The sequence below is a fragment of the Dipodomys merriami genome, unplaced genomic scaffold (assembly GCF_024711535.1).
Source record: "Dipodomys merriami isolate MVZ:Mamm:240054 unplaced genomic scaffold, mDipMer1.0.p SCAF_50, whole genome shotgun sequence".
NCBI classification, from domain to species: domain Eukaryota; kingdom Metazoa; phylum Chordata; class Mammalia; order Rodentia; family Heteromyidae; genus Dipodomys; species Dipodomys merriami.
The window spans coordinates 7,642,386-7,710,628 of NW_027206069.1; the positions used below are offsets into that span (position 1 = coordinate 7,642,386).

The following is a 68,243-nucleotide window of genomic DNA, read 5'->3' on the forward strand; positions in this document are numbered from 1 at the left end:
GTCCCCACTTAACCTACTCAGTAGCCCCTCCTCCCCCCCAGCCTCAGCCAAAGACAATGAGGATGGAGGCTAGGTTGGCTCCTGTCTCCTTGACTGACAGCTGTCACTCATCACTTGCTGATGTCATGTGAAAAGGAAGCTGAAGAGTGCAGGTGTGGGGAGGGGCGGCATTCCTATATCCTCAGGACTCTGGATTTGAGGGGTTTTACCTTCCAGGAACATTTGGATCTTACACAGTTATCCCCTCTTGCCCCCAGATTCACTTTCTATGGTGTCAGTTACCCACGATCACCTTCATTCTGAAAACATTACATGGAAAACTCCAGGAATGAGAGAGAGTGGGAAGAGAGAGAGAGAGAGAGATACAGACAGACGAGAGACAGACAGACAGAGAAAGAGAGGGAGACTATATCACATTGCTTTTGAGATGACCATATATTGTTACAATTGTTCTATTTTACTATCAGGCATTGTTAATCTCACTCTGCCTCCCTGGTAAATTAGATATCATCAGGAGTTTTTCTAAGAATAAATCAGAATATAAAGGCAGAGTTGGGTCCTATCTGAGGTTTTGGAAAGTGTCCCCTTCAGATACTGGGGGACTATTGCCTTTTGAAATTAATGTTTCCTAGGAACATAATGCACTGGTATAAATGGTGTCCAGCTAGATGGACTTCTAGCTATCTGGTGGAATGTGGGCATTTATGACAGGCAAGGACCCCAGGGAATCTCAGTCAGTGAGAGAAAAAGGTGCACAAATATCTTAGTAATGTCAATCAAGGCCAAGTCAAGGCACAGTATGCCAGGCACAGCTATCTACAGCTTCTCATGGGGACCTGCTTTTCTCCTCCTGAGCTGAGATTGAACTTCTTGCCCCTTACACTAGTCAGGTGATACATTCCTGACAATCAGTGTGGGTAGGTGTCACTTCTGGGGGAAAGATTCAGTGGCTAGTCTGAGGCTCTGCAAAACTCTCTCTCCTAGTGAGCTGTATGGGTTTCACTGGGGGCTACCAAGGAGGGTAGTGTGTGTGTGTGTGTGTGTGTGTGTGTGTGTGTGTGTGTGTGTGTGTGTGTGTGTGTGTGAGACCTCAGAGGATATATGAACGTGCTACAGTTTCTCACAAGCCATGCAATCTTAGGGTTGAGGGTCAGCACAGAAGAACTTGGCACATACCGTAGCTTGGTCCTAGGGTCAAGACCAGACTGCTGGTGTGGACCCAAAGTCGTGGTGCTTGACCATAGCTGCATCTCTTGCAAGCAATGATCCTGCCAGATCATCGAGTTTCTAGGCTACAAAAAACAGAACCCATTCTAGTTAATTTAAAGAGAAAAGGAGATCTCAAGAGGACATTAGAAATGCTTAGCATCTTGGGGAGAACCGGCGTGCAGGTTGGAGGCAGGTGAGCTGATACAACGGCTGCCTTCTGCCTTGATGCCACCACGAGAACATGCAGGAAGCCCTCCTGGCCAGGCTGGACTCTGTCACGACTGGGATTACAGCACGGCATCTGCAAGGCCAGTCTACAAGTTACTGCTGACTCATACTCTGGCTGTGTGTGATTTGTAGATTCGAGGTCACATGGTAGCTGCAAGGGAGGCTGGGAAAAGAGCATTGCTAGTGTCTACTGGAAAGGCTAGAATTTCCAAGAGGAAATTGTAAAATCAAAGAGTACCCAAGGGTTCTGAGAGCACCATACACCCAGATGACTCTGGGTCCCTTTGCAGGTCCTGTGACATTTCTAACAGTTCTTCACTGCCTCAGTTCCTTCCCATGGCTGCTTCCTGTCCTTTCCCCTCTGGCCCTGTTGGATCTAGTCCATGCCCCTCCTCAGAGCTCTTCCTGCCCTTCTTTTTGCCCCACAGTGCTGTACAGACTCCAGATCCCCGACCCAGACCCACAGCATCTGTGTCTATTCTGATGTCTGCCTTTCTACTGTCTGGGCCACAGGGCAGAAGCCCTCAGGCATGGCAGTGAGCTGGCACAGATGTAGAAGGAATGAGGGATGGTGTCCATTTCCTGGAGGCCCTGGTGGGTCTGGGGAGTTCTTGTAGTCTGCGATCTGAGGCTTGTCAGTAATCTCACATTTATGATGCTGAGTTTCTCCAGTCCCCAAAGAAAACAATTATCAAGGAGGACTTTCTACCCAAAATAATTCTTGAGGCCACCACCAAAAGAAGTACCCAGCAGGAAATAGGGGATGAAGGCTGGTTCTTGTTTGACAGTGACCTCTGGATGGAAGGGTGACCCTGGTTAACCACATTCTCTTGGAGGAAGAGAAGGGTGGCCACGCTCCCCTGTGTCCCCTGGGGTCACTGTGACCTTGCCATGCTATTGCTGGACTATGTGGAAGTCAGGCACTAGGTGGGTAATTAAAAGTGAGGCCTTGGATATTTTCATAATGAGCCAAGAGCACTTTCTATGAAGCTGTTGTGCTGTTTCTCTAATCAATATCATCTTTACATTTAATAGCAAATGACAGTGTTTATAGAAAAGAGGGGAGCAGAAGGAAACACCTGCCTCCCACCCACCTAAATTCCCCCATTCCACTCCCCCACCCCTGTGTCTACTGTGGAGATGGGGAGTGGCAGGACAGAATTGGACCAGTGGTGGCCAATGTTTGTGGGCCCAGAGACCAGAGATACTGGCCTGTGGAGGTTAGAGTCTGAAAATGGAGGTGATAGTAAAGGAGGAATTGGTATGTGTGGGTGCATATTTGCATAGGTATGCATGCATGCATACGAACAGGTGCATGTATATGTATATGCATACAACATACGTTCATTTGTGTATGTACACACAGGTATTTGCATGTATATGTATGTTTTGTGTTTGTGTGTATGTGTACATTTATATATATGCATGTATCATGAATTTATGTATTTGCATGTGCATATGTACAGATATGTATGTATGTGTGTATAGGTGTGTAAATGTTGGTATACCCCACTCTGTTATTGCCCAAGTGATCCTTTACACATATATTTCAAAAACTGTCCCCCAATACAAGAACATGGACCCCATTCTCTTGGGGATCTTGGGGACATTGAGTGACTGCTGGACAAACCCTGCAAGTGTGAACTGTGCATGTCTCTATGCTGCCTGGAGCAGCTCTGATTCCTGATGCTTCTCTTCTAATGTCTCTGGTCTTCCCTCACCTGCTCTGTCCTGTGTCATGAAGATATCTTCACAGAGAAGAAAGATTGGAGGGCTAGGATAGTTCAACCCCACCCAATGTTGCAATTCAATGGTTTCTCCTAGAAGAGCCTGGACCACATCCCTGGCCTCTGTGAGAAGACACAGGAGGCATCATTGTAGTGATAGTGGTCACCACCAGACAGCCACAGGATGTCTTCTCCAGCTCTGTGTTGGACACACGTGTTCTTCTGCCTTCTTAGGTTGGAGCTAACCAGTTGCATCCTTTTCATCTCCCCCCCCCCCCACTCCCCGCAACTGTTCCTCTTTTCCTTCCTTTTCTTCATTGCCATCCAGTGTTGGAGTTGTTAAAACTTAAGGACCCAAACTGGTTTTCATAGTGTACCAAGGTCCCAGCAGGAGACAAATCTCTCTGGTGGTGATGTGCTCTTGGTCTCATAGGGGCTTCTTCAGGTAATCCTCTCCCCATGGAGTATTGCCTCCATCAAGCTTTGCTGATGTCACCCTGCCCTGCCCCTGTCCCTAGGAAGCTAGAGGCCATATGTCTCAGCTGATCAAGCCCCAGGACCACAGATCAATCGCCTGTGAAGCCAGCCAACCTCCTCCACAGATGGGTAATCTGAGGTATCTCCATCTTGCCCAGCCTCCCCTTTGAACTTATCTCCAGCATCTCTTCCCCACCCACTTCTCCATGCTATCCTGCCAGCCCTGCATTTAGAGAAGCACAGGAAGCCACTGCACAGGAAGGACCCTGTCTGATGCCTGGTCACACTTTCCCTGCTGTCCCCAGCGTGTCTTCCAGTTTTGACACAAACACACCACCTTCACTGACCTTACCTCTACCCACACTTTCCCCCTCTCCCACGGCCCTACTGCAGCTTTCCGGGATGTGCCCTGCAGACATGTCCCTCCCTGCCCCACCCTCCATGGAAACTGCATAAAAGCTAAGGCTCTGGGCTGATTTGCTCACCTTGGCACTGCTCTCTTCCTGCCTGCTATTGGTGTATGGTAGATTGAAGAGAGAAAATTTTATGTTTGAATAATTAATATGTAGTAAGGAATTCAGAGGCTTCAAAGTATGTTACTGAGACGTACATGGTGCACACGTGTGTGTGTGTGTGTGTGTGTGTGTGTGTGTGTGTGTGTGTGTGTGTGTGTGTGTGTGCCAGTACCAGGACTTGAACTTAAGCACCCACACTTGTTCAGCTTCCTTGCTCAAGGCTGGTGCTCTGCCACTTGAGCCATGTGTCTAGTCTAGCTTTTTGATAGATAATTAAAGGCACAATGTGGAGGATTTTTCTGCCTCAGCTGGCTTCAAATGGTGTTCCTTAGATCTCAGCCTCCTGTGAACCATGAGTACTTGGTGTGAGAAATATATTTCTAATTACAACTTAACAATTATAATTATGTCTTAACAATTATTGCCAGGTTCTGTGCATTCTTTTAGAAGGATTAGATGTGTGTGTGTTTAAAGAATAAACATGGAAATTCATTGCACACATAGTTTCACACTTCCCCTTTCCATACACCCATTGATTATTTCTTATTGGGAGATGGATATCTGTTTCTTTTAAAAACCTAATTCAGTACATTTTAATAACAAGCTTACAGGAGCAGCACAGAAGACAGACAACTTTGGAAGCATGGACTTGCCTAAGGAGAGCTCAGATGGGAAAATGAACTGATGGATGAAACAGACCAGTGAGAAAAATACTATAAGCACCGTTGAGCTGCCATCCATACCTAATTTATTCACTCCTAAAAAAAGTCCAAATTCTGTCATTTCCCAGAAAAATCTGTCAAGTTCATTGAGAATTGTTGTAAAGTTGAACTGCGTGTTTTTGTTCACTGGAATGTTCAAAGCACACGAATGCTTTCCATCCCTGCGTTCATGTTAGACATTTGCGCACGAATGAAAATGGAAATTCTGCCAGAAACTGGCGTCTGCTCCATTTCTCTAGGAAGGTCATAGAGAACTCCATTTCTCACGGAGTTCATTGTCCAGTGATGTTACATGCATAAGATCACAGAATTGGAGAATTCAGGGACATGTAAAGTGGTTTTTGTTGTTGTTGTGCCAGACTTGGGGCTTGACCTCAGCCTCAGTGTTGTCCCTGAGCTTCTTTGCTCAAGGTTGGCATTCTACCACTTGAGCCATAGTCCTCTTTCCAGATTTTTGGAGGTTAATTGGAGATGAAAGTCTCAAAGACTTTCCTGTCTAGCTGGCTTTGAACTGTGGTCCTCAGATAGCAGCCTTTTGAGTTGCTAGGATTATAGGTGTGGCTCTGGCTTCAGTAAAGTTTTATATTTTATTTACATTTTAAATGTAAAATTTATTATTTTTGAACTTTGAAAGGTTGTACAAAGGAAAGTTTTGTATTTTAATTGGTAAGGATTCTTCCATTTTCTCTTTATAGATATCCTTAGAGATATTATGTGTTTATTATTGTAAGTAAGGAATCTGGCTTATCATATTGTCTCTACTCTTTATGGAATTGTGTTGTCAAGAATTCAAGAGCAATATGCCTGATGAATATAGTCCCTGATATTCCTTTCTTGCCTTAACTTAAAGACAGTATCAGTGACACATCCCCATGAAATATGAGATGAAGCTTGATGTTTTGCTTTTCCTCACTTTCAAAAAAAATGTCTGGAAACTTAGAATAAATATCAACTGTCTTTGTGGTGTTTGTTAAGATCATTTGTGTAAGTATTAGCTGAATAAATTAGCTACTATTAAATCATTTGCTTACTTGGTCTTGGTGAATGCAGCTTTACATAAATCTGAGTTCTAATATTTATTTTTCCATTCATATTGTGCAATGAATGAAGCTATAAACAGAGGCGTTGGAGGAAGAAAATAAGTAGAAGTCCATGTCCCGTGGGCCTAAGTGCTGAAAAGCTATAAACCAAATTAATGAACCATAATTATATATGTGTGTGTGTGTATTCATCCTGTCTTCGTAAGTGTACTTCTCCAATGACAGAATCATTCATAAAGCTATGGTATTTTTAAATGACAGTTAGTAGAGTAAGGAAAATGGAAATGCTGTCACTGCTGCCCCATGACGGGGAGTGGACATGCCAAGGCGTAACACAACAAATAAACACGATCTTAAAGTTGCCATTTATTTAAGAGAGTACTGTGGGTCCTCCATTTCAGTAATATCTCTCATCATATTGCCTTAATCCATACCATCACACATTTTCTGTTGATAGTAATGAGTTAAAGGATTAAAAACAAAATGTGAGCTGGGTTCTGGTGGCGCAGGCCTACAATCCTAGCTACTCAGGAAGCTGGGATCTGAGAATCAAAAGTTCAAAGCCAGTCCAAGCAGGAAAGTATGTGGGACTCTCATCTCCAATAAATTAAAAAAAAAAAAAAAGACGAAGTGGAGCTGTAGATGGTAGAGGACTTGGCAAAAGAAGCTCAGGGATAGCATCCAGACTCTGAGTTCAAGCTCCAGGACTGGCAAAAATAAAAATAAGGGCTGGGAATGTGGTTTAGTGGTAGAGTGCTTGCGTAGCATGTATAAAGCTGTGGGTTCAATTCTTCAGTAGCACATAAACAGTGCTAGCCTTGAGCAAAAGAAGTTCAGAGACAGTGCCCAGACCCAGAGTTCAAGCCCCAGGACTGGCAAATAAACAAACAAACAAACAAACAAACAAATAAACAAAATGTGATTGAATGTAAAGTTCTGCACATGATATGTGAACACATACTTCTCTTCCCTCCCCCCAAAAAACCCCACAAAAAGGGAAAATTAACTTTCTTCCTGTTCTCAAATTACAATTTTCTTCTTTAATATTCAAAATGTTCTTTGATGAAATGAAGAAATACACATGACAATGAACCTTAAGGTCAGAATTGCTAAAGGGAAGCCAGGCTTAGTTATTTAGGAGTTTCGATAACCAAGTGCTTCATTGTCATGGCAGTGTATCTGAGAGAAACCTCCTCCTCTGTCCTGTGTGGATTACACACACTTAGGCTTGAGCAGAGTGGTTAGCTCAGACACAGAGCCTCAGCTGCCCGGAGAGCCTTGGGCGAGAGTGTGCTTCTTTCAGAAGGACCCAGTAGGTGAAAGGAAGCAGGATGAGGGGCTTGTGTCTGTGGAGGGTGACGATGTCGTGCAGCATCTCTCTTCTGCTATCTGAGGGCAGGCTTTGGCCAGCCACTGCATTTGCAATCGTCTTTTTCTTATGAAGCCCCCAGTGCTTCCTACACAGGGAACAGAGTCTGGTTCCAAACCTGGTGGAACCACAGCCTGGTCCCCTCTCAGCATCTAGACTGGCATTTCTTTTGCTCCAGTGGCCTGGACAGGGCACGTCACCTCAGTAATCCTACTGTGGCGCTCCTTGGGGTCCAGACCGCTCCCGCTGGCCTGTTCCTGTGCTGTGGGGAGCTACTTTCACCCTCTCTCACTTTTATAAATCTCTACCGGTCTCATCACTCATGTGATCCTCTTGCTCGATTGTTTGTTCATGACATCAAGACTGGAGTGACACCTGGCTGAGGCCACTGCTTGGTGACAGAGGGGGAGGGAGACGTGTCTGCTCGGGGCCAAGTGGGAGACCACAGCTCGGGGACTACAAACACAGAGGGCGTGGCCAGGGGCGGGATGGTCAGTCCTCAGAGAGGGTTTCGATTGGACGATACTCACTGATTGATCAGTGATGACAAAGAGCTAGTGGACAGCCATGAGCAAAGGTGGTCCCGGGGAGTGGGAAGCTCCCTTGCTAAGCAGCAGGAGCTTCAGCACACTGGTGGAAGACACCACAGGAGCCATTAGCAGCTGATCGTGGGAACACATTGCCACCAGCCGTGCACAGGTCCTTTTTCCTCTCTAAGCCTCAGTTCCCCCATTTGTAAGACAGAGAAACTAACAGCCTCACCCTCAAATTGTCATGGGAGCCATGTCAAGTCTGGTGTGTGGCACACAGCAAACCCCATGAATAGTAGCTGTTGCCACTGCTGAATAGAACCTGAAACTGCCAGTGTACAGTAATGGCAGTCCCACAGAATTCCATCCAATGTTGCCTTTCATTATTCCCAAGAATGATCATGGATTGTTCTTCCAATGCATTATCACTTAAGAATGTGCAGAGCTGTGTAACCTCTTAATCTGGGGGTTGTTAAACATGTTTATTCAGACTTCTCAGGCCTCAATATTTGACAATAAGATGGGTGTCTTTCGGCAGAGCTTCTGCTCAGGAGTTGGGGGCACAAATGGATGCCTCTGTTTGGAAGTAGGCTATCCTTAGGGTTGGCTCCCAAAGGCCAAGACCAGGGTGATTTCAAGGGGCAGGAGGGACCCCAGAGCTGGGTGCAGGGTCTGCAGGGCAGGGATTTCCAAGGGCTGGCAGGGGCCTGGGAGGGTGGGGCCTTGTTTTCCAAGGCCACACCTTGGAAGGCTCTGAGTCTTGGGAAGTTCTGGACAAGGCGGCCCCTAACTATGCTGGAGAATGTCCTCCACAAAGTGTCTGAGGTTGGTCTAAGATGTTTTGTCCCTGGTTTAGCAGCTTCTTATTTCTTGTTCCTATTGAATTTGTCAAGACTCAATATCAAAGAAGAATCTGAGCTCACATGTAAGCACCGTACCACGATGTAGGCATGGAGGAAAAATATGCCATTGGATTTGTGTGTGTGTGTGTGTGTGTGTGTGTGTGTGTGTGTGTGTGTGTGTGTGTGTGTGTGTTAATGGTGAATTGGAGATAAGAGTCTCACAGACTTTCCTGCCTAGGTTGGCTTCAAGCCTTGATCTCAGCCTCCTGAGTAGCTAGGATTACAGGCATGAGCTCTGGTGCCTGGCTATCTTTGATTCTTTAAACCTTCTCTGTCTGAGTCAGGGTCCACCTCTGCAACAATGGGCAAGGTCCCCACTTCTATGAACATCACAAGGTCCCCAGTGTGTAGCCGTAATCTCTCCCAAGTGATAGCACATTAGTATCTGTCACCATGAAACAAATGGCTTAGGAACATAGAAAATTCCCTGTTTGGGCAAAATATTCTTGGCTTTCTTCATTAAGAAATCATTGGAAGAGCGATGTTCATGGCTGCCAAGAGGATGGAGACTATGTGTGCCCTTTTAAAGCAATTGGATGGCTTTAGTCAAAAAACAAACAAAATGAAACCTTTCAGCTGAAATGGAATCAGAGTTGACCTTCTTTTAAAAAAACTATGGTCTTAATCTTTTCTGAAGAAATGTCTTTCATTTCAGAACTACACTAAACTCAATGCAGCGGGAAATTCTGGTCAATTACCTTGAACTTCGTGGTATGTGATTTCAGAGCATCTAGGGTTACATAATTGTTTCCAATACTTAGAAACACAAACACTTAATTTCATTGTTTAATGGGCCCTAACTGTGGTCTTAGGCTGGGGCTAGTTATAATCTGAGTTTCTGGTTCTTTTCCTTATTTAAAGTTGCTTTTTGAACAGATAAAATCTTTTCTCCAGACGTCTCCCAAGCACCATATGGTCCTATTTCCAAGGCAAACACATTTTAAGTAGCTTGAATATTTTTCTGTATGTATTTTATTCATATACAGAGCATGATATTGTTCACACTGATTTTGCAACTTGTTCTTTATACTTTTATATTTGTATGTTCTTCATGGTTACAACAAATTTGTTGTCTGTGTTATTTTCTGTTTGTAAACAGCTGTCTATTGAGTGCTTGGTTGCTCAGTTTGCTGGCCTCATGGCTTTCTTGCTCACAGCTGGTGCTCTCTCACCCCAGCCACACCTCCAGCCCAGCTGATTAATTGGAGATAGTATCTCCCAGACTTTTCTGCCCAGGTTTCCTTGAACGTCAGTCTTCCAGATCTCTGCCTCTTGAACAGTTAAGATTACAGACGTGAGAGACCAGTGTCCAGCAATGAAAAACTATATATACAATTTATACTTCCAAAGAACACTATAGGATAAATCCTTGGAAATATAATTGCTGGTCAAAGGTTATGGGCATTCTAACATTATCAGATACTCGTTTATAAAGGCTCTTCAGTTTCCATTTGCTGTAGGATAATATGAAAGTCATAATCCATGAAAATGTTTCCCACACTCTTCTCAACTTTTTTTTCCTATCTCTGTAAATCAGACACAGAAAGAGAGCTTTTATTTTTATGTTACTCTGCATTTCTCTTAACCTGAGTGAAGGTGAATGTATTTTCAAGCAATGAAGAGCCAAGTTAATTTGCTTTATTATGAACATGCTGTGTGTGTGTGTGTGTGTGTGTGTGTGTGTGTGTGTGTGTGTGTGTGTGTGTGTGTGTGTGTGTGTGTGTGTGTGTGTACTAGGGCTTGAGCTCAGGCTTTTGCACTTACTATATAGGCTTTCTACTGCTTGAACCATGCCCCCAGCCCTCTGTGGTCTGATTATATTTCAGATAGCATTTCACTTTCTGCCCTGGTTTTAATACTTCCTTCCATAGTTGAGTTGACAGGCTAATGCCCTTAGACCAAGATGTTGATTGAGATGAGGCTCACAGACTTTTTGCCTGTGATTGGCCTTGAACCACAATCCTCTGATTTTAGCCTCCTATGTAGCTAAGTTCACAGGGATAGGTTAACTTAATTTTGATAACAAGAGTCTTATAGGTGCAGTGATATGTCGTTGGGGTTTTGATTTGCATTTCCCTAAGGGTTAATGATATTGAGCATCTTTTTATACCTCTTGGCCTTGTGTCTATCTTTGCTTTTTGAGGGAAGTCCTTTCCCCACCTTTGAGTGGTTTGTTTGCTGTTGAGCTATTGGATTTTCTAACATACTTTCTTATATTAATATGTGTCAGATCATTTGGTTTACACATCTGTAGTTTACCTTTCACTTCTACTCCTACAGTAGAACATTATTCAGCCTAAACAAGGAGAGGAAATCCTGAATTGGCAGCAGCTACAGGGGCGACCCACAGAACATCGTACTAAATGAGATCGATTGGCCACCGAAGGACCTATGGTGTGTCATCTCCGTGTGTAACATTTCTAATGCAGCCAACCTCAGAAGCATAGAGGAAGGTAGCTGCAGGGACTGGAGGGAGAGGGAGGAAAGGAGAGGAGGCAAGGAGAGTGGAGGGGAGGGGAGAAGAGGTGCAGGGGGAGAGGTGGGGAGCAGAATTCAGTGCCTTTCCTCCCCAGCAGCAGTGGGGCCTTTTGTGTCCGGCAGCCCCAGGGGCCACACCTCAGGCTTCTCTGGTTACCACCGCCCCCCTCCTAAGGAGCGCAGAATCTGGAGGTGCATGTGCCAAACATATTGGACCACTTTGCTGGCTGCGTTCCCCGCTCAGGGCAATCAAGCTGGACGCCAAGGCTGGTTTGGCTAGATCTTCTCCAGCTAGACTTGTAGCCCCCTCGGCCCTGCCCCCCTTCAGCCTTCAAGGAGACCTCTAGACCCCTGAGTGACGGGGGTAGGGGCAGAAGCCTGCTCCATATGGCCTCTGGAAAGAATTTCTCCGTCTCTGCTTTGGGGCCCATGAACTTGTCTCTCCTGACTCCTTCTGCCACATCCCCAAAGCTCTACTTTCCTTCTAGTTCTGGCCTGCTGCTGCATGTGTGTCTTTGTGCACATGCAGGTGCATGCGTGTGTCTGTATGCGTGCATATGTCCATAAATAGTATGTGTGCAAGCACGTGTGTGCACTTATATACATGCACATGTGTGCATATACATGTGTGCATGTGGAGTACAGAGAAGGCCTCAGTCTTACCTTTCTTCCATTAGCTCTGGTGTCTGCTCTTAATGCTAGCTAGCCCAGGCTGCTGGGATTCCAACAGCCAGACTCCTACTGACCACAGATCGAGAAGTGGCCTTCACCTGGTTCTACCTGTTGCAGACCCAAGAGGTGGGTGCTTAACCCAAAACTCACAGGAGAGAGGCTCAGGTGCAGGAGAGTGTGTTCAGAGGATTTCAGGGTGCACTTGGGAGGGCTCAGGATGAGCGGTCATGACTCACCTTCTGTGTTTTCTTACCTACCCTGTGATTTCTCAGCTGTCCAATGTGAGAAAGTTCGTGGGCGCTGCATGGTTTACCACATGCAGGTGGATTGTGAATCCACATCAGTGGTAAGAGTCATTATGGGCTCCATTTTAGAGGCTCAACTTGATGAAGGCACTTCCAGCTTCCCAACTAGTGCCCGATATCCAGTGCCTGCCTAGCTCTAGCATTTTCCTGCAGGGCCACCTGCACCTCCTTTGTCCTGCTGGGACTGAAATCAGTCCCCTATCTGACCCTCTGTCATGACCTTCACATGACCTTGGCTATCTTTTACGCTGGTCAGTTGCTCCCAGCACAATCCTCCCTCTGTTGTGAGTTCCTTTCTCTCCTCCCCTCCCCTCCTCTCCCTTCCCCTCCCCTCCCTTTCCCCTTCCTTCCTTCCTTCTCCCTCCCTCCCTCTTTTCTTTCTTTCTCTCCCTCCCTCCTTCCTTCCTTTCTTTCTTTCCCTCTTTCTCTCCCTCACTCCTTCCCTTCCTTCCTTCCTTCCTTCCTTCCTTCCTTCCTTCCTTCCTTCCTTCCTTCCTTCCTTCCTTCCTGCCTGCCTTTCCTTTCTTTCTCTCTTTCTCTTCCTCCCTCCCTCCTTCCTTCCTTCCTTCTCCTCCCTCCCTCTTTTCTTTCTTTCTTTCTCTCCCTCCCTCCCTCCCTTCTTTCTTTCTCTTTCTTTCCCTCTTTCCCTCTTTCTCTCCCTCCCTCCTTCCCTCCCTCCCTCCTTCCCTTCTTCCTTCCTTCCTTTTCTTTCTTTCTCTCTCTCCCTCCCTCTTTTCTTTATCTCCCTTCTTTCTTTTCTTTCTTTCTCTCTCTCCCTCCCTCCCTCCCTCCCTTCTTCCTTCCTTCCTTCCTTCCTTCCTTCCTTCCTTCCTCTCTCTCTCCCTCCCTCCCTCCCTTCTTTCTTTCTTTCTTTCTTTCTTTCACTCTCTCTCTCCCTCCCTCCCTCCCTCCCTCCCTCCCTCCCTCCCTCCCTCCTTCCCTCCTTTCTTTCTTTCTTTCTTTCTTTCTTTCTTTCTTTCTTTCTTTCTTTCTTTCTTTCTTTCTTTCTTTCTTTCTTTCTTTCTTTCTTTCTTTCTTTCTTTCTCTTTTACTTCCCTCTGGCTTGACACCTGATGCTTTTATTCATTGGTTATGGTTCTACCAACTGAACCACACTCCAACCCCAATGAGTTGGTTATTTCTTTTCTTTTCTTTTTAGGTCTAAGACCAAGACATGAAGTCAGTAGCTGACACTTTCACTCATAGGCTAGCCTTCTACCAACCGCGTCATTACTCTGATTGCTGATGTGAGCTTCCTGAGGGCTGGGGAAGGGACTGGCTCCAAAGAGGTTCCTTGTAGTAGAAAGTTGGCACTCATAGGCTAGAAGGAACAATGTCAGATGGCCGCAGGGGTCCTGCCTGCTCTTGTTATTGTGCATATCTGAGCTCACAGTGGATTGAGGGGGATCCTTTTCCAGAGTTGGGGTGAGAGGTCTGGGGCCTGGCCAGACCAGAGATACACAGGAGATACACCTGAGAACAATTGCTTTAGTGGGGACAGGGACCAATGGGATGCTGAGTTACGGCAGTCCTCACAGAGGCCTCAGACACTGGAAAATCTTGAGTCACAGGAGCAGGTTGCAATGGCCCCAAACCTAGAGCCGTAGCCTGAGGTCCCCAGTGGAGGCTGGACGCCTTGGAGAAGGAGACTTAGCCTCTGTGGGTGAATCACTGTTGTAGCCCGGGCTGTATAAAAGCGGTCAGCCTGGGCAGCCCTGAGCATTCCCCAAATGGCCAGACAAAGTATGTCTTCCAACCCAGTGGGAGGCAGTGCCAACATCTCATCTTGGCTGGAGGACTCAGAAGTCAGTCATTGCTAGCCCCAGATGTGGGGATTAAAGCCATGCCTACTAGGCATGGAAACCCTTTGGGTGTCCCTTCCACTCACTTCTATCCGGCAGCATCTGTGAGCCAGGGTAAGTGTGGAGCACACGTTGTGGGAAACACAACACTCTCTAACTCCTCTGCGTACTTAAATTATGTGATCATTAATTTGCTAGTCAAGTTGGTTGCATTGAGGAAGAAAAGAATAGCACCTCTTTGGATGTGTCTGTGATGGTGTTTCCAGAGAGGAGCTGGGGGGGGGAGATTGCCCTAAATATGAGGACACCACACCACAGGCTGGGGGAGACTGGATGGAATTAAACAGGAAAAGGAAGACATCCATGAGGACAGCTCCCCTCCCTCTTTCTCCCTCTTTTCCCCTGGCCACCATTAGATAAGCAGCTCTGCTAAATACAGTCCTCAGAACCCCATGTGGTTCACATGGCTCCCGTGGCCTCCCTCAGGTTGGGATAACACCCTACTGGTAGCAGTGACTAACTCTATGGCCTTGGGAAATTACAAGTTTCCCTGTGCTGCAGTTTCTTCATCACAGGGTCCCAAGGAGTCATCTCAAGTTGGCTGGAAGGAGAATTCTAGGAGTACGTACTCCACGGTGAGTGATGATGACCATTGCCTTTGTTGTCACTAGAGGGCGCTAATGCTCAGCTGGGTGCTTATGGCTCCTAGGCTCCAGCCTGTGTTCTGGTGCCAAGACCAGAGGGCGTTCATCAGATGAATTCATTCTATGAAACCAGAAATAGCTACTCACAACCAGCTGGAGGTGCTGGGGAGGTAGGGGAGTAGAAGTGGGGTTTCCAAAAGCTGGTCCCCAGCAGCTGCAGGAGTGACAGATCCAGAAGTAGGAACAGGGCTTAGAGCCCCAGCGAGAGGTAGTGACACAACCTGGGGGAAGTCGAGAGGGAAAGAGTGAACTTGGATCAAGAAAACAGGTAGCTCCAGAGTTAGAAAGGGGCTTGGAGCGGCAGAGTCCCTTCTCAGTCCTGGACCTGAGATGCGAGTGGATTTGACTTGGAGCTCATGTTTAAGCTAAAGGCAGAGGGACCAGAGCTTGGGTTGGGATTGAGCTGCTCAGGCGGTTGGGGGAATGGCTTTAGGGGAGAGACAGCTAGACACAGAGAAATAACAAGGGGGTCAGGAGGAAAGGGGCACAGGGACAGAGTCCAGGCCCAGGGTGATGGTTTATTGTACCCAGATGGAACCATGCAGTTGTCACAGAGACAGTCGCTGTCACCTCCCCAGCCTGGCCGTGGCCACTGGGCTCATGGAGAGCGGGCTGCACACAGAGGCCTGCCTGCTGGATATCTAGCCCTGCTCCTCTGTGAAAGACCCACAGCTCAGTTAGGAGCTCTGGGCTTGATTGGGGTTGGCCACTTTGGCCATAAAGAGAATGATGTCTTTGTGGAAGATGTAGATCAGAAAAGGCCTGTCCAATCGCAAAATGATCGGGTTCAGCTTTGCAGACATAGGGACAAGTTTGAATCCTGTGGCGGCGGCAGCTTCTGTGCCCTCCTCTTTCACATCTAGCAGAGCATTGTGCATCACCTGTGGGGACGTCAGAGTGTTACTGGTGACAGCCAGGGGCGCAGGAGGAAGCAGCTGGCCCGCGTGCCACTAGGGGACGCCCCTGTGCCGAGCATCGCCCACTGGCTCCTCTCCGTGCCGTTCCTCCCACTAACTAGCCTCAGAGGCAGAAGAGATTTGCTCAGAGTCACAGAGGTGAAGATGAGGCGCCCTGACCTAGGTCTTCTGTGACTGAGCCCAGAAACTGCATTGCCCCTAAAGGTCACTGCTGTGAGGAGGGCGTCACGGGCTTCCTCTCAGCTGCCACCTTGAAGTGGCCACACCGGGGCTGGCCAGGGGCAGCACTCCTGCTCTGGTCTCTAGGGGGCGCTCCACTGTTTTGCGTGGGACAAGGCTTTGCACTTCGGGACCACTTTGGCACACCCTGCTTCTTCCCTGGGACCAGGGCTCAGGATGTGGATGGGGGCAGGGGCACATCGCAGGGTTGTGCTCCACTGTTCTCACTACTGTGCTTCTAGAAATGCAGTTAGAGGATCCCACCCTGCTTTCTTACACATGCGTGAAATATGTACTCTATTATCCTGGTCACTATCCCCTTTGAGCATTACTACTAAGCCGTTGGGTACTGGGTACTAGCCAAGAATTCTGGCCCAAAACAAGAGAAGGGGGAGGGGGAAGGCCTATGTCCCCACAGTGGAGTGTGCCTGGCACCTGTAGCTGTTCCAGCCCAAGGCCAGGCTCTTCTCCACGCTGGGCTTCTGGAGGGGGGAGGGGCGTGGCGTGGCTGGGACTAGCTTTACGGCAGGAGGAGGATCTGGGCAGTAGCCTGGTTCTCTCGGGGGTGGGTGTGCCCAGGGCAGGTGACTGGATATTGGGAAATGGAGGTGTGTGTACACATTCCAGACTCCCCCTCCCCAAATGTTCACGGGCCCATTCAAGCTCAGGCGTGGAGCTGACAGCTCACCTTGGTGACCTGTAGCTCGTGACATGTTGTGATCCCTGACAGGTTTGCCTTTCTGGAGAAAATTTCCCTGATGCCCAGCTGGGAAAGAATATCCTTCAGTTCATAGCTGTCCGAGATGGAAAACTTGGGCAGGGAGAGCTCATCTATGTCCCTGGAGAAGAAGAAATAAATACAGCTGAACACCACGTGTCTTAGCATCTCCATCTCCCAGCGCGGGCTAGGTGAGCTCCTACACCGTCACCTTCTCTCTCTGGAGAGAAGATCTCATCCGTTCCCTTTCTTGCATTGCTCTTCTTAGCTCACCCACTGTCTGGCAATACTCGTGAGCATCCGAATGTGCCAGGCAGTGTGCCAGCGTGGGGCTGGAGCCCTGCCCAAGCCTGCTCCAGGCCTTTGCGCAGCAGCAGAGGGGTATTCACTCTACCATGAACCCTGCAGTACCTCACAAGGGCAGGCATACAGCCGCCTGTCCCATAGACAACAGGAAGGCTTCTTGTAGGAGGCACCGGAGAGAGAGAGGAGGAGGAGCCTGGGCAGGGACCACAGTCAAGACATGAAGGTCCTGGCTGCAAACAAGGGGTCTGACTGAGCTGGAGATGGGCTGGAGCTCTGAACCCTTCCACCAAAGGTGTTTACGAGCCACCCCCTCCCTCCCTGAGTGCTGGGCCTGCTTGTGCTTGGATGCGTAGGCTGGGCGTGCCAGGCAGCAAGTTCTCAGGGCACAAGGTGGCATCTTCCATCACAAGGTGTGAGGTGTCACCCTCTGTCTCAAGTGCTCTGGTCAGCATCTGCCCGGCCTGAGGGCTGCTGAATTAGAGGAGGTTGTGTCTCCTATGGAGATGGGGGCGGTACCTCCTCACGTTCGTTGATTTACACAATGAGCACCACTGTGGGTGGGCACGTGCAGACGCAGCCCCCAGTGATCTGTACACTGGAGATGAAGAGAAGGGAGAGTCCAGAGGGAGAAAATGGAGGAGTGGGTGGGACCACAGGTCCTGGGGGCTCCCGGGAGTCAGGAGGGGCCCAGCTATCTGAGCAGGGGCTGGTTAATATAGAAGTAGGTCCTTGCCTTTTTGGTTTGTGAAGAGCCCTCCACATCCAATACAACATGGAATTCCAATCATCACCTTTTAAGGACCAGGATACAGTGCCATTCCCGCCTTCCTTTTCAGTGGGCAGTTAGACCACAGAGAATGGTGGCAGCCATGTCTCCTTGTGTCCCACTGCAGGGCCTGGGCCTAGAATGACTTCTCTGTCTTGCTTTCCTTCACTATTGGTTTGGCTCTATGGCCTGTCCTGGCTTAGATTTATCCAGGATTTGACTGCTACTCATACATTAGGGGTCCCTGCTGAAGTGCTGCCCCCATCAGCTCTGCCTGAGCCCCCTGGCTGGTCTCTCCTGTCCCATGATTGGCCCTACAGTCTGGTCTCCACCAAGTAACCAGGAGATATTCTTACAACGGCATCCAGATCCATCACTCCTGGAAAACCTCAGAGGAGGAAGGCCAGGGATTTGCAGGGGTCTCCATGGCTCTGCATAGCCCTGACCTCTCCTGCTGTCCCCTCACCTCCTGGACTGCAGCTATCCTGCAGAGGGTTAAACACAAACATGCTGGGCTTGCTGGCCTTAGAGGCCTTGGGCTGGCTGTTCCCTGATTTGGGATGGCTTTTCCAAGTGACTCTGTCACTTCCTATCACCTCTGACCTGAGGAATTTGAACATCACCTAGCAGCCATGCTATTTAACAACTACAAATTCCCTCCAGCTCCAGCTCCCCTGACCCTTGGACTTCCCTGTTCTCACCTAATTTACCAAATGCTTGACTGACTTATGACCGTCTATCTGTCTGTCTGTGTCTCTCTCTTCCCCCTCTCTTCTCTCAATTACAAGATAAACTACACAGCACAGGAAATCAGAAAATTTTGTGTTTTTGTCTCTAATATAATCTTAGGTTCTATATCTATGCCTGGTATATAAGTATTTAATTTTTGTGTGTACCAGTCCTGGGCTTCAACTCAGGGTCTAGGTGCTGACCCTGAGTTGTTTAGCTCAAGGTTATTGTTCTACCACTCAAGCCACAGCTCCATTTCCAACTTTTTGGTGGTTAATTAGAAATAATAATCTCATAGATTTTCTTGCCTGGGCTGATTTCGAATCTTGATCCTTAGATCTCAACCTCCGGAGTTGTCAGGATTACATGCATGAGCCACCAGTGCCCCGCTTAGTAGGGGCTTAATCACTCAGCTAGTGCAGAATTGAACTGAATGGGTCATAGGTGAATGTAACGGTTCACCCGTGCAAAGCTGATTCTTGGAGCCTGATTGGCTTCACCCTCAACTGGCGGAAGTGCTCTATCCCCTTCTACCTTTACCCACACATGTGTGTTGGGATTGCCTTGGAAATTGCTCCTGGACTTAGAATATGCTAGAAGCCATGAGAACCTCATCTCCTTGTCATTGACTAAGGAAGAAAAACCACCAGGTCAGGCAGCAGAGGGCAAAATAACCCCTGATTCCTCTGGTCCCTGTGTGACTTTCCTACCGCTGAGCATCAGGTATGGCTGACGCCCTGAGATGAGACACACGGAGTCCCTGCGAGCTGGGAATTGGGAAGCCAGGTTGGGGGAGGGGTGTGAACCCAGCCAGGTTGGGGGGAGGGGCATGAATGCAGCCAGGTTGGGGGGGAGGGGCGTGAACGCACTTGGGCTTCAGGTTCTTCTTCCACTTGCCCAGGATCTCTGGGAGCAGCTTAGCTTCCACCTTCTGCATTTTGCCCTGGTCGGGGAGGATGAAGAGTGCACTGGCGTTGCCTGTGTATTTCAGCTCCACCACCGTGCAGGACAGCTCCTTGTCCCGGAAGTAGGGCACAGTCAGGTCCTCAGCAGTCATCATAGGCACCTGCACCGATCGGGTCTTGCTCAAGTAGAACTTGGACTCGAAGGTATCACGGGGGTCAAAGGGTGTCTCCCACTTGGCTAAAGGCAAGCAATCGATCAGAGACCATGAGAGCGTTATCTCTGCCCAGCTTCAGAACTGTGATCACACTAGGCCATCCACAGCTACCCACAGTCTCTCCTAGGGAGGAGGCGTGGCTGGTTTTGGAGAAGTGCTTTGGCAAATGAAAAGGGTTAGGGAGACACCCACACATCTGGAATGGAAAGGGGGTTGTGAGAGCAAGACATGGTTATTTGTGCTAAATGAGAAGTCAGTAGGAATCGGAATCGGGAGTCCATGAAAAAGATGGGGGCTAGAGAAAGTAGGGGGGGTGGGGGAAGGGGTAGGACACCAAAAGTTGCTGGAGGCTGGGGAGAAGCGGGGAACCCCGGGTTCTTGATCATGAACAATGCCTAGAAAGTAATTATGAGTCACAGAAATTGCAGGATGTACACCTACCACCCCCGCAAACCTCACACCCCAAACCTCTTGCTCCCCTGCCAATGGCTTGTGGGGTTTGGTAGGAGCAGAAAGACAGAGACTGAGCTCTACCTGTAAGTTGGTGAGGTAAAGAGACCCCTGGCGTTCACTCCAGTCTTCGCCAGTCTTCGCTGGGCTGTGGGCCCAGGTAGGCCCCTGTCCTCTCTCCTAACTTGCATTTTTCTCTTGATGACTTACTGGTTTCTTGGCTGTAATCCGAGAACCTACCATCTCTCTGCTCTGGGCTATCTCAGGTCCAGCTTCAGACCCAACCCCAGACATATCACAGTGGGGTTGGGTTTCCCATCTCAACTTCTGGGCTCTCAACGTGGCTCCCTGATCTGTGGGAAATCAGATGGGTGTTGCTCCTGCGGGCTTAGAATGGCTGCGTCACAGGCACCGTGTACCCATAGCATGGCGGGGTCAGCTCCCGGCTTTCTCCCTCCTCCCCCCGTCAGTCATTCTGGCCCAGCACTTGGTCACAGGTGCTGTCCTTCAGGCCAAGGTTGTCCCTACACCCCTGATGGGTCGAGATTGGCATTGCTGGGTTCCTATCAGTGAGATCAGAAGCCAAGGACCCCAGACCATGGGGCCTGGTCCTCCCAGAGGCTCTTCCCCACGTGAGAAGAGCAAAGTTCTAGAACTTCAGGGTGGCTAAGGCTCCTTAAGGGCCTCCTTGTCTTTCCTCATGGAGATGGCCCCTCCACCCCCACCTGAGCCCTCGGGCTCAGCAGAGACAGGATCCCTCCCGCATGAGCCCCTCAGAGGTGTCCAGGTTATCCCGGGCAGGGGCTTTCCCGCCGTGTCCTGCTCTGTAGGAAACAGTGTGGATCTTGCTCACTCCAGAGGGATTTGCAAGGAGGGCTGGCGCCTGCTGTCCACTGGGCAAGTTTAGAGCAGAGTCTTGGTTAATGAGGCACCCCAAAGCTGTGTCTGGGAACCACAACCCCCATGAAGCAGACTGTGGGCTGGGTGCAGCCTGGGACCTGTGTCACCCCAGCCCCAGCACTTCCTCTCCAGGACGCACCCCAAGGGCTCAGAACTCTGTTTCCTCCCCACCCCAAGCCAAGTGCTCACCTTTTAAGAAGATGTAATTCACCAGAATCATGGCCGTCCTTGGGTCCAGGTTCCGGACCAGCTCTACGATCTTCCCCTGGGTCTCATTCCTGACGAAGTCATTGATGAGCTGCTCAGCATCTGCGGGCTGCTGGAAGTTGGTGGGGACTATCTGGGCCTCGTACAGAGTGTGTGCGTCTTCCAGGAATGCACCCAGCACCTCCAGCTGCTCTTGGATGAACATGGCGTTGCCCATGCTGAGCTGTAGCTGGTCGCTGGGCTGGTTGAGCATGTGCAGCAGGTGCTGGAAGCCCTGGTGGATCTCGGCCACACAGCTTTCTGGGAGGCCGAAGTTCAGGCCTTTCAGGATCTCTGCCAGGGTAGTTCCTTGGGCTCCCAGACCCAGGAAGGCCAAGTCAGTGAAGATGCTTAGGGGGGAGAAGATGATATTTTTACCAGGGTTCTTCAAGACCAACAGCTTGTAGAGTTGGGAGGCGAAGTTGGTGTTGCTAGAGGCAATGGTGCTGAGCATCTTCACCTGCTTGTCCTGGACTGGGATCTCCCTGTCCAGTGTGCCACGTGGGCGGCCCAGTGCAGCTACCAAGAGGCCCAGAGCTAGGACCAACGACATTCTCAGCATTCTGAAAAGCAAGAGTCCTTTAAGCCTGGGAGGACCAGCTGGTGCCCTGAGCAGTGACCTCCTAGGACCCCCCACTCTGCCTGGATTCTGTCCCTGTACCCACACTTGGCTGTGTGATCTCCCATGGAAAGTTCTAGAAGGTCTTGTACTCATTACTCAACACATCCTATATTTCTTTCTACCCCAGGAGGAAAGTGCTATAATTGCTATGTGTGTGTGTGTGTGTGTGTGTGTGTGTGTGTGTGTGTGTGTATGTGTGTGTGTGTGTGTGTATGTGTGTGTGTGTGTGTGTGTATGTGTGTGTGTGTGTGTGTGTGTGTGTGTGTGTGTGTGTGTAGGATCCTGGCATAGAGAGAGGGAAGGGGCTTGCCTAAGGTCACACAGCAAGCAAATGGAGTTGCTGGAGATGATAAAAACTTGTCTAATCAGAATGTCCTTTCCTGCTTCCTGCTGTGTGGCAGGCAGAGCCAGAGAAAAAGATTAGAAAGGAGGAAGTTGTTTTTGTTTTTATCCTTGCTGGCCCCAGACCAATCCAAGAGCACTGCAGCACTTCCCAGGAGCTCCATGACAGGTTATTGGCCTAGGCCAGGCCACGCCAGTGCCTAAATGTAGTGCAGATTGAGAGCGACACACAAGCCCGCTTGAGCCGGGCCTGGAGCCCTGATAGCCCCAGAAATGTTTGTTGGCATAAAGACCCAGGGACTATGGTTACATTCTTTCTAGCCCTGCTAGGTTTGCACATGGTCATTTATGTCCACCTTCAGCCAGGAAAGGCCTTCCGGTGAGGAGAGAGCAGAGCTGGGGGGAAGAGAGATCGGAGAACCCCTGTGGGCTTCAGATCCCACCTCACCTGTGCTCAGGTGACTTAAGAGATGAAGGTGAAGCCGGGTGCCGGTGGCTCACGCCTGTCATCCTAGCTACTCAGGAGGCTGAGATCTGAGGATCGAGGTTCAAAGCCAGCCCGGGCAGGAAAAGACTGTGAGACTCCTATCTCCAATAAACCACTAGAAAACTGGAAGTGGCACTGTGGCTCAAGTGGCAGAGCTGAAGAGCTGAGGGACAGTGCCCAGGCCCAGAGTTCAAGTCCCACGACCGACAAAAAACAAACAAAAAAAAACAAACAAAAAAAAACAAACAAAAGAGATGAAGGTGGCTCCCCAAGATGTTCCTAAGGGTCACCTCCTTCCACATAAGCCTGGAGCTGTATATAAGTGACCCGGGTCCGAGGCCTGTGGCTAGCAGAGATCCTTGCGGTCAGCCTTGGCCAGTTCTGTCCTGGCATTCAGAGGAGAAGGGAGGAGGGGAAAGCAAGGAGAGGGAAGAGATGCAGGGGGAGAGGAAGGGAGGGGAGAGAGAGAGGAAGGAGGGTGTGAGGAGAAAGGAGAAGGAAAAAGAGGAGGAAGAGTGCAGGAGGAATGGGGGAGAGGGAGGAGGGGAGAGAGAAAGAGGAGGAGAGGAGGAGGAGCAGGATGAGGGACGTGTCATCAGGAGGATGGGAGTCTTTTGGAGAAGCCAGGGGACAGTGGTGGCTTGGTTGTCTCTAGTGTTTGCTTCCTCTCACTCTGGTGCAACCATTGCTTTGGGAAAATGTTCAACAATAATATTTTGCTCTAAGTTAATTTCAGTTCTCCACACTGGAGGTCTGGCTCTTCATGGCTGGACGAGAAGCCTGGCTGAGAACGGCAGACCCCACCCCACTGAGGTATTACCCATGGAATCCCCCAAATCACCTTGGGGCTTTTGACCGCTGCCCTAAGATGCCCACTTCCACTATCCCCCTTCCGACAGAGGCCCTGGTGCCAGGCCTAGGCTAGGCAATTCCTCTCCCCTGTGGAGTCAGACACACAGAGTCCACAGGCAGCAGCATCCTGCCACCCGTACCCTTTGCACACATCGAGACACATCTCCAACCAAGTCCCAGAACTGTCCCCCGAGTCCCACCCTTGGGCCCTGGGCACAGTGCCTACACCTCCACCCTCCATACTTCCTGGGCTCTGGACCACAGCCAGCATCACCCACCACCCACCCACATCCTTCACTCCCACTGACAAGCCTGAATTACCTTCCCAGAGCCGCTGTCCAGAGCCGAGAGGATCATCCCCCTGGAATGAACCCCAATGGCTATTTATGCCTGTGAACAGCTCCTCCTCCTGCTTAGAAAATGTTGGCTGGGACACATCTGCGCTGTGTTCTGACCAGAAGTGGTCAGATGATCATTTCTTGTAACTTGGGTTAAAGAAATAAATCTGAGACAATCTTGTTACTGGAACCTCCTTACCCCCCTCCCTACAAACAACAATCACTAACTCCCCTGGGTCTCCTTCAGATGTTAGGAAAGGCTCATGGAGGCTCGTGGGAAAACCTTGTGCGCATGAAGAAGGACAGCAGAGATATGCAGCTCACATTTTGCTTGACTTATTTCCAAGTCACTTTTAAAAATTATCTGTGTTTGGGAGAAAAAAAAATCTGTGTTTGTGATGGAAGGCAGTGACATTGATCAAGATACACTGCGTTCATAAACAGATTTTTTTGTAAGTAAAAGCAGAAACAACTGTGTTTGTGAACCTCTGTGTGTGTATGTGTGTGTGCATGTGTGTGTGTGTGTGTGCCATGTCTCTCTATGTACATTTAGATACATTAGGGCATCCTTCCCCAGGAGTGGTGAGCCTCAGGGCTCTGCCCCCTGCAGATGTTCACTTAGAGTAGTGGGAGGCAGTGTTTCTAGAGAATGCTTGTTGGGAGCCCTAGTTCCCAGGCTCTCTTTGTCTTTGGCCTCCATCCTCTCCTGCCTCTTCGGCTGATTCACCCTCATTAACCTTGAATTTCAGGTCTCCCTTCATCTTAGGCCTGTCTCGGGCTCCTAACCAAACTCCCATCCATGATAGCTACTGAGAAAGCTGAGTGGAACCCTCCCCCCCCCTCCCCCCCGCCCAGGCTCCACACAAAGTCAGGTCTGGAAACCTCTGGATTAGTAGAGAGCTGATAGTTTGGGCCTGAGGTGGTTTGGGTTGAATCCCAAGGCTGCTACTCACTACCTATGTGACCTCCGACAAATCACCTCAAGTCCCGGCTTTCCCTATGTGTAAGAGGCAAGATGATGGGAAGTAGAGTCGGGTGTTGCTCAGAAACATTCAGAGAAATGTGATTCTGGATGTTTACCCAGTTGTATAAGCACTGTGGAGTGTACTTTCAGAGACACAGACCAGGTCGGGTATCAGTGGTTCACTCTCTAATCCTAGTTACTTACGAAGCTGAGATCTAAAATTGTGGTTTGAGGCTAACCCAGGCAAGAAAGTCTGTAAGACTCTCAATTAACCAGCAAAAAAATGTGGAGCTGTGGCTCAAGTGGTAGAGTGCTAAACTTGAGTGAAAAAGCTAAGCAACAGTGCCCAGATCCTGAATTCAATACACTCTAGCTAGCCCAGTTATACACACACACATTGAGTTTGGCTCCATCCCTCTTTGAATAACTATTTATGTTCTTTGGGTCTCCAATCCAAATATTGTCACTGTTGAATACGTATTTAATTACGTTAGTTAGTTGAATCAAGGATGGAGCCCAGAGACCCTCGCGTGCTAAAGTGGATTGCTATTGTGGCTTCACTTTGTCACGAAGCTTCTGTCCCATTTCTCTGCCATCCCTAGAAACTCTTTTTTTTTTTTTTTCTTTGGTCCAGTCGTGGGGCCTGAACTCTGGGCCTGGGCGCTGTCCCTCAGCTCTTCAGCTCAAGGCTAGCGCTCTACCACTTGAGCCACAGCACCACTTCTGGCTTTTTTCTTTTTGCTTATGTGGTGCTGAGGAATCGAACCCAGGGCCTCAGGCATGCAAGGCAAGCGCTCTACCACTGAGCCAACTTCCCAGCCCCATCCCTAGAAACTCTTGTCCTGAATGTTCTACCTGCGTCTTGTGTACAGGGTGCTGTCTGACACCGTCCTTCCCTGGGAATTTGCTGGAAAGCAAAACAAAGGCCATCTAAGAGCACCTGCTGGAACCCTCCAGAACCAGCTCCTCCACTTACAACAGGGGATGTTAGGCTCATAACCACCACCAACAACAAAAAGGAGGCTTCTTTGCATTGTGTTGGACTTGCTGAATGGCTTTTAGTAATGGAAAGAGTATGTCAGGAGGACTAGAGAATTGTTTTTTGGGATTGAATTACAAAGACTGAGACTGCCTGCTTTGTATTCTCTATTTCACACTCATTTTCGTTTGCTTGTTCTCACTTTCTCTCCCTCCGTCCTCCCCACCCCTTCGCCCTACTTTCTCCTGGAAGTCAATTGGATCAGCCCTCTGAGTAGGCCCACAGAGATTTCCCATCCCATGAGTGAGCTTGGATGGGGCACCTTTGGTCCTGGCCAACAATCTGACTACAGACTCAGAGCCAGAGCCACTCAACTCAGCCCCTCTTGGATTCCTGACTCTATGAGACAACATGTGTTTATTCTTTCAAGCTGTGAGTTTGGGTGGTTTGTTTTCTGGCAGTTCATGACTCACGCAGATGTACACCACCCTTTCTCTTGGCTCCTTGTATCAGAGAGAAAGATGGTAAGAAGAAAAATTGGAAGATTTTAGAAGAGAATCAGGCAATGTCCTAGCACAACCACTGGGTGGATGGGAGTCCCCGTTTCCTCTCCTTGTGCAAACTGGCTTTCCTTCCCTCATCCCTCAGAGGCCCCAGGGCTTTGATTGCGGTCATGGCTTAAGAGCCGTACCATCTTCCTGCTGAAATGGGCTCCATCGGTTGCTCTTTCTTCTCTAGGGGGGAGAAGTCAAAAACTCAGAAGGTTACTGGCCAAAAGTGATCCCACACCCAAATAGGAGTTGGGATTGAAAACCTCCAATCTACTAGCTCACCCTCTCTAGCAAGCACAACCCAATCCTGGCTGACCTGGGGCCAGCATGTCTGACGCAGCAGCCCCTGAGTTTCAGTTCCTTGCAGAGGTCACCTGTGGGGAGGTCGAGGCTGAATGATGCCAGCTCTGAGGCTGTGAGGACTTGCAGCCTGGTGGTCATGGTGGCACACATTGTGCTTCTCTGCTTTCAGGGATTTCACTGGGCTTTGGCATCAGGGGCGAGGGGCGTGCTTGGTGATCCTTTGTGACATCGTCCACCTCCCAGGTCTGGAAGCGCTGCAGCTACTTTGTGTTTCAAGGTCTCTGGCAACCATGGGTCTGAGCCAGGGTTTTGACACAGTCTCCTGGGCAGCTCCCCCGAGTGGCCCCTTGCAGTGTGCATGCACTAAACAGTTATACAGAGCTAGCCCTGCCCCTGCCTGCCTCCTATGTGTTCCCCATCTGTAACCCGTGCCTCTTCCCTGTGTTACCTGACTCCCTTCGACCTTCCCCCTGTGTGGGAGCTCCCTGCCTCCCTGAAACTCCCTCCCGTCTGTCTCTGCTAGCCACACTCATCCTTGCCGCAAACCCTGTCCCTGCAGCAATGAACTCTAAGCTCCCACACTCCTGTACTGGCCCCTACCATGGTGGCAGAAAATGAGTCCTTTCAGTCACTTTCTGACCTCTCTGAGACCCAAGAAGCCCTCATGGGAAGACCCCACTCTTCTCTAGAGCTGGGATTCTGACCCCCCTCTCTCACAATGCTCCTAGATCAGAGCTCTCCCAGCAGACCCTAGGTGCCTCCACTAAATCCAGGGCCAGCAACTCTGCACGCATGGTGTACCTCACACAAGACCGTCTCGGGCAAGCCGAAGTCTGATATAATCACGCGTGGATAAGGCCCTGTGAACCGTGAGCTGTGCATCACCAGCAGCAGGGCTCCCCAGACCTTCCTCATGGAAGCCACCCTCTTCTACGTCACCTGACTGTCAGGCTGGAGATCCTGTACCCGTGGTTCTGTGACTGTCCCTCCTCACCACGGGGAAGGCTGTGTGCTCTGGGTCATCAGGATGGAGGCTTCAAGCCCATCTCTGCTCCCCAAAGCCATACTTGCCAGATTTGACAACTCCTCACTAATAGCCAAATGTGTGCACACTTCAGGGGGAGGAGGTCTTGTGTGTGGTCAGTTCACCTACCTGCAGAGTGGCCACTCCCTGGGAGTCCCTGGACTCCAGTGTGGAATGGCCACACACACACACACACACACACACACACACACACACACACACACACACACTATGACTAGTAGAGAATGAGAATCTCTGTGTATTCAAATGCACACCCTCACTTCATATTGATTCCTGGGATCAGGGCAGGAACATAGATGTATTTTGGAGGGATGTGGATGTTGAGGATGGAACCCAGGACCTTGTACCCAGGGCAAGTCCTCTGCCCAAAGCTACATTACCCTACCTATGCATTTGCTAAAACTGACTTCAGTTAGTGGCACGAAGGGGTTTCATTTTGACAAGTCCATGTAGGTATAGGATACTTCCCAATCATCCTCCCTAGTTAATTTTATTAGAATATTTTATTTGCATGTGAGGTTATTTTGATGGAAACTGTTCTCCTAATATCTCTTTTGTCCTGTTCATTGTCGATATACATAAAAGCTGGTGTGTGTGTGTGTGTGTGTGTGTGTGTGCGCGCGCGCAAGCACGCACACTTGTCCTAGGAATCGAACTCATGACCTAGGAACTCCCCATAAGCTTATGTGCTCAAAGCTATTACTCTACCACTTGCAGCACATCTCCACTTCTGGCATTGTTTTTGGTGATTAATTAGAAATCAGACACTCATGGACTTTCCTATCTGGGCTGTCTTTGAACCACAATCCTCAGATCTCAGTTTCCTGAGTCACTAGGATTATAGTCATGAGGCACCGGTAACCAACTATGGTCTATTTAGTGTTTTAGTAATGAGATAATCAAATAAGAATGCATATATTTTCTTAAAGATAAGCAAAGAAACTAAGTAACATAACAACAAAAGGGTAAGATATAAGTTTATAAAAGCATACAAATATTTTGGCAGATTTTAAAAATGTAGACTCAGTGACAGACATCTATGTTATTTTCTCTATTTGTACTAGATAATTTGTACAATAGAAAGGACAATATTAACTTCAGAATCAGGAAAACAGCCTTTTCTTGTCCCTTACAATAGTTATTGTCATTAGCAAATGATACGACTTTATTTTTTTTGGGTCTGGTTGTGGGGCCTGAACTCTGGGCCTGGGCGCTGTCCCCCAGCAATTCAGCTCAAGGCTAGCGCTCTACCACTTGAGCCACAGTGCCACTTCCGCCTTTTTTCTTTTTGCTTATGTGGTGCTGAGAAATCGAACAAAGAGCTTCATGCATGCAAGGTAAGCGCTCTACCACTGAGCCACCTTCCCAGCTCTTTGATGCGACTGTTTTTCCATTGAACCTCATTTTCTACATTTCTACATTGAACCTTCATTTTCAACATCTTCCTTTTTGCTTTTACCATTCTGTTCTCATGTCAGTTCAGTTTTCTTTCCTTCAGCTATTTGTTTGTAATAATCACTATTGGATAATAAATGGAAAATTTAGCAACCCCCCCCCCAACAAACAAAAACAAAACAAAAACCCAAACCCAAACCCTCTTGAACCTGGCTAGATGTAGATTTCTTAAGAGTTGGGATTTTCTTTTTTGTTTTTACTCTATTGAATGTTTCCTATGCCTTTAGCTACCATCTCTTCACCTTTATGAATGCCCGTAAGGTGTAATTTGTTCTTTTGAGTTTCTCGCAAATTCCACTTAAATTTCTTTCATCTTTTCCCTTGTATTTTATTTGTTTTCTATTGTATCTGTTCTATCTTCAAGCCTGAAATTCTGTCTTCCATATCATCTTTTATGCTGGAGAAGCTTTCCTCTTTGATTGTTTGATTTTCCTATTTAGGGTTTCTGTCTCTTTGTTGCCATATATCACTTCATTAATCTGTTCATCTATGTTTTCTTGACTTCTTTTAGCTGCTATGCAAATTCTCTCTGAACTCATTTCACTGTTTATCTGAATTGACTTGGAATTCATTAAGCTTTTTATCTGTGTTTTCATTGAATCTATTTCTTTGTGTTGTTTGTGTTCAGGTCACTGCTGGTATATTTCCTCTTTTCTTTCACTGAACTTTCTTATCAACTTTTTTTGGCCTCAGTATATTGTGTTTCTTCTCCACCAGCATTTCCATGTTTTCTCATAATTTCTTATGTTTTTTGTGTTGGGGTTTACTTATGTGTGGGCCTCTATATTCTCACAGGGCTGCTATTTGCTGACCTGATGAACAGTTTCTGGCCACATGTGTTTGGGTAAAATTCAACTCTAATCATTTTCCCATTTCAAAACCCAACAAAATATTTACATATAGTAAAATGCTTTGGGCGACTTCAGTCAAGCAGTTACGTCAAATGCACTGGGGGCTGGGTTTTTGTGTTGTACTATGAGGCCCTGGTCAGATCAGGGAGGGTGAGAAAGAGAGGAGTAAGGAAGGTAGAGAGAGCAGGGATGGGGAGTGAGGGATGAGGGCACTACTGTACTCACCTGTTGGTACATAGTTTACTTGATGCGGAGAAGGGTGGTGAAGTCAGGAGTATTAGAAATAGCTTGGCATGTTGAGGTGTTGCACAGGAATAAAGACACCAACTCCAAAGGAACTCAAGTTTAGTTCTGCAGAAGGGTGTGCATCAGCCAAAAAATCTGGCCAGCAAGCGCAAAGAGCAGGCAGGCTGCTCCCTTTTTATCCCCAACCCAGCAGGCCCCGCCCCTCTGCTCACATGGGCTGAGCTCAGGTTCACAATCGGTGAAGGGATGTGGCTTAATTAACAGTAAGGAATGAGAAGTCAAGGAGCTTCTAATAGAATGTCTTACTGTAAGTGCAGAGAAAAGGATGTATGTAACTAAAATGTAATGAACGAGGGCCAAGCCACCTGGCAAAGCAGGAACTTCTCAGAAAAACAGTTCTCTCAAGATTAGCTTCTTTTCCAACTTGAAAGAAGCTTTTCTCACAGGAGTTACAAGAGTACAGAAAACAGATGAGTACTTGTGTAAGGAAGGGTGAAGCAGGGTAGACTATTACTAGCAGAAAAGAGATAAGGGAAACAAAAGAAAAGAAGATGAAAACAAATATAAAATGTGAGGGTAAGTTTGGTTGCCAGCTGGGGTCATCAAAAAGGACCAGTTCAGCCGGGCACCAGTGGCTCACGCCTGTAATCCTAGCTACTCAGGAGGCTGAGATCTAAGGATTGCAATTCAAAGCCAGCCTGGGCAGGAAAGACCGTGAAACTCTTATCTCCAATAAATCACCAGAAAACTGGAAGTGGCACTGTGGCTCAAGTGTTAGAGCGCTAGCCTTGAGCTGAAGAGCTGAGGGACAGCGCCCAGGCCCAGAGTTCAAGGCCCAGGACTGACAAAAAAAACAACCAAAGGACCAGCTCGCCCAGGCCCAGTCTGTTCTGTGATCTCATTTGCAGAGGATGAGCTCCTCTACAGGCCAGCCACATCTGCTGCCTACTGTCCCTCAGCTCCCTGCACAGGCACCTCCTGATTCGCCTCTTCCTCAGCTGAGCCAATGTATGCAAATACAGTTCAGAGTAAGTGCCAGGCACTAAGGACTTGGCCTCTAGGTGTGGCCTGTGTCATTACCCTCACTGCCTCCTAGCACACCGCCCGCTGTCTCAACTGAGAAGAGTGAGTGAGTCTCCATTTTGTACTGCTTCTCCATCCTGCTTCTCCACCCCGTCCCACCTCGGGACTTTTGTTTTCTTAACCTTTATCTCTCAAGTCTTGACTTCAACATTCCTCTGACTGCCAAAAGCCTGGGGACCCTTTCCAGTTAAGGGACTCTCTTCTCCACTTGGATTCCCAAGTTACTGTTATCTATTCCTTTCCTGAATATCTTTTTCTTTTGGAAAATTTTATTTTAAAATCGCCCTTTCTTTTTTCTTTTCTCTTCTCTTCTCTTTTCTTCTCTTCTCTTCTCTTTCTTTCTTTCTTTCTTTCTTTCTTTCTTTCTTTCTTTCTTTCTTTCTTTCTTTCTTTCTTGTCAGTCATGGGGCTTGAACTTTGGGCTTGGGCGCTGTCCATGAGCTCTTCAGCTTAAGGCGAGTGCTCTACCTCTTGAGCCACCACACCACTTTTGGTTTTCTAGTGGTTTCTTGGAGATAAGAGTCTCATGGAGTTTCCTGCCTGGGCTGGCTTTGAACTGTGATCCTCAGATCTCAGCCTCCTGAGTAGCTAGGATTACAGGCGTGAGCCACTGGCCGGCTCGCCCTTTTTATTTTGAGACCAGTTTTAGGACATACAGAGACTCCGTGCAGCACAGTCAGCCCCCCTCCATGCTCCTCCCAGCTCCCTAGTGTATATGTACACATCTCCTGTTCTCATAGTGTTGTTTGTTTAAACCAAGACCTGCATACCAGTGCAACCTTGTCTGAGAAAATGAACTCTATGCATCTGATATCTTGATAAGATAAAATCGAACACAGAAATCCACAACAGAAAGAGCATCGGAGGACACGAGTAGGGAAGGCTGTCTATAAGCAGAGGAGCGAGGCCCAAGGAAGAGCCAGCCCTAACTTAATCTTGGCTGTGAGTGGATTCCTTTCTGTGGCTGTGGCGCTTTGCCGTGGCAACCTTGGAAGCAGATTTGGTGCCTAAGCACAAGACTCCAGGGGTTATGTAGGTTGCTCCATGGACAAGGTCAGTCCTGGGAATGTGTGGATGAGACCTTGGAGAAGATGCTGAGAGCACCCCCTAGAGGGCTGAGCAGAGGCACCTGCTGAGGCACAAATGGAGAAGAAGGGACAGGAAAGGGTACAGGGACCCTTGTCCCTGTTGTGGATGCCAAACCATGGTCATAGCGATGAAGAACAGATAAGGTGTTGGCCTCCTGTCCAGGTTCACTGTTCGTGTGCCATCAGCACAACAGTTTTCTATCTCTCTGTTCTGCTTCATACTCGTTCCACTGGTCCAGAAGAGCCTCTGTGATCCCCTCACCCAGGCGTCACTCATCTCAGGTTCTTTCCAGCTGGTCTTTTCTACCTGTTCCTCAGTCTACTATCTATTCAAGTCCAGGTCTTCTTTAAAACGAGCTCCATCTCCTTCTGCCAAAGGTTTCCTTATCTCCTCTCTGTGAGTCTCCTTCTGAGCTGCCATGCTCTTCTCTGTACACAGGATTATACTGATGTTGAGCTAATTATCCTGTAACCATGCATGGGACAGACTGCGATGTACAACATACAATAGAGACCGAATGCATGAGACGCCACCTGTCCTGCGCTATAGTAGTTGTTTTGAGTCTGGTTTTTGAGAGTCAACTTTAGACACCATTGGACTTTGATATTCTGTATAGGCAGGACATACCTCTGACCTTGGACTGGTTGAATAAACAGGAAGAGAACATTTGCCAAGAAAGACCAGATATTATGTAAGGAAAAGGTACACAGGAGTGGGGTGGTCTCACAAGGAGGCTCAATCCTGGAGGGTCATCCTGAGATCAAAGCACAAACATAAATGAGATGTCTGGGCCTAGTTATAGACATGTGATCACCTGCTATTATCTTCTTCTATGTCAATGGTAGATCTTGCTGAGTTTTTGAGGGAGAAATCATCTCACAAATGCGAAGCGGCCAGTATGGGCCGGTCCACAGAAGGTTCTTTGTACTTTGGAGGGCAGTAAAAACGTGGGGTTCTGATCTTGTAATGTCAAATGAGCTTCTATCTCCAATGCCGTCCAGCCCCTGGGATCAGTGTTGGACACAGCCTTAGGGAAAGCATGATAGGAAAGTGCAGAGTGGGTGGGTGGATGTTCTGTGGGCAGATGACCAGGGGACCATTGGTGTGAAGCTGAGTGAGGTAGGACTCACTCATCCATTGATTCGCCTGTTGGCCTATTACGAGAAGAGAGGGAACTCATCTGCATTAACCACAGGCTGCTATGGCCAAGACACACCTGAGTACTGCCCTTTCCCAGCGGAGTCATCCGACGCTGGTTCCACCGAGTGTGAGCTATGTGTCAGGGCAAGTTGCCTAGCCTCTCCAACCCTTACCTTCCCCATCTATACAATGTGAACATAGTGATGACTTGCTTTGTGAAGGGTGAATGTGAGTGCCCAGATGGTGTCCTGTACCAAATCATTAATATCACCTTGCTGATAGCTGCCTCATAAAGACAACAGGACCCAGTCTTTGCAAATGCTTTATTGTTATTACAAAGTAAAATTCAGAAAGCTAATCATCAGTGCCTGTCATCAACACCCTACTGTCTGGGAAAGAACTCTGTTCTCTCTCTTAGCCTGGCCTGTGAGGTGATAGAGATGATGGCTGCATTCTAGGGATGGTGTGATCCTGCACTGGACCCCAACATGATGGACTCACAGATGATGGTCAGCTGTTGTGCTTAATGGATGAGTGGCATGTGAGTGGACTGAGCCAACCGTGACTGCCATAGAGCAGCCTTTAATGCTTCCAGGGGTGGGATTCTTGTCTTGATCCTTCTCCGTATGTGGGGAAAGTCAGGTTTACAGATGGACTGTGTTATGCCAGTGTCACACATGTGGACAAGGCTATAGCCCCATACCAGACCTTCATTCCAGAGTTCTTCCCAAACCATGATGAACTGAGAGTTGTTGGCTGATAGGTGGGGACCAGACTTAAACAGGTGCTTTGTGGTAGCTCACACCTACTCCCCTGCAGAACTTTGTGGCCCTGGATTCTAGCCTGTCCATGCCACAAAGGTACAGTGTGAGCCTGGGCACATCAGCTGGCCTCTCTAGGCTAATCTTCACTGGCTAAAGGCAAGGGAAAGACCAGTGTTGTCCTAATCACCCATGTCTCCTTGCTGTATGTCAGAGGAAGCAATTATCAGTATATTGACAGCATTATGGCCTATGATACCTCATTAGGCAACTAAACCTATGTGAATCACTAGCTACCAGCAGACAGATGACCATACCACACTTCTGGCTCTCCTATGAGCTCTGCCCAAATGGGAGGCCTGTGGAATTCAGGAGCAGCCCCCCTCAGGGGTGGTTCACTTTCCCAAAGAAGAGGATGTTCTGGTTCTGCAGTATGAGTAGCATAAAGGGCCTGTTGAACACGATCCTTGGTGGACTCAGTTGGGCCGATCGGAAGGTGAAGATGACTCCTGTGGCTGCAGCCGCCCTGGTCCCTGCCTCATCCACGTCCACCTTTGCTTTGTGCACCATCTGCAGGGGGACACTAGGTATTAGTGGACCACAGGGGCTGGGGGGAGTCTTTCCAAGAATTGGCATCGAAACCGTGTCTGTGGAAATCAACACCAAAGCACCAAAACACTGAGCAATGAAGTGGTAGGAGAGGGAGCCACTGAGCAGGTGCCCTGAGCCAGACACTACCTGGAGTCACATGTCAGCCATCGAGTTCCTGTGACACCTGACAATGACATATGACTCTAATTTTACAGACAAGAGAAAAGCCTGGAGACTCAAGGATTCGCTGGAGGCTATACATCTAGGGAAGAGGGAAATGGGTGCCCCAGATTTTGAGATCTGATCACTTGATACAGGATCCTTTCCCTTAGGCAAGGCATGGCTTTCCATTGCCAAAAGGATAAGACTTAAAGGAACAGCTTTGTGTTCTGGGGAAAGGAGGGAGATATGGGCTGGGCTGGGCTGGGCTGGGATCGGATGGGCTAGGTTGGAGTAGGATGGGATGGGTTGGGGTGGGATGGGGGGGGTGAGGATGGACGGGATGGGTGGGTGGGCTGAGATGAGTTGGAGTGGAGTGGGATGGGAAGGGATGGAGTCGTCTGAAGGCCGGTACTCAGGAGTCTCAGGACCCACCTCTGACACCTGGGTGTTGGGGTGGTTAGTGATGCCGGACAGGTCTGCATAGGAGGAGAAGACATCACTGATACCCAGCCTGGGTAGAATTTTCTCCAACTGGTAGGACCCCTCAATGGAGAATCTGGGAAGGTAAAGCCGGAGTTCCCTGGAAAGAAAAACAAGCACCAAAACAAAACAGCTTTTTTTAAAAAAAATTTTTTGGTAGTTTTCCGGTTTGAACTCAGGGCCTCATGTTTGCTAGGCTGGCTGGATGCTTCCAGGTCTGGATTTCTTTTTCTCCAATTACTTTTAGGTTAAGGTCTTGCTTTCCATCTGGACACATGACGTTTATCCTTTCTTGGAGCACAGGCCCAAGCCACTATGTCCAGCTTCTCCCTGTGGAGATGTGGTCTCAGGGACTTTTCTGCCCTAGTTAGAGTGGAACCACGATGTATCCCATGTAGCTGTGGATGACAGGAAAGTCTGTGAGACTACCAAAAACCCAAACAAGAGCTGTGGCTCAAGTGATAGAGTGCTAGCCTTGAGCACAAAAGCTCACAGACAGTACCCATGTCCTGTGTTCAAGCCCCAGGACTGGCAAAAACAAAAAAACAAAAACAAGTCCTTTTCCTATCTGAGCATGAGTGATTCATACTGTAAGCCTACTACTTGGGAGGTTAAGAAAAGTTCTCAAGACCCTTTCTGAATCCATAGCTCAGTCTCACAGACTTTCCTTCCCAGACTACCTTCAAACCATGATCCTCAGATCTCAGCCTCCCGAGTAGCTAGGATTATAGGCATGAGCCCCAGAGCTTGACAAGCACAGGACACACTTTTAGGCTGATCATGGCTCATGGAATAACTTTCAATTGGCTTCTCAACCTCATCTGCTACTCTGGCCCCTTGTCTAAGATGGACTTCCCTATGCTGTGGATGCAAACGGCTTGACCTCAGAGGTCACTGCCTGCTCTAGAGCCCCCTGGGGAAAGTTAGCTCTCAGTTTTGGTTCCTTTATCAGGGCCACATCCCTGGGCCCATGACCTCATGAAATGCCCGGATGTAGAGGCAGCTCACTGGCTGCTTGAGCCCTTGTTAGGACTGGACCACCCTGGGGCCTGGGGATGGGAGGGTAGCACTGGGCTGACCCCGGAGTATTCTGACGAGTACCTCTTTGTGAACATGCGAAGCCACTTTTTCACCGTGTTCTGGCTCAGCCCATTCTCCAGCTGCTCCATCTTGCCCTGGTTGGGGAGAACGAACAGCGCCGTGGCGTTGCCTTGGTAGGGGACGCCCACCACCCTGCAGGCAAGGGTCTGGTCCAGGAAGTAGTCAAACTCGTCGACGCGGTTCATCATGGGCACCCGCACGGCCGTCTCCGGGGTCACGTGGAAGTCCTGCTCCTGAGTGTTTTTGATGTTGAAGCCTGTTTCCCACTTAGCTAAAGAAAACATAGGGACGGTGATGGAAGAGAGCTTTGTCTAAGAAGGAGAAAACCTCACCTGCCCATGAAGAATGGAGACAGTCTGCAGACACAGCAGCAGGACACCCAAACTCCCAAGGCCCAAAGGTAAGTTCTTTAATAACTCTGGGTTGGCCTGGACCTCTTATGGGCCTCCCCTCCATCCTCTCCCCCATCCCCTGCATCTCCACCTGCCCCCTGAGAAGATCAGCTTTTCTGTCTGCTGAGGACCTTGGCTCTTTGTGTTCTTTGATTCTCTGCTATTATTCAAATAGCCAATGGAAGAAGTCCAGCCAAGTACAAGATGGCTGACCATGCTCAACCTGACAGCTGCGAGAGAGTTCTTCTGCTTTCCTTAATATTTGATTTTGGTCTCAGTTTCCTCTGCTGGAAAGATATGATATTCCCCCTCCCATGTGAACAAGGTCTCTCCTCCCTCCCCCAACCCCTGCATTTTCTCTTTTGCTTAAGCCAGCCTGGAGAGCAATCATCCTACAACTACCCCCCTGAATACCTGGTATCATAGGCAAGCACTACCACATCCAGATTATTAGTTGAAATGGGGTCTTACTTAATTTTCCAGGCCTTGAACCTCCATCCTCCCAGTTTCTGTCTCCCAAGTAACTGGGATTACAGGAGTGAGTTACCATGTCTGACTCTCACATCTTAGTAGTTACTAAAGACAGACCCCCACCAAAAATCAGACTCACTTTACACCTGTCTTCTGCGGCTTGCTGTAGCAGGATCCATGCTGAACTAGGAATCATGAAATCTAGACTTCGTGTGTGCCACTCTCCACCATCGAGTGACATTTGTGTCTATTCTCCAAAATTCATTTGTTGGTCCTAACCCCGAAGGTCACAGTATTAGGAGGTGGGGTCCTTGGGAATCAAATCCGTGATAAGAGCGGAGCCTCATGAATGGGATTGTCATCCTTACAGGAGAGGCCCTCCCATGGACACTGGCCACAAATCAGAGGACGGCCTCGGCAGATTCCAAATCTACGGCTGATCCTCAACTCCACAACATACCGAGACCCACCCTGGCTGTCTGTGGCTGCTGAAACAGGGAAAGGACAATTGAACTCCCCACCCCCCTCCTGCATTTTCTCTCTTCTCCCTCCTCTTTCTCCACTCCTGCTCCCTCCCCCTCCCCAGTGGGAGCTGGAAGGGCTGCCAGGGGCACCTCATCTAGAAGGAGACATAGAGTCACCCACTGGCAGGGCTGGGTGTTCACCTGCAGTATAGGTGAGGAGAGAACTTTTCAGAGGAGCAGCAGGTGCTTCTCTGCGGACATCCTGGTAGCAAGGCAACTGGAAGGGCAGCAGGCAAGGGCCTGGGTGAGGGAGGGACTGGGACATGTCCACCAACCTCTTTCAAGCCATACTCATTCTCTGAGAGGTGGCAGGGAAGGGCACCCTGCCTCCACTGACACCATCTCACCAGCAAGAAAGCCCTGTCTTTCCTGTATCCCAGGCCCCAGGGGGGTTGAAAGCCACCCCCTGGTTCCCTTTTGTGTCTATTGTTTTGCTAAAAGCAGGAGGCAGGAGAGAGAAAGTACAGATTTCAGCCCCAATTCTCACCTTTAAAGAAAATGTAATTCACAATCACCATGAAATGGGTGCTGTCCAGATTGCGGACCAGGTCCACAATCTTGCCATTGGTTTGCTTTGCCACATAGTCGTTGATCTGCTTCATGGCTGCCATGGGGTCTCCAAAGCTGACGGGGAAGGTGTCTGCCAGGTACAGTGTCTTCATGGCCCTTAGGAAGCTGTCGTGAATGGCGATTGCAGGGTCCATGAAGAGGGCGTTGCCCAGGGTCAGCTGGAAGCCCTCTCTGGGTTGGCTGAGTTCCTGCAGGAGCTGTTTGAAGTCCTCATGGAGCTGGTCCTCTGACCTCTGCTGGAGGTGGACGCCCAGACTCTCCAGGATCTGTGCCTTTGTGTGGGCTTGGGCTCCCAGGCAGAGCATGGCCAGGCTGGTGGTCACACTCAGAGGGGAGAAGAAGATGTTCTGGCCATGGGCAGCTGAAGCCAAGCTTCTGTAGAGGTCAAAGGTGAAATCCTTGGGACTGGAGGCCACTGTAGCTCTGCCAGAGGGCTCCCTGCCTTTCTTCTTCATCTCCCGGGGGTGGTGGCGGCGTGTGGTAACCTGAGGGCTGAGGAGCATCAGGCACAGGAGGAGGACCAGCTTCATGATGGCCGCCCTGAAAGGAAGAACAAGAAGGTGTTCTTAGAGGGGGCATGGCTGGGCTACTTCCTGTGGAGAGAGACGCTGGGAAGCCAGCAAGGCTGACACTGTGGAGGGATGAACACACCCAATGCCCAACATGTAGGCTGGATCTACAGGGCTGCCCTGCAAAGGCTGGGGCAGAGTTTGTAGCAGAGGGAGACAGCTGCTTCAGGAGAGACTCGGGGGCATGATGTCCAACAGTCAGGAGAGGAAGCAGGAGGCAGAGGAGGTACAGGTATGGCTATCAGGACAGGGTTCTTCCCCAGCCATGCCATCAAGATGTATGTGGGGAGTCAGGGTGGGGTGGGGGGAGAGAGCCTCTCACACTCTGTCCTGTTAGCATTGCTGAGGCTGGCAGGGAACGAGAGTCTGTACCCGTGGTCACAGACTTTTCTGTGGGTTTCCTGACCAGCCCTGTGGTCCTATCAGTTCAGCCCAGCTGCTCCCTTGTGCAGCGAGAAGCCAAGGAGGGCACTGGGGTATTCATTAATCCCCTCTTCTTCCTGAGGCTGCTCCAAGTCACCCTTGTGTGACACTGTCCCTTCCTGAAAAATGCTTGCACACTCAGTGTGGGAATCCTGACCTCTTTCTTCTTCCATTAGGGGGTGAATAGTGCCCCTTAAAATTCATATGAAATCCTCACCCCAACACCTCACGGTGAAACTTCATTTGCAGAGGGACATGTACAAAGCATTGAAATGAGGTCATTGGATGGACACTAATCTTTGTGAGCCCACTGTTGGCTGCTCATACCTATAGTCCTACCTAGTCAGGAGGCTGAGCTCTGGGGGACTGAAGTTTGAAGCCAGCCCAGATAGAAAAGTTCATGAGACTCCAGCTCTAAAACAACTAGTAAAAAGCCTAGCTGGGGGTCTGGCTCAAGGGATAGAGTGCCAGCCAAACAGATGTGAGATCTTATGCTCAAATCCCAGTACTAGAAAATTAAAATGAATAAATAAAGAGGGTGATAGGATCCCGGTACACACCTAGGGATAACTGTGTGAAGACAAAGAGTCTGTAGCACCTGTCAGCCAAGGAGAGGTGCGCTGCTATTTCTCTGATCTTGGACTTCTCCCATGCAGCACTGTGAAAAAATGGATCCCTGCTGTCTAAGCCCCCAGCCTGTGGGTCTCTCCTTAAGTCTTGCAGTGGAGGCTGCATTCTCTCCTGCCCTCAGGTGGACCTCTGGGGGCTTTCTATGCTCCTGCCTCCTGCTCGAGCCTTTAGTCCCTCTTCCTCCTCCTCCCTCAAGTCTGTCTGTCCAGCACCCACCTCGGATGGTACCTCCTCATTTGCTGCCTGGGTTCAAACCTCAGCTCACTGTATTCTCTTAGTAGCAAGTTGCTGTTCCCAGAGCCAAGGCCTACCTGGGGCCTTGGGAGGGTGGCAGCCTTCCCTTAGTGTGACAGCCCGCCCCAGTATGACAGCCCACCCTTAGTGTGACAGCCCACCCCTAGGGTGACAACACACCCCTAGTGTGGCATGCTGCCAGAGCTGCGGGACATGAGGTATATCACATGGCAGATCCCAAAGCCCCCAGCTGACACCCCAGTTCCTCAGGGGGTAGCGTGGGCTGCAAGCTTCCCATGCGTGCAGACACAAGCTTAGTGATGTTTCATCCTCGTACTGTTCTTGGGAAGAATCCACGTTCCTGGGGTCCCCGTGTCACCATCTCATTAAGTCCCCTGGACCCAGATCAGGAGGGATAGCCTGTTGTGGTCCTAAGACCCAAGCAAACCCAAACCCCAAAAGGTCCAAGCAGCAGAGTGGTCATCCCATGGTGAGACCCCTGGCCGGGGAGGCGTGGGAGCTGCAGACAGGACTGCAGGCCTGCCTCTGCGACCAGAGTTGAGTTCATCCCCATCATCTCCAATCTCAAGCTGCACTCTGAGTTCAGAGGAAGCTCTTCTAGAATGTTCTGCCTGCAGAACCCCTGGGATTGGGGTACAGCAGCCTCGGTATTCACCTGGCCACAGGAAGCCCAGTGAGACATCCCTCCTCCACTGAGCTCTCTGTCTTGATCTAACTTTGTCCATCAAGGGGCGGCTCAGGCTCCATTCCACAGACAGGAGAGCGTCTCTAAGCACTGCCCATTTGACACCCCCAGATCCCTGGGCTGTGCCTCAAAATCCTGCTTCTGTGAGCCTCGAGGTAGATAACCCTAATCAGCAGATAATTCAGCAATACTCTGCCCTCTTGCTGTACTCCCTCTTGGTTCTCACAAGATAGCGCCCTTCCAAGTCTTCAAAACACGGTGGGGAGGAAGTCTTGTGTCCTTTGCCCGTCTTTGTGTTCTGTACCCCTGTGTGGGGGAGGTCCTTCTGGACAACCCACAAAAGCTCAGGGCAAAGATAAGAGCTTTCCTACAGGAAGAAGGGGCCCCAGAACCCATGCAGCTGGTCGGGTCTCCTTAGCAAGCTGCTCCTGCTCCCTGGGCCTCAGTTTCTTCACTGGCAGTACCAGGTCTGTCTATAATCAACACTCTGGGGGACAAGAGCAGCTGTATCACCATAGCTCCCCCACCTTGACCAACAGCTCTCTAGGTCTCCTGGGACAGCAGGGTCTGTGCTGCAAGGCCCAGGGTCACATCGGATCCCCTGGGTGGTCTTGTTCTGTCTGGATCCACTCCTTTAGGAAAGCCACTAGTTTGGAAGGACCTAAGAGACTCTCTGTAGGTATGGCTACATCTAAATTCACAGCAGGAAGGCCTGGTCATCAGCTCCATTTTACAGATGGATAAACAGAGGCTGAGAGAAATGAAAAGCTTATTCTAGCTAGGGAATGATGGAACCTGGGTTCATATCCGGGTGCTTCTGGCTAGTTCCCGCGCTGACTTTGGCTGCCTTTTGTGGCCCTGGGGAATGACACCTCCTTCCTTGCCCCTATCTCCTGGTTGCTGGGTGCCGGCTTTTCTCAGGCTGTTCTCTTGCATTAGGTCCCTTACAGACTTGGGATTGTCTTAGAATCGCAGAAGAGGAACCAGAGGCCAGAAAGGCTTCTTTGACGGTGAGAAGAGTCCTCAAGAGCTCACTTAAAAAAAAAATTATTAGAAAGCCTGAGCATTTGCATTCTGCTCTGGTGGAAATACACAGCTTGGATGGAGATTTGTACCAACACAGAGCCAGGGTATGTCTGCCCCAGGTCCCAAAGGAGGACAGGGAGACCCTGGGCTGGCTGGTCCTTCCTGGCCCAACATGAGTGAGCTGCAGAGTCTTACGTGGTTGATTCTAGACTCAGCTGAGGAAGTATGCAGCGGTGTGTGTGTGTGTGTGTGTGTGTGTGTGTGTGTGTGTGTGTGTGTGTGTGTGTGTGTGTGATGATCCAATATCTGTTCCTTCACTAGGATTTTCCCCTTGTTTTATTATTTGTTGTTGTTGTTGTTCTCAAAACCCCACCCTTAGAAAAACGGGATATTCCTCTCATGTGATTTCTGCTGTGTCACACGCTGCTCAGCAGCCCCCAGGGGTCAGGGAAGCGGCAGGACCAGTCTGCGGGCAGCCTCCAGCGTCTATCCCGGCTGTTTGTTCTCAGCTGAGCCGATCACATTTGAGTTTTTCCTGATTTCTAAGGTCCAAGACAACAGGCACTGAGAACAGAAAAACTTGCTGTGTCCCCATCTTGTCCTGCAGCCTTGTTTCAGAGCCCCCCACCTCTGCCTGTGGGATCTTTCCTTGTAGGGGGGCTGTGCTGGGCATTGTGGGATGGCTGGCAACACCTCTGCCTTTGCCTACCAGATGCCTGTAACGTCCCTTCTGGCGGTGACCACCTAGCCCGTCTGCACAGGTGGCGCAGTGCGCCTGAGTGAGTCACAGCATTGTAGCTGTGTCTCAGTTACATTGCGTAGATGGCGTAACCATTTCCGTCCTCCCTGTGAGGAAACTGAGGCTCAGTGTTGCTGAGGTGGCTGGGGGAGGAGAGACTCACCTCATTGACCTACCCCCCCCCCCCCCCCCGCCACCCAAGGGCCCAGCTTATTGCTGGACACCACAGAGGCCTTTCCTGTCACCCTGGGACCCCACAGAACTTTAAATCTCTCCAAATCTGGTACTCTGGGGCCTGTCCCCTCCACCCCAAGCCCACCGGGGCCCATCCCAATGGTGTACTCACTCTGTGCAGAGACCAAGCGTGTGCACCGCAGAGAAGGCAGCTCACGGAGCTCAGGAAAGGGCAGAGGGCGGGCTGGGCTACTGCCTGTTATTGTCTCTGATCCCAGGGCTCTGTCCCCACCCCAGCCCAGCCCAGCCCAGCCCCGCCCATCCTGCTCTGTCCTGCCTTTCATGCACTGGCCAACAGACCTCAGCAGACACAGTGGTTGAGTCAGAGCCTCTCACTACGCTGCCTGTTGTGCCCCAAGGCCATGCTGGCCACTATCTGCCTCCTGAGAGATGGAAATGCCAGGCTGCCAGCTGCTGGTGCTCTGGAGAAGAGCAAAGGACACAGTTGACCACCCTCCTTCTGCCAGGCGGGATTCCTTCGCTTCCTGCAGTCAATTTCCTGTGGATTCTGTGGCCTTGGGCTGCTTCCCCACAAGCCTGCCGTCCATTTTCTGCAGTCAGTGGGCAAGTCTCACAACGGTGGGTATGCAGAGGTCATTGTACCCACCTCCAGGCACAGTAACCCCACCATGCTCAGAGGGCCAAGGGAAACGTGGAAGGTCTTCCATCAGATTAGGGGCCTGGGGACCAGAACCTTGAGGCCAGGGCTCTTTGCTCAGAAATGGGCCACATCTGGGACTTCAACTTGTGCTGTTTTCTCCTTTGAGGCTGAGGCTCTCTCATGTTGCCCTAACTCAAGGGCATGTCTAAGACCTGGTGCCCTCTGCTGACAGGAGCTTTATGATGTTTCTAAATTCCCAGGCCTATGGCTTCCTCTCAGCCCAGTGCACGGTGTGTGGCCATGACCCAGGAAGGTCGCGTGGGTGTGAGGTAGAGCACGCAGGGCCCAGTATACTCTGTGAGCAAACTCGATGCTCACAGCAGGTCCCTGCTCCCTCCAGACATCCCCCAACCCCACCCGTGCTTCTCATGACCGAGGGCAAGGTCAGTGACAGGGCCTCTGAGAGCCCCAGGGAGGATGAGAACTAGAAACCAGGCTCTTCTCAGCCCGAACACTGCCTGTGTCCTGATCGGTCAGTGTTGGGATACATCACCAGCCAATCTCCAACCCCACGTCTTCAGGAAAATGCTGGGAATTTGGGATTAGTAAACCATGCCTTTGACCTCCCATAATTCTGCTGTTGCACACCATGCCTTGCTGCATCTGTTACTTGTCTGCCTGGGTCTGGGTCCACATGTTCACCCTCCCTCCTTCCTTCCTCCTTCCTTTCCTACCTTCCTCCTTCCCTTCCTACCTTCCTCCCTTCCTTCCTTTCTTCCTTCCTTCCTCCTTGCCTTCCTTCCTTTCCTCCCTCCCTCCTTCTCTCATCCCTCCCTCCTTCTCTCATCCCTCCCTCCCTCCTTCCCTCCCTCTCTTCCTTCCTTCCTTCTTCTCTCCCTTCCTTTCTCTCTCCCTCCCTCCCTCCTTCCTCTCCCTCTCTCCTCCCTCCCTCCCTTCCTTTCTCCTTCTCTCCCTCCCTTCCTTTTTCCTCTCTCTCCTTCCCTCCCTCTCTCCCTTCCTTTTTTCCTTCCTTCCCTCCTCCCTCCCTCCATTCCTCCCTCCCTTCCTTCCCTTCTTTCTTCCTTCATTCCTACTTCTCTCCTCTCCCTTTTCTCCTTCTCTCCCTCCCTCCTGGTGCCTGCTCTCCCTTCTTCCTCTCTCCCTCTCTCCTTCTCTCCCTTCCTCCCTTCCTCCTTCCCTCCCTTCCTTCCTTTCTTCCTTCCTTCCTTCTTTCCTTCCTTCCTTCTTTCCTTCCTTCCTTCTCTCCCTTTCTTCCTCTCTCCCTCCCTCCCTCCCATCTTCCTCCCTCCTTCCCTCCCTGCCTCCCTCTCTTCTTCCCTCCCTTCTTTCTTTAACCAGATGTAACTGGTTAAGACAAGGTCACACTGGAGCAGAGCAGACTCTAATCCAACGTGAGCCATGCTCATTATAGAGGGGAAATCTGGAAAGAACTTGGCCCCCTAACTGCTGGCAGGGGCTTATTGCCTAGGGCTGTCAGCATGGCACCATCTCACCTCGAGAAGCACCACATTCCACAGAGGGCCTCCTCCCTGCCCTGTGTCCTCCACACCAAGTCAGCAGCCAAGGCCCCAGACCTGCATCCTTGGGGACCCCATGTCCCTCCTGCCATTTCCAGGGCTCTGGCTGGTACAGGGCTCTATGCTTCCATTCACCGAGGAGGGAATTCAGATCTACAAGAGAAGCCATGGCCCCAGCACATCACCGATGGAGTGGTGGGACCGAAGTCCTGTCCACTTCCCTCCACACTGCAGCGGTCCCTCCCTCGGCTGCCCGGCCACCGGTCCCTGCTCTGTGACATAGCAAGAAATACATAGTTGAGCTCTTCTCTCAAGCAACTGAGTCAGAGGTTCTTACACCTCGTAGGGAGTGGTACTGGAAGAATCTTTTTTTTTTTAATTTTGTATTTGATCCCTAAAACCTTTGCAATTTCTTAAGTGATAGTAGTGTCCGACATAGAGCTCCTCTGGTTACCAGAGAAAACAACCCTATGACTGGAAGGCTGGGAAGTTTTGCCTCATCACTCCTGCCCTCTAGGGACAGGAGAAAGACAAGGCTCACCAATGGCCAACATAATTAACTGTGCTGTGTAGGGTCTGCCATAAACTGGAAAGGACAAGGACCCAGGAGCTTCCAGCCAACAGCTGATCACGTGGAGGAGCATCGAGGGGGAGGGGGAAGCGTGGGAAAGGTCCTGGAGGCTCTCCTTCCCCCAGGCTTTGTCCTGTGCCTCTCTTTCATGAGACTTCATTGCTGCCCTTGATTAACAGCATAAACTGGCAACATTCTGTCAACTCTCCTAGCTGACTACCAGACTCCCAGGGAAGGGGTTTTGGGCATGCCGTGTAGAGCCAGCTGGCAGAAGAGTAGGTGCACTAAAGGACAATCTGACTCTGACTCCAAGTGGACCGTGAGCCAGCTGGATAGAATGGACTTGTAGGGTTCAGCATTGGAATCTGCCACGGTCTTGTGAAGGCCAGAATGTGGTACCAAAAAGGCCGATGGCTTGCTGTCCCCTCTCAGACACAGTGAGCCCCCATTCTAAGTGAAGAAGGAAGGGAATCACCCCCTGAGCCCACCTTGCCAATCTCTGCACGCCACTCCCAGACTCCTCACCACTGTTACCCTCCTGCGATCCAGGGTCTCGTGGGGACCAGAGTGTGTCACAGGTGGTCATGCTGCCTCTGTCTGCGCTCCGCCTCAGAGGCCAGACATGTTTTCTTGCTGGCAGATGGCCAGAGGATCACAGACACGATGGTCCCTCTGCACACTGGCTTTGGACTAGTGGCAGAACCTTTACAAACCCAAGGTCCCAAAGACAGCGACAAATGTAAAAGGGGCCCGGGCACCGCACGCGGGCTGCAGCATCTCCTGCCTGACATCTTTATTTCACTTCAGTGTTATTCTCTTTAATGCTCTCAAAGGGCATTTTGAAATCTGAGAGGTTGGACTAAATATTTGCCCAATCAATTTCAGGCCAGGGCCTGTTAGCAGTGGTGGTGCAGAACAAATAGCTCAGTGACCTTGTACATAGCCCAGTGTCCAGCTTTCCTTCCCATTCACTTATTCACTCAATCATTTGTTCATTCATTCATTCTGTAAGTACTGGCTGGGGCACTGGTGTATACAGTTGGCGCAGGGATCAGGGAGCTCAAGGAAGTCAGAGCACATAGTGCTGGCTGAGGTGTTTCATCTCATGGGCTGGGGTAGGTTAAAAAGGCGAAATGATTCTCAGGCCAGTTGTTTTGGATAGCAGGATGGCCTTCTGTCTTGAAGGGGTGTGGGTGGGCATTTGTGTGAGGCCTTGTATGGCGTCTCAGATGGAAACCTGTAGGAGAAAGGCTTGGAGGAGGCCTGAGGAGACATCAGGATCTTCTGTGACTGAAATCACAGGAGATCGGAGAGCAGAAGGAGGGACTGAGGCATCAGGGCAGGCAGTATCAAGGGAGAATCTCTTATGGTCCCTTTTTAGACCTGACTAGCCTCCACTCTAAAAGAAGAAGGAAGTGAATCAGTCCCTGAGCCACGTCCACCAATAAACCCATGGGGCATTGCCCAGAGGAGGCGTTCGTCATACGCCACTGAGGTCAGCGGCTAACGAAGCTAGTTTTTGCAGGCCTGCCTCCTTCTACAGGAGCTGTGTGCTCATTCTCCCTCTCTCTGCGGGCCCCTCACCGAGGGGCCTTGCTCCTTGAAGAATTCAATATGGGCTGGACCAGCTGGGACAGCCTGTATTACTCAGGAGGGGAAAATGAGGCCCAAGAAGAGGCAGAGTTTGTATGAATTTCCATAGCACATCAGTGGCAGGGCCGGCAGGTGAAAGACACGCTCCCAGCTTGTCCCTTGTTCCTGTCTCCTCGCTCTTGGGCAAAGCCACCCATACCAGAGCAATACGAGTACCTCATATGGCCACAGGCAGGAAGCCCTCACCAGCCCAGAGGCCAGGCTGCCTGGATTGCTGCCGCCCCTTCCCAGATCCTAGCCTGGAAGGAGGCCTGGGTTCCCCTTACCATCCACCTGGACAGCCTACTGGGATCTAGAGCACCTTTCTCCCTATGTCCCCAGGTTTTCCAGGGAAGGACAGGGTAAACCCTAGAGGGACAGGCAGAAGACACCTTTGTGAGGGTCCAGTATGTAAGCAGAATGGCTTCAGAGTCTCTGAGACATCACTTGGTTTAATCAACGTGGCCAGCTAGGAGGCTCTGTCCCGCTCCCCAGCCATCTCACCCCCATCCACCCATGCCCCTCCCTTTGCCAATGGCTTCTGCCCTGGACTCAAGCCCCTCTCACATGCCCAGGCTTGACCACAGAGCCGCTTCCATGCAGCCCTTCCCAGCCAAGTCCTCCCGCTGGAGGTGGGGAGACCTGAGAGGGCTATGAGGTTGTGGGCTTGACCACCTTGCCCTGAAAGAGGACAGTCTGCATCCTGGATGAAAAGAGGATCATGAAGAAGGGTCTGTTGAACCGCAGGACTGGAGGGTTGTGCTGGGCAGATAAAAAAGCGATGGAAAAACCAGTGGCCGCGGCAGCCTCGGCGCCAGCTTCATTCACGTCCAGGGTGGCCTTGTGGAAACTCTACAAGAGAAACCACAGGCATTACCTCCACAGGCATTACCTCCACAGACATTACCTCCACAGACATTACCTCCACAGACATTACCTCCACAGACATTACCTCCACAGGCATTACCTCCGCAGGCATTACCTCCACAGACATTACCTCCGCAGACATTACCTCCACAGGCATTACCTCCACAGGCATTACCTCCACAGACATTACCTCCACAGACATTACCTCCGCAGGCATTACCTCCACAGACATTACCTCCACAGGCATTACCTCCACAGACATTACCTCCGCAGACATTACCTCCGCAGACATTACCTCCGCAGACATTACCTCCGCAGACATTACCTCTGCAGACATTACCTCTGCAGACATTACCTCCACAGGCACTACCTCTGCAGACATTATGCTGGTGGTGCTGGGTAAGGATGGGAGGACAGGGAACTCTTAGTGATCAGCATTGCCAAACCACCCGCTGGGATGGCAAACCCCCGGTGGTCACTGAGCTGGATGACAGTTATCAGTAACGGAACCCTGTGTATGCGTGCACGTGCGCACGCACACGCACACACACACACACACACACACACACACACACACGATCTCACGTGATCACCATAGCCATTCTACAAAATCATCATCATATTGACCATTCTCCACATGCAGATAGTTAATTCAAAGACCAGGCAATGTCCCAAAGTCATAAGAAACAAGTCTTCAATCTGAGAGGGTCTCTAGTACATGTCTGCTTTCCCCAGCCAAAGTCACACTACTCTTATTGAAATACACATGTGCACATACACAAACATATACACACATATACACACACCTGGGCTATTTCCATATTGCATTTCCTCTCCTTGAGGGCCAGGGCTGTGTCAGCTCCGAGATATGACCCTCAGTGCCTAGCACGTGACTGTCCCACCCCAGCTCTGGGACCCAGCTGCTCCCTAGAGGCATGAACCCTCCCCCCAAGACGTTCACAGACTTGCTGACCCTTGATCACTTACTTTGGATATGTGCAGTTTCCGCTGTCTGGTGATGCCAGAGAAGTTAGCCTGCTGAGAGAAGATGTCCCTGAAGCCCAGCTTGGGCAAAATCTGATCCAATTCATAGGAGCTTGAAATGGAGAACTTGGGGAAATGCAACTCCACTTTTCGGTAAAACTTTCTGGAAAGAAGATTGGGGAAAACCATTCGATTCATGAATCAACCAGGGTTCCAGGAATGCTCAGTCCTCCTTAAAGGGTACTCTGACCATACCTCCACTTCTGCGTTTGCTCAAAAGGAATGCCTGTGGCTCAGGTGCCCTCTCAGAGAGCAATTGCAGTGGCAGCAGGCTGGGTTCCTCTGTCTCCTGGGCCCTGCAGCCTGGAAGCTCCTGCCCCTGGGAACTCATCTTCCACAGATGTTGAGTTCTGGGGCATCCAGGGGCTGGGAGTGTCTGGTACAAATCCTCCACATGGCCCTTTGCCTTTGCCTCTGCTGGGCCCTGTGCACCTGCTCTGTATTGGATTTCTTCAGCCAGAGCGGAGTGAAATTTTCACCTCGGTGCGGGACCTCAGGATGTCTTCTTTCCTCTACTATGGCTAAAACCTTTCACTCTGAGGCATTGGGTGGTGGAAAGCTGCCTTACTACTTCCTTGTGAGGGTAGATTTAATTTTATTCAGCCACTCAGGCAGCTAGAGGGCACTACATTTGTTTCACACAGGGGCGACAATGTCAGAGACACAATGTCACTCGACCCATAGCCTGTGCAAAAGAAGAGCTACATCCAGATCCCTCAGCCTCTATGATGGTTCTCTCCACTGGTGAGGGTGAAATGATATTATGAATACCATAGAAGAGTTCACTATCCAGGGGACCCCATGGAAAAGGAGGACAAATATCTTGCATAATGAAGCCACCACAACCTGTTTGGGGACCCTGGCTTGTCAGTAAAGAGCCTATCTGCAGGCCGATTTAGCACAAGGGGGTACGTTGGTTACCTGTTCTGGAGCAAGCGGTTCCACTTCATTATCATCATTGGAGTCAACATCTGCTCCACCTGCTTCATCTTGCCTGGGTCAGGAAGGATGAAGAAGGCGGCTGCAGGGCCTTGGTAATCCAACCGCAGCACGGAGCAGGGTACGTATCTGTCGTGAATATACCAGCGCGGCCACCAACTCCGCATCATGGGCACCCTCACCGTGGTGACCGCATCCACATGGAAGTCATCCATCCTGGTTCTGGAGACAGAGAAGGGCTTCTCCCACAGACCTGAAGAGAGATGTGAAGGAGGCAACAGAGTATCTATGGCCAGAGAGCCAACCCCCCAAGGGAGGAGCACCACCAGGAGCCCTCAGCCTGGTCCCTTTTATCTCATTAGTATGCACCACCGAGGGCATCCATGGCTGACGAGCTCTCAGGCTTGTTCAGCTTTTGGAAGAAGAAGTAGTAGAGAGTGTTCATTGGCTGCTGTGTGCACAGCACTGGAACTCAAGGGGGAAACAGGAGGGGATCCTTGAGCAGAGTGGGAGCAGAGGGTCTGGCTCTCCATCCAAGGTGGGTCCCTTCCGCCATTGCATTGCACTGCTCTGAATGCAGGGAGGGGGCAGATGTGGAGGCAAGAAGGTGCTTTCTCCGTGGACTACAAAACAAGGTTTTTAAGCAAGAGTGGAGAAGGGCATGGGGATCAAGGAGGAAGCAGATCCTCCTGGTTCTGGAGAGCATAGAGAGGTGTGAGGGGACCGTCTGTAGGTGATGTACGGTGGCTAGTACAGACCCACACTCACAAATACCAGGTGAGACCACTGTCCACTTGGGTCATTTCCTCCAGACACAGCCAGCTGCAGCAGATGTGGGGAGGAGGTTGAGGACTAGCGTTAAGCTGGCATACAGCTGTGCAGGTAAGTGTGAGGGAGAGCACATGGTTTCAAGGAAATGATCACACCGAGCCCTGTGCAAGCCCGTATCACTCCAGGCAGTTATGATCAGATGGACTTGGAGATGGTTGGCTGTGCCACTCAGTCTCTGCCTGCTTCCCTGTAAGTTCCCCCACCCTTATACTTTGGGGGGCAGCACCCCAACTTCTGTGCTCAGCAGTGGGCTGGTTACAGTGGTTTGACCTCACCTTTGAAATAGATATAATTCACCAGTATCATCTCAGTGTCTGGGCTCAGCTCACTGACCAAATCGATGATCTTTCCACGAGTTTCCTTCTTTACATGGTCGTTGATGAGCTGGACTGTGCCCACAGTGTCTCCAAAATTGGGGCGGAAAATCTTGGGGTTGTAGAAGGCCACGGTGTCATTGAGGAACCCCGGCAGGAGCTCCAGGTCGTGGCTCAGCAGCAGCGCATTGCCTAAATGCATTTCCAATCTGTCATCCTGGAGGCTGAGGACACGCAGCAGCTGCTGGAAGCCCTGGTGGACATCGCGTGTGGACAGCTCGGTGAGGTTGAAGCCAAGGCTGGTGAGAAGCTGGGTCTGGCTCTGTCCACGGGCCCCCAGTGACAGCATGGCCAAGGCCGCTGAGATGCTCAGTGGAGAAAAGAAGATATTCTTCTCGGGGCTTTCCGATGCAATTATGTGGAAGAGGCTGAAGGCAAAGTCCATATTGCCAGCAGTGACCTGGGGGTGGGAGGGGCCCTCCTCTGCCCCCTGAGCCTGCTGGTCAGAGCTGTTGGTGGGAGCTTCATTGTCACCCTGACCACAGGAAAGGTCCAGGAGTCCAACCAAAAGGAGCAGGCAGAGAGCACGATGCATGCTTGGATCTCAGATCTGCAGAGGGAAAAAGATACCTAGGGCATTCCTGATCAGATGTCCTGCCTTGCTGAGATTAGCAGCAGGCCCGGCCTCAGGAGTGCTGACGCATTGCTGTAGATGGAGACTCATTGGAGCCAGCACCTGTGCTGGTAAGGACCTACAGGCTCTCTACAGGACTCATACCCCTTCATGTTTTTGTTTTGTTGTGGCTTGGTTTTGTTTTTGTTTCAGATAAGACCTTCCAGAGAAAACCCACATGGAATCGGTTCAAGCTGGATAGAATTGCCTATCTAGCCCCTCTTTCACAGAGCTACAGTAAGCATGGCTTATTGAGAGCTAACTTTCCTCCACCCAGGCATTCCTGCCCGCCATCTTTGACCACACAGCGTATGAAGTGTGATCTGCCACTGAGCCTGAAGGTAGCATGTGCTGCCTCTGAAGGTGATGGCGGGCCTTTCCATTGTGAACAAGTCTTGAGTGTCCCCAGTAAGTGTTCTGCCTCCCCGTGTTCAGGGAGACACTCCTTTGGGTGTTTGCCCTGCTGCTCTTCCTGCTGCTCACTTCCTGCAGTGATAAATCTTCCTTGAGTCTTTTATCGCCTGATTGTGCTTACCCTTGGAGTTCCATTACAGAGGAACACCTGTGCTCTGGTGCAGACAGAATACAGGGAGACACGCTGCTGTTCACCATATGCATAGTGCCTTTATTTGGTAGCAGCACTTTAGATTCACAAAGCATGCTCCTGTGTCCCCATCCCTTTTATTTATCATCCCCGTCAACATAATGAGGCTTTGTCTCATTTCAGAGTGGAAATGACCAAGTCACCACCTAGCCAGTGTCCAAGCGGGAGCCCAGATCTATTCTCCACCAGGCCCTGCTTACCTGTGCTGCACCTCCATGCTTTATCTCCAGGCCCAGAGACAGGACACAGGCTGAGCATTTCCAAGGTCATTGGAGCATCTGCTCCTGCCATCCGTGCTGTACTTTACAGTCTACAGTCCATGTTCCTGACACTTCCTATGATCCTCCCCCCCCACCCCCACCAGGCAGAGACCAGGGGAACAGTTCTTATTACAACCCTTCCACAAAGGGGGGAGTGATGGTCAAATGGAACCTGCTAAAGGTGGCCGTGACCGGTACTGATCTCCTTCTCACAAGGAACTTGACCTGGCCAAGGCAGGCGGTGCCATTTTCCCCACCAGATCTGCTCTTGCTCGATCAAAGGACCCATGGTTATTGGACTCTGGGGCCAACGGCCCAGCAGCAGATCTAATATCTCTGTGGCAGCCTTATGCCTACCGCTCTCCCTTTCACCCATTCTCACATCCTTGGACCTCTCTCCTCCCCTGTAGGACAGGATCCTAGTCCAAGTCTCCATGTATTTTCCTCAAACCAGGGCTCAGAAACTTTCCCTAGGGAAGGGAAGGGCCCAATCGTGACCTTGTGATCTGGCAGGGCCATAGCCTCTGTGGTCATGGCTCATTGGGAAGCAGCGTGGATATAATGTACACAAATACACAGAACCCTGTTGTAGCAAAACTTGATGGACCCTGAAATCGCTTTCAAACAAAAAAATCACAAAAGAGTTTGTCTATTGATATTTCTCTCAACCACCTACGCATCTTACATTTATGTTAATGTTTGACATTCGCCGCATCTATCTTCCACTTCACACATATATTTTGTAGTGGCCCTTCTTGGCCAATGAAAAGCCACGTTTCTCTAATGTTGACTACTGCAGTAGCTCCTATGTGATCTTTCTCCTCTGTTTCCCCTCAGCAGCTGGATGGGACATTTGAAAACACATCTCCACTTACCTGCTCAGCCTGGCTTCCAAGATCCACCCCCCCTCAACACCACAAACTTCTCTGTGGCTTTATGTGAGAACCCCCAGAATCTTCTCTGGCAGGAACATGCCAACAACTCCTGGTCTGGGAGCTGGAAGACTTTGGCCTAGCCTGATCCACCTCAAGCTTTGGGTCTGGATACCTGCTGCACAGTACTGCAGCAAGAACAGTGGGCACCAGACACAGGGTTGGCATTTCTCACGTCCAGGAGGCAGGGGGCAGTGATCTGTGGTCCTGGACGGCCCGAGACTTTCCTGGCTTTAGCACTGAACTGCTGGGACCCAGGAGAGCTCATAGTCCTGTGCAAACGTGTCACCCTCCCACTGCAGTCTCCATGTGTCCAGGGTCCCCGGGCTACTCACCACACTGCCAGCCCTGCGGGGGGCCCTGGTGGCTGTCAGAGCTGTGGTTTATCAAGTGCAGGTGGACCAGAAAACAGGGCCTTTGAGCAGGACGCAATCCTCCCCACTCAGCTAATGATTAACGTCCAGACCCACAGGGAAGACGCGGTATCCCACAGACAGCGAACTCCTTGCCCTTGAGCCCACTCTAGAGCACTCCCTCTTTACACCCAGGGACCCCAGGGGTTCACATCTGTTTAGTGTGTGGAGGCTCAAGCCACCACCAGCCCTCCCCCCATTTTCTGTGTTTTAGTCCATATAGCCCTGTCTCCAGGCTTCAGCAGGCCCCCTCCCATGTCACAAGGAGGGGCAGCAAAGTCCAGTGACCCCGTGAACTAGGTGAGGGAGCTGCCAGGTGCGAGGGAGGGATGGCGGCTGTGTGGACAGTCAGCCCTCACAGGCCACACTCACCAGCCATGGGCTGGGCCTGTCTAGGGCCTTCAGTTTACTGCCATGGACTATAGCATTTGGAGCCTTGGACCTCACAGGTTCAACCCCAAGGAAAGTGCATCTGGGACAAGGTAGACCCCTTCTTGGGCTGAGCATGCTTCCTCCCACACCCTTGACCTGAAACCTGCTCTCTCTCGAGGAGCCTCTAGCCATGGGGAAAGCTATGTCTTAGGCAATTTAAGGAAGAACCATGGTAATAGTAGAAGGGGCACAGCCTGTGGTGTTCAGAAGGAGGTGGCCTTAATGACTCAGGGTTCCTTTAGGAGACATTTTTGTTTTTGGTGGTAGTTCTAGGGCTTGAACTCAGGGCCTAGGCACTGTCTCTAAGCTTTTGTGCTCAAGGCTAGTGCTCTACCACTTTGAGCCACAGCTCCATTTATGGCGTTTGGTAGTTAATTGGAGATTCTCATCTCCATGTCTCAAGGAATTTCCTGTCTGGGTTGGCTTTGAATTTTAATCCTCAGATCTCAGCCTCATGAGTAGCTAGGATTACAGGCATGAGCCACTGGTGCCCAGCTTAACAGAGCTTTTGGAAGTGTTTCTAGGTGCTTGGGACTTAACTGAATGAATATACACACATAGCTCCGGGACAGGGCTGGGATCCCTGAGCCAGGAAGAACCGGGGATGGCAAAGCATGTCAAGCCAAGTCCCAGTGTCGTCATCATGTCAATATTGGGACAAGAGAGGACTGGATGTGAGATCTGTGCTGTCACTGACTCTCTCTGTTTCTGTTACTCTAGCCCTCACTGACTCATGGCACACCAATGCCCAGGAAGCCATCAACCCAGATGTCAGAGTCAGGACCTACCATTGGCCATGAGATGGGAGCTGAACTTCCTTTTGGCACCCAGGGCTTCATTTCTGGGACTCACCTTACATCCACTGGAACAGCAGCTCCAGCATCTCAAGGACAGGACAGGGCTGTCACACATGGGGAACCCTGGGGTTTGGTTTCAGTAAAGTGAAAATACAACACCCCCTTCACCACAGTCCACATCTGGGCTTTGCTCCCTCCCTCAGCGCTTCAGCGAGTGAGGAGCTGATGTAACACAACCCAGGGGTCAGCCTGTGCCTGGCTGCCACCCCAAGGACAGACTCTTGTCCCTGCTGTGAGCAGGGCGCCACTGACCTTTGGTCCGTGGCACCTGCAATGCTCTGGACAGAAGCCAGGTATTGGAGTCAGGTTGATGCTGCCATCACTGAGCTATAAATTTGGATGAGTTACACCATCTCTCTGTGCCTCAGTTTCCTCATCTGTCAAGTTAGGGGCAGTCAGCACACTGGAAAGGTGAGCAGAAAGGCAGGAGTGTGTGGAGTCCTCTCGGCTCATGGTGCATCCTCCTTCCCTCCAGGGTCCAGCAGTGGGGAAGAAGGGCTGGAGGGATGGATCCTGCATCCTGGTGGTTAAGTCACTGAATTTGCCTTGGTTTCCTCATCTATAAACTGTGCAAACTGTCCCTGAGCAGCAGGGTAATCAGAGGGTCAGGAAGTTAACACCTTTGGGGGCTTAGAGTGGTATAAATTCAATGCCATGTGAGTGTGGAAGTCCAGCATCTTTTTTTTTTTTTTTTGGTCAGTCGTGGGGCTTGAACTCTGGGCCTGGGCCCTCAGCTCTTCAGCTCAAGGCGAGCGCTCTACCACTTGAGCTACAGCGCCACTTCTGGTTTTCTGGTGGTTTATTGGAGATAGAGTCTCACAGTCTCTCCTGCCCGGGCTGGCTTTGAACTGCGATCCTCAGATCTCAGCCTCCTGAGTAGCTAGGATTACAGGCGTGAGTCACCAGTGCCCGGCTAAAGTCCAGCATCTTTTATTCCAGAAAAGCACCCAGTTCCCTGACACCCCACCCCTAGTGTCACAGCCTGAGGCAGTGATCAAACTCTTTGGAGTCAGGGCATCTTGAGAATCACAAGGGGGCTTGGGCTGCCCTCAACTAGCCCTGGATCCCACAGTGAGGAACATTCTGGAGCCCCCTGGGGTCCAGTGGTTCCTGTGTGCCTGGCAGTCACTTCCTCCATAAGAATGGACCGCCCAGGCAAGTGAACTTCAGATCTGGCATGCAGCTACATGTTATTATGGAAGAGGAGGAGCAACAAAGCAGAAGGAGGAGAGGAGCAAGAAGACAAGGAGGAGGAGGAAGAGGAGGAGGAGGAGGAGGAGGAGGAGGAGGAGGAGGAGGAGGAGGAGGAGGAGGAGGAGGAGGAGGAGGAGGAGGAGGAGGAGGAGGAGGGAGTAGGAAGAGGAGCTGGTGATGGTCCTGGACCCAGTGGACTGCGCTCTGAGCTCGGAGGGGCTTGGTGTTGCCCCCAGACTGGCTGCTCTTCACCCTGAGGCCTCGGTGGCACATGTGCAATGTGGAGAGTGTCCCTGCCATCACCGTGGGTCCCAGGGGATGAGGAGTGCTGTCACCGCCAGCCCCTCCGCCCTGTCTGAGGACAGCCTGGCCCTGAGAAGGCGCCCAGCAGAAGTTGGCAGTGACGGTGGGTGAGGAGACCCGAGGCTCTGCTCCAGGGGCAGCGTGCGCTCTGAACACAGCAGGAGCGCAGCAGGGTGGGTGAAGCAGGGGCAGGGTGGTCTTCAGCAGTCCAGGCTGGCACAGGCAGCGAGGACCCAATGCTGGCCTCGGCCCTCCCAGGGCCGGCGTGCCAGGCCTGGCTGCTGCATGATGGGCTGCTGACCCCATGATGCTACCAGGCCCATCTCTGAGCTGCTCCAGCCTGTGCTACCCTGATACGCACAGCACAGCAGGCCCCATGAGGTCTCAGAGGTGCTGGGACAAGAAGGATTCACCTGCTTTTTGTCAGAAACCAGCCTTCTTACAAGTATGGCTCTGGAGTCCCTGGAAGAGAGGTTTTGGGGAGGGGAGAATCACAGGATTTCCAGGGTGGGATGGGTGGGCTAGGAACCTGGCCTGAAGGTTCCACCCTGCCCCAAAGCCAGTGCTGGGTCAGGGCCTGCAGTTTGGTGTGCCACCTCTAGAGGGCACAGCACCAATTCCCCCCCCCCCCCCGGGGGGGGGCCTCCCCTGCATCTTCAGGTGAACCTAAACTACTGTCTTCTGGCTTTTGGTGGCAAGGATGGGTTCAGTTGTGGGAAAGCCCTCGTGAGCCTCTGACTTTCTCCCAGAGGGACAGAAGTTGCCCCAAGAAGGCTAAGGTGGGACTTGAGGTCAGTTAGACACAGCTCTGCCCACTGCCCAGAGGCTCCTTCCTCCCAGAGCTCACTGCCTGGGTGAAGGGTGGGCAGGGAGAAAAATGGGAGAGGGGAGGCATGGGTTGGATCACGAGGACAGAGTTGGGTGTCCCCAGCTGGATCACAAGCACAGAGCACGGTGTCCACAGCTGCCCATGAAGGAAGCCCCACTCCACCTCCCTGGGCTATGCTCAGTGAGTCTCAGGCAAATGTGGAGTCCAGGCCAGGACTGAGCTGACACAGGGGAGGAGAAGGGATGGGGTCCTCTCCATTCAGGGGCAGGAGAGACAGCTGCTGATAGCAGGGCTGGACAGGAGCATGGATACCAAGGATGGGCTGGAGGCTCCGGGAACAGAGAAGGTAGATTGGGTGGGCACAGCCATCTCTGTGGGAGTGGCTGTGGGGAGGGAGCGGGTGTGGAGAGCACTCCCACAGGGACTTGGGACGTGGTGGATCCTGGGCCTAATGCTGGTGTCTGAGCCGTAGGACCCCAGAATTCCCAGTTTAAATGCAGTTATGGGGCTCATATGGATTCAGGGCCATGGACTGAGGTTTGTGCAATGGTCCTGTGCCAGTCCTGCCTGCCCAGCACAGGGACTCGTGAATGTGAAGGACAGTGAGGGACACGGGACCTGGAGTCCACACAAGCTCTCAGGGAGCAAACGACTATGACAAAGAGACCACAGGTGGACAGATGTGAAGGTCACCCTGAGTGACGCCTGGGCCAGCTTGGCCTGTGTTTAATACCATCAAGGAAGGGACCTGCCCAGAGTGGTCATTGCTGTGTGGAGTTTACCACTTTGCCCACAAAGAGGAGACTCTTGGTCTCTTCATCAACGATTATGGCAAGGAATGGGCCATCAAATTTCACCTTGGGAGGATGAGACAAGGGCATGATCTCCAGCAAGGTGGCCCCTGCAGCCTCGGTTCCTTTCTCTTCCAGAGTCAGCACAGCCCTGGCACAGCCTGCACAGGCCATGGTTTCTGACCTGTGCTCTCATGCTCTGTATGTGACCCAGCCCAGACTCACGCCTCAGACTACTCCAGAGATGGCCTCACTCTTGTGGGCTGGGCTCCACAAGATGAAGCAGGACTCAGGGCTTTGTGGAAAAGGAGCATTCTTCGGGGCAGGAAGAAGGGATACAGCCACAGTGATTGGAGGCCAGCACACACCACTGGAGTCAGGCTCATGGTTGTCTCAAACCTTTCAAGGTGTGAGATTGTACAGAAGGAAGCTTCTGGTGGCTTCTACATCCATTCTGGGTCCAGTCGTGGGGCCTAAACTCTGGGCCTGGGCGCTGTCCCTCAGCTCTTCAGCTCAAGGCTAGTGCTCTACCACTTTAGCCACAGTGCCACTTCCGGCTTTTTTCTTTTTGCTTATATGGTGCTGAGGAATCGAACCCAGTGCCTCATACATGCAAGGCAAGCGCTCTACCACTAAGCCACCTTCCCAGCCCCCTCTACATCCATTTTGATTTGGATGTCAGCTCTTAGAAGGAGTGAGACACTGAGGCCCAGCAAATTAGCTTGATGCTGATCATGTCTGCCACCATCCTCACCTCCCTCCCTTCCTCCATGTTTGATGCATCCACAGCTATTTTCACACACCACTTCTGTTAACATGAGGGTGACGGCTGACATCCCTGAGCACATGGGATCTGCTCTATTTGACTCTGAGTGTGCAACATAGTTTCATTATTCTCCTCACATGGCACCCCTGAGTTTCATACTTTGGTGCTTAGACAAGTCATGAAAGGACTTGTCTAAGCAATGAACACTAGGCCACAAAAAGGTGGTAAGGGGCCAGGTGCTGGTGGCTCACACCTGTAATCCTATCTACTCAGGAGGCTGAGATCTGAGGACCAGGGTTCAAAGCCAGCTTGGGCAGGAATGTCGGGGAGACTCTTATGTCTAATAAACCACTAGAAAACCGAAAGTGGTGCTGTAGCACAAGTGGTGAAGCTCTCTTCTTGAGTTGAAGAGCTGAGGGATAGTGCCCAAGCCCAGAGTTCAAGCCCCCCCCAAAAAAAAGCTGGTAAGGGATGGAGGGACATTCTAACCAGATTTGGGTAGGGGGGCAGTGGAGGTAGCACATAATCCCAAACTTGGCTACATTCCTAGATGACTGGTGATCCCACTACAGGGCTTATAGTGAGACAAAAACTCAATTAAAAATAGTTTAGAAAGAAAGAAAGGACGAGAGAAAGAAAGAAAGAAAGAAAGAAAGAAAGAAAGAAAGAAAGAAAGAAAGAAAGAAAGAAAGAAAGAAAGAAAGAAAGAAAGAAAAGGAAGGAAGGAAGAAAGGAAGAAAGAGAAAGGAAGGAAGAAAGGAAGAAAGAGAAAGGAAGGAAGGAAGAAAGGAAGGAAGGAAGAAAGGAAGGAAGGAAGGAAACCAAAGAAAAGAAACTCAGTTGCTTTGTTTGTGAGCAGGAAGAGAAGACTGGAGAGAGAAGGGCAGGCAGTCAGCAGCTTCCACCAGGCCTAGTACTGCCCTTCCCCTTTTCCCTCTCAGGAAAGGAGAGTGGGAGCACAGCAGGGTGGGTTCAAGCAGGAGCAGGGTAGTCTGCAGCAGTCTAGGCTGGCACAGGCAGCAGGGACCCAACGCTGGCCTCAGCCCTCCCAGCGTCTGTGTGCCAGGCCCGGCTGCTGCATGATGGACTGCCGTCCCCATGATGCTACCAGGCCCATCTCTGAACTGCTCTGGCCTGTGCTACACCCATGCACACAGTACAGCAGGCCCCAGGAGGTCTCAGAGGTGCTGGGAAAAAGAAAGATTCACCTGCGTTTTGCCAGAAACCAGCTTTCTTCCAAGTATGGCCCTGGAGTCTCTGGAAGAGAGGCTTTGGGGAAGTGAGAATCACAGTTTTTCCTGGTCATTCTTCTGATTCAGAACCGTGGGCAGGGGTGGGATGAGTGGTCTAGGAACCTGTCCTGAAGGAGCCCACCCAACCCCGCCCCAAAGCCAGTGATGGGTCAGGGTTTGCAGTTTGGTGTGCCACCACCAGAAGGCACAGTCCCAATCCCCACTGGGGGTCTCCTCTGCATCTTCAGGTGAACTTATACTTCTATCCTGTGGCTTTCAGTAGCAAGGGTGGGTTTGGTTGTGGGAAAGCCTTCCTGGGCCTCTGGCTTTCTCACAGAGGAACAGAAGTTGCCCCAAGCAGGCTAAGGTGAGACATGTTCTCAGTTAGACAAAGCTCTGCCCACCCCCAGAGGCTCCTTCCTCTCAGCGCTCACTGCCTGGGAGAGGGGTGGGCAGGCAGGGAAATGGAAATGTCCAGCCTGTGGCAAAAGCTTTGTGTAGCAGAGGGCAGACTCTCATGCCCTTTAGTCCTTCCCTCCTTCCCACCAGTGACTTATCTCCTCATCTCCCCTGTTGGACACAGGCAGAGGAGCAAGCTCAGCCCTGCACCCATGCCCTGTGCCCTCTGAGGTTGAGCAGGAGCAGGAGCAGCACTGTTGCTGCAGGGAGTGTGGAGACACGCTACGTGATGGTTGTTTGTTGGGTGTGCCTCAGGGGTCTGCATAGGGTGTGTGGTGGACATGCTGACCTCTTCCTCCCCTGCCTGTCCCATGACAAGGGCTGCTCCAGCACAGCCTCCTGTATGACAGAAAACCTGGGTTGTCCTGAAGACCATGAGGGGGGCCATGGGCAGCCCAGGATGGCTCTGCCCATAGCACGGCCTCAGCTGCTGGCCTTCCTCTCCTGTATCCCAGGAGCCCTTGGGACTGACCTTCCAGAAGCCTGTACGGCACTGCCATGTTCCCAACACCAAGGAAGAGAAAGAGATACATGGGAAGTGGCCTTGAGATGGTGGTAGAGTTTGAGGAGGAGACAGAGGCTGAGATCCCATCTTCCTGCTCAGGGGGAGAGGGGAGGCATGGGCTGGATCACCAGAACAGAGCTGGGTGTCCCCAGCTGGATCACAAGCACAGAGCTCAGTGTCCACAGTTGCCCATGCAGGAAGGCTCCAGTCCACCTCCCTGAGCTATGATCTGTGAGTCTCAGGCAGATATGGAGTCCAGGCCAGGACTGAGCTGATAAGGGGAGGAGAAGAGATGGGGTCCTCTCCATTCAGGGGCAAGAGAGGTCACCACTGATGCCATGGCTGGACAGGAGCATGGATACCAAGGCTGGGCTGGAGGCTCCGGGAACAGAGAAGGCAGCATTGGGTGGGCACAGCCATCTCTATGGAAGTGGCTGTGGGGAGGGAGTGTGTGTGGGGAGCACTCCCACAGGGACTTGGGACGTGGTAGATCCTAGGCCTAATGCTGGTGTCTGAGCCATAGGACCCCAGAATTCCCAGACCAAATGCAGTTCTAGGGTTCAGATGGATTCAGGGCCATCGACTGAGGTCTCTGACATGGTCCTGTGCCAGTCCTGCCTGTCCAGCACAGGAACTCATGAATGTAAAGGACGGTGAAGGATGGGGGACTTGGAGTCCACACAAGCTCTCAGGTGCAAAGGACGTTACAGAGACCACATTGTGACAGATGTGAAGGTCACCCTGAATGTGGCCTGGACCAGCTTGGCCTGTGTTTAATGCCATCAAGGAAAGGACCTTCCTAGAGAGGTCACTGCTTTGTGGGATTCACCACTTTGCCCACGAAGAGGGGACTGTCAGTCTCTTTTTCAGTGATTACAATAATGAATGGGCGGTTAAATATCACCTCCGGGGGAAGAGATGTGGCCATGACACCCAAAGATGTGGCCCCTGCAGCCTCGGTTCCTTTCTCGTCCAGGGTCAGCACAGCCTTGTGCACAGCCTAAGGAGAGATGTGCAGATGGGTTCTGACCTGTGCTCTCATGCTCTGCACACCACCCAGCCCAGACCCACGCTGCAAACAGCTCCAGGGTCGGCCTCTCTGGGGTGTTTCCCCAGGAAAGTCCTGCTGCCTCATGACTGAACACAAAGGCCTCTGTCTGTCCAACCCTAGCGTGACCCAGCTGCTCCCTTGGTCTCTCCCACACAGAGCTCGGAGTGGAGATGCCCTTTATCCATGTCTCCTGTACATTGCTCTCCCTCTGTGTGCTGGGAGCTCCTTGAACAGGTCTGAAGGTGACCTTCAAAGGGCCCTGTCCCCACGGTGTGCAGATGTGCTGCACTGGTAGCCTTGGGTGTTTTCACTTTCATCAACAAATGGTTTTGGGAGGGTCTGGGGTTCCTAATTAAAATACGGTAGTGAAATAGTCCTTCTAGATGGTACATGTGGAAAAATTTAGAACATTCTCTGAGATCATTAATTCTAAACTGAGTGGAGAAATGAGCCCAAGGACTCCTGGGCTCTGTGGAAAAAGCGAGCGAGGCTCTGTGAGAAACCTCTGAGCAGTTCCCCAGCACATGAGCCAAATGGGAGCTGCCTTTCCCACCGTGTCTCCTGCACCCATCCTCTCTGTGAGCCCTCAGAGCTCAGCCTGGACCTTAGTGGTGATGTGGCCCCTTCCTCAGCCACGAGCCTGAGCTATGACTTCCAGCTCCTTTTAAGGCCCCAAAGGCACCCGGGAAAACACCCTCATCAGGTGACCTCACCTTGGAGACCTTCAGTGGGACGTCCTCGGTGACCTTGGAAAGGTCAGCACCGTTGCTGAAGACCGTGGTGATGCCCAGTGCGCTCAGGACAGACTTCAGGTCATAGGTTCCAGAGATGGACAGTTTAGGGAAGTATATATCTGCAGAGCTGCCATGAGGGAAAGATCACAAAGGAGGATTTCAGCATTTCTCCCAGTGTACCAGGAATGCCATGTAAGACTGTCTTCTTTTCTGGCTTTTCCTCCCACAGTTCCCGGGCTGTGTCCACAGCCGGATGGCAGCTCCTTGGGTCCTCTACACCCAGTGCCAGTGGAGTTTAATATCAATGGACTCCCTGTGTCCTGAAGAGGCTGAATTGCCCCTGCGTCTGAGAAGCCCTGCAGGCAGATGCAGAGTGAGCTCCTGGAGTCAGGCTCATCCTGCCCTGTGTGTCTGCTCATCTGTCCTCTGCCAGGGACATGCCTGGACTTCATACTCTGGGTATCTGTGCACAAGGAGCAGAGTGCTGTCCACCTCTCATCAAGGAGAGAAAATGCCCCTGATGCTGAAGGCTGGGCCTCTGTTAGTGTCTGGCCCTCAGGCTCTGCAATTGGTTCTGGCCTCAGCCTGGCCTTGTGGTCTGTGCACAGCCTGGTTCAGGGTCTGATGAGGAGCCAGCTGGAGTGGAGTGGTGACCCCTCTGCTCACGGTCAGCCTTGCCTTGTGTCTGCTGTGTTTCTGTGTCTCACAGCGTTCACCACTCTTCCGTGCAGCAGGCCCTGCTCACTGCTGATGCACCAGTGTGTGCTGATCCGAGGGCCAGGCTCTAGGGTGATGGACACCTAGGAGTGGATAAACCACTGGTCTGGGGTCAGAGCCCTGGAGCCTCCTGCCTGAGTGTCCAGCACTGTCTCATGCTGACCTTCCATGTTCTGGGCCTTTAAAGTCAGACATTCCCATGGCCATCCTGGACTCTCTGCCTTAGGCCACTCTCCTTGTGCTTTATTGCTGTGGCCTGTCCTGCTGCACTGCCTCTGCACTGGATCTCACTATGGGAAAGTCTGTCCTCTGGGGAGCATGTCCCTGAACAGCTCACGGGCTCCTACTCTGTCTCTTCCCAAGCCCCTGCTGCTTCTCCCTGAACTGAGCACAGGCCGTGTGTTTCAGCACAAGTTTATACCCTCAGTTAGAGCCAAGGGCTGCTCCCCTACTCCCAACTCCTCCTCCCCACCCCTGCCTGTCCTGTCCTGATGGTCAGCCCTGACATGGCTCAGAGGTTTGGGCTTTTGGGTTAGTCCCCGCCTGAGGTGTCACCTTATGTCAGTTTTGCGCAGGAACTTGCTAATGATGCTTCTTGTAAGTGTGGCCTCCAGGTGTGGCATCTTGCCCTGGTCTGGCAGGAAGAAGATGGCGGTGGCATTGCCCTGGTAGTCCATCAGTAGGACCCAGCTGGACAGCTTGCTGCAGTAATGGACTCGGAACATGCCCAGCCGGTGCATCATGGGCACCTTCACCACGGTGTCCTCATCCACATGGAAGTCCCCCTCGCTGGTTTGCTCCGGGTTGAAAGGTTTTTCCCACTTGCCTGGATTGGAGGGGAACACAGGTGATTGGGCTTAGGTTTAGGGAGGCCAGGGGATCCAGGAGACTCTGGTGTCTTTGGTGAGACTTGGAGCTCAGCTGCGTCAAGCACAGGAGATCTGCGCTCAGCCGTCCTGACCACTCTGGGGACTCAGTGATGAGAGGACATAGGGAATTTCTGTGTCACAGGGGAGGCTGCCCTCCTGGCTGATCAGGGGACATCTGCATTTGCATATATGATTATTAAGAGGAGCATTACAAAGACAGTTTGGATTATCAGTCATATTTTGGCACCTGCACACTGGGCATCCTCTCCTCTGTGAATTAGTCTTTCAGTTAACCACTTGGGGCACTGACTGGTGTGTTTCCATGGGAACCAGCTGGGATGGCTGTGCAGCCTTACCTTTAAAGAGAATGTAATTCACCAGGGCAAGCACGGTGTCTTTGTCCAGGTCTTTCACAAGGTCCACAATTTTCCCCTGTGTGCCCTTCTCCACGTATTTGTTGATCTGCTTCTTGGCTTCTTCAGGGTCAGTGAAGTCAACGGTGAAGGCCTCTGACTGGTACAGGTTCTTCACATCCATTGAAAATGGCTCCAGGAGCTTCACGTTCTCGTTGATGAACAAGCCACTGCCTGTCGTCAGCTCGAGCTGGTTGCTGGGCCTGTTGAGGGAGTGGAGGAGGCTCTGGAAGCCTGCGTGGATGTCTGCCTCTGGCATCTCTGTGATGTTGAAGCCCAGGCCCTCCAGGATCTCTGAGTGGGTGGGACCCTTGGTGCCCAGAGAGAGCATGGCCAAGGCCGCGGCAATGTTCACAGGAGAGAAGAAGATATTGGTGGTATTGGATTGCTTAGCCAGTTCCCGGTACAGGCTGAAGGTAAAGTCGGCCAAGTTTGGGGTGATCCTGTGAAAGGCTGGGTGTTTCTGGTCCTGCTGGGGAGCAGCAGTCTCCTGAACATCTTCAGCCAGGCGGCCGGGGAACAAGCAGCATAGGCTGGCCAGCAGCAGGAGGCCCCATGCGATAGAGGATGGCATTGTCCTGCAGGACAGAGAAAGGAACACAGCCCTGAGGCAGGGCCACAATCACCCCATTGACACCATGATAGATCAACTCGGTGCATCAGACATTGGACCAGGCCTTTTTTCTTTGCTGTGTTTTCACCACAGAACAAAGATGAGGCAAGCTATAGACCAGGTGCAATATACCAACTGCCCAGCCCCTTCACCTGTCATATTAGAGTCACAAGAATTGGAGAAAGCTTGGATGTGGCCTGGTTGCATGAAGAGTGACGGGGTTGCTGTGGCTAACATGTGAGGCCAGGTACCTGGGAGCCATGGAGGCCTGCAGGCAGAGGCCTGAGAGGAACTTCCTAATGAGATTGGGGTTAGGCTGGGTCCCTGGCTCTCCCTCTGGCCTTATCCTATCCATACACAGAGCAAGCTTCCCATGTCCCCAAGTAGGGATGCACAGTAGTAAGAGGCACCTTTAGACCCAAGGCTCCGCTGTGGCCCAGTCTCGGCTCCCCAGGCCTGGGGATCAGATGTCCTGTGCCTTACCAAGAAACTGCCCAGGATCTGGGAGGCCTGGGAACAGGACAGGACCACAGGGTCTGCATTACCATGACCACCTAGCCTGGCTGCAGCCAGCCCTATCCCCTCTGCCTCCTTGGGATCCAGGCCTGCTGCCTGCTGGGTGGTGCAGGGTCCTGGGGGCCCATTGAGCTCTCCCCGAGGGTGGACGTACTTACGGCTCTCTGTGCCAGGGGTGTCCTGGGGACAGAGCCCTGTCCTTCTCTGTATTTAAGCAGGGGATGGAAAGGGACCTGGGAGGCTGCTAGTTAATATTAACCCAGGTCACCCCATGTTGGACAGAAGCAAACAGACTGAGGGACTAAGTCCATTGGCTAGGTGCTGAGCCTCCTGCCCGCCCACACTATTGTCATCCCCTGGGCAGTGCCTAGCCCTGGGCCCCACAGCCACCCTGGAGACTGTCCCTAGCTTCTTGGGGCCAAGGTAGAGTGGGTGGCATGAGTTAGCTGGCTCTGGGACATGATATGGCTTTGCGTGTGTGACCCGCGAGGCGTTTCCCCTGTGTTGGTGGCTGAGGTCCCATATTCACAATGTGCTGGTCAGGATGTACACAGAACTCGAGTATAGGACCCCCATGAGTATGGGGAGGGGCTTTGTTTGGGTCTGTCCAGGCGCTGTCCACGCTGCCATCCAGCGGCTCTGAGCAGGAGGAGGTTCCATGTCCCCTGTCCTGGCCTGTTTAGTCTCTGGGAAGCCCAGTGACATGCATTGGCCACCTGACATTTTCCTGGGAATGAGGCCTCATCCTGGGCAGGGCTGGTGGCTTTGCAGTCCAAGGTCAGAGTCTGTGGGACTCCACTGATGGTGGACTTTTGTAAAACCTGCACGCGAGCTTGTCTCTCCTGTGCAGCCCTAGGCTGGTCCACACCTAGGGCTGCTGTGTGTGTATGGGATAGACTTGTGCCTGGACCATTTCACCATTCTCTCTCACCAACACCATCATCCCTCCAGTATGAGCTCTGTCATGGTAATCATGGGGTCACCATGGTGGGGACAGCCCCCTGGGGAGACCTCCTCATTATGGAACAACCCTCGGGCATTTCTGTAACCCCTTTGTGGTCTGTGGGAGGCCTGGATGCAGAGTTCAAGGCCGCCCGGAGCCTGGTGCCCAGGGCGCTCAGGCAGCCCTTTGTCATGGCGCCTGGTGGTGGGTGGGGTTGAGGTGCTTCCTCTAGGCACACTCTGTGTGGGTGTCCCCAGTGGACTCTGTGGGAGACTCTGCACCCCACTCCCCTTGCAGGAAAAGGGACACTGGCCTCAGCGATTCTCCTTGCTCTCTCTCCCATGAGGCCCCCATCACTGGCTTCTAGTCTTTGTCAAGGCTCTGTCCCTGCGTGCACTCAGGCTTGGGAAGCCAGGCTGAGGCGGGGCTGCAGGCTGCCCCCTACTCCCTGCTCCTCACCCCCTCTCTCATCTTGGGCCTCCAGTTTCCCATCTTATAATGGCCTCCCTGGAAGCCCGGCTGCGCCTCCCATCTGTGCTAGGTGGGCAGCCACAGGTGCCCTGTGTGTCCTATTTTCCCACACGCAGCACCTGCAGGTAGGTGAGTGGCCTAGAGGTGCTGGAAGATCCCCTACCTGGAATTCCTGGTGTCTCTGTCGAAGCCGCGTGTAGCCCAGACCTCTCCTCAGAGCTGGGCAGGTCAGATCAGCACTCCCAGGGCTGCAGTGAGGGCCAGGAGCCACCCAAGCTCCCAGCTTCCTCTTCTGCCAGCATGGCCCAAGGACGTGGT

At 51.2% G+C, this 68,243-nt stretch overlaps 4 protein-coding genes across 7 annotated transcripts; all 4 read right to left on the reverse strand.

The window, feature by feature from the left end:
- Positions 1–15,150: 15,150 nt before the first annotated feature.
- On the reverse strand, positions 15,151–23,775 carry Serpina3 (serpin family A member 3). Its single transcript, XM_069997647.1, has 5 exons — positions 23,676–23,775; positions 20,995–21,614; positions 19,205–19,478; positions 16,505–16,655; positions 15,151–15,561 (listed from the first exon to the last, which is right to left on the reverse strand). Exons 2-5 carry the CDS (start codon positions 21,611–21,613, stop codon positions 15,358–15,360), a joined length of 1,248 nt encoding a protein of 415 aa, XP_069853748.1. The 5' UTR covers position 21,614; positions 23,676–23,775; the 3' UTR covers positions 15,151–15,357.
- A 9,929-nt stretch (positions 23,776–33,704) lies between these two features.
- Positions 33,705–43,230, reverse strand: Serpina5 (serpin family A member 5). Its single transcript, XM_069997648.1, has 5 exons — positions 43,124–43,230; positions 38,368–38,990; positions 36,494–36,764; positions 35,345–35,492; positions 33,705–34,729 (listed from the first exon to the last, which is right to left on the reverse strand). Exons 2-5 carry the CDS (start codon positions 38,978–38,980, stop codon positions 34,544–34,546), a joined length of 1,218 nt encoding a protein of 405 aa, XP_069853749.1. The 5' UTR covers positions 38,981–38,990; positions 43,124–43,230; the 3' UTR covers positions 33,705–34,543.
- A 4,555-nt stretch (positions 43,231–47,785) lies between these two features.
- LOC138810479 (kallistatin-like) lies at positions 47,786–54,256 on the reverse strand. Its single transcript, XM_069997649.1, has 5 exons — positions 54,153–54,256; positions 51,310–51,958; positions 50,186–50,456; positions 49,208–49,367; positions 47,786–48,205 (listed from the first exon to the last, which is right to left on the reverse strand). Exons 2-5 carry the CDS (start codon positions 51,941–51,943, stop codon positions 48,005–48,007), a joined length of 1,266 nt encoding a protein of 421 aa, XP_069853750.1. The 5' UTR covers positions 51,944–51,958; positions 54,153–54,256; the 3' UTR covers positions 47,786–48,004.
- Positions 54,257–62,328: 8,072 nt separating this feature from the next.
- Positions 62,329–66,729, reverse strand: LOC138810481 (alpha-1-antiproteinase-like). Of its 4 annotated transcripts, none has more exons than XM_069997651.1 (5): positions 66,666–66,729; positions 65,326–65,987; positions 64,656–64,926; positions 63,363–63,510; positions 62,329–62,598 (listed from the first exon to the last, which is right to left on the reverse strand). In XM_069997651.1, exons 2-5 carry the CDS (start codon positions 65,954–65,956, stop codon positions 62,407–62,409), a joined length of 1,242 nt encoding a protein of 413 aa, XP_069853752.1. In that variant the 5' UTR covers positions 65,957–65,987; positions 66,666–66,729; the 3' UTR covers positions 62,329–62,406. The 4 variants fall into 4 exon arrangements, with proteins under 4 accessions (XP_069853752.1, XP_069853754.1, XP_069853753.1 ...); XM_069997653.1 differs by having other exon boundaries at positions 65,326–65,960; positions 66,666–66,712; XM_069997652.1 differs by having other exon boundaries at positions 66,670–66,705.
- Between the last annotated feature and the right edge of the window lie 1,514 nt (positions 66,730–68,243).

What these genes read in the sequence shown, in the direction of transcription:
- Serpina5 (XM_069997648.1), bottom strand. Translation starts at nt 38,980, where the DNA reads ATGAAGCTGGTCCTCCTCCTGTGCCTGATGCTCCTCAGCCCTCAGGTT. An exon ending in CTTCGCATGTTCACAAAGAG is followed by an intron (nt 35,493 to 36,493) that starts GTACTCGTCAGA and finishes TTTTCTTTCCAG; the next exon opens with GGAACTCCGGCTTTACCTTC. An exon ending in CCAACACCCAGGTGTCAGAG is followed by an intron (nt 34,730 to 35,344) that starts GTGGGTCCTGAG and finishes GTCCCCCTGCAG; the next exon opens with ATGGTGCACAAAGCAAAGGT.
- LOC138810479 (XM_069997649.1), bottom strand. Translation starts at nt 51,943, where the DNA reads ATGCATCGTGCTCTCTGCCTGCTCCTTTTGGTTGGACTCCTGGACCTT. An exon ending in AACCGCTTGCTCCAGAACAG is followed by an intron (nt 49,368 to 50,185) that starts GTAACCAACGTA and finishes TCTTCTTTCCAG; the next exon opens with AAAGTTTTACCGAAAAGTGG. An exon ending in GGAAACTGCACATATCCAAA is followed by an intron (nt 48,206 to 49,207) that starts GTAAGTGATCAA and finishes TTTCTCTTGTAG; the next exon opens with AGTTTCCACAAGGCCACCCT.
- LOC138810481 (XM_069997651.1), bottom strand. Translation starts at nt 65,956, where the DNA reads ATGCCATCCTCTATCGCATGGGGCCTCCTGCTGCTGGCCAGCCTATGC. An exon ending in CTGCGCAAAACTGACATAAG is followed by an intron (nt 63,511 to 64,655) that starts GTGACACCTCAG and finishes CCCTCATGGCAG; the next exon opens with CTCTGCAGATATATACTTCC. An exon ending in TCCCACTGAAGGTCTCCAAG is followed by an intron (nt 62,599 to 63,362) that starts GTGAGGTCACCT and finishes ATCTCTCCTTAG; the next exon opens with GCTGTGCACAAGGCTGTGCT.
- Serpina3 (XM_069997647.1), bottom strand. Translation starts at nt 21,613, where the DNA reads ATGCTGAGAATGTCGTTGGTCCTAGCTCTGGGCCTCTTGGTAGCTGCA. An exon ending in GAATTACATCTTCTTAAAAG is followed by an intron (nt 19,479 to 20,994) that starts GTGAGCACTTGG and finishes GCTTGCCTTTAG; the next exon opens with CCAAGTGGGAGACACCCTTT. An exon ending in AAGAAGAACCTGAAGCCCAA is followed by an intron (nt 16,656 to 19,204) that starts GTGCGTTCACGC and finishes CTTCTTCTCCAG; the next exon opens with GGACATAGATGAGCTCTCCC.